Genomic DNA, 72089 nt, shown 5'->3' with positions numbered 1-72089 from the left:
TACTCGAAATATGTATTGAAAACGTATTGAAATAGAAATGATTGGGGGAAAACTTATCGTATTAATTTTTTTTACTTTTATTTTGTAATAAAATTTGAGAATGTAGATGGAACAGTAGGTGGTACTGAATTTGCACTGTAGCAAAAGCTACAGGCAGAAAAAATGTTTCAAATTTTCTATGAGGCCAAACGGTGGATTAACATAGACTAAAGAAAAGGACATCATGATAGAATTTGCTACGCTGCCTTAAGCCTTACGCTGGCTCAATCCAACACTGAAATGGAATAGGCGATATTCCACTGAGATGAAATAGACATTTACATTCAAAGATATCTATTTAAAGAAACACATGATTATGATCCATTCTGTTATTCCTCAAAGAAATCAATAGCTGAATCAAAAATATTTCAAATAAGATTTTTGTTAAGACCAATATTTTGCGATATAATAAATTCGAAATAACTTATACTAACAGAGATCATTGCTTTTTAATATATAACTTTAAAAACAGGTTTCGTATTATCGTATTTAAAACATCTTTACAAAAAAAAAAACACCAATAAATTTACTTTATCCAAGAATACCACTGTTTCATAGAATTTTAAAAAGTGAAATCCAATAAATATATATTTATATATTGGGTGAGTCAATTTTAATAAAAAAATTGGAAGATTTCAAACGAATTTAATTATGAAAATTTTGCCTGGTGGTGGAAACAAACTCTAAATTTATTTATTTTCTTAAAATTGATATATGTTCCAAAATACTATTAAAAGGTAGCCAAGGATTCTTTTTTCAGTTATTTTTGCCAGGCAAAATACACTGTATACACGAGAATAGTAAGCAGGATGATTCGATAATACATTGACAAACTTTGGACATGGATTCCTTTCATCAAAATTAGTAAAAAAAAGTTCATATTTTCACTTCGAATGAAGTGTATCTCAAAAGTGAAAAGTTTTAAATATTCATATGAACTTTTTGCTCATATTTTTGATGCAAGGAACTCGTACCTGTAGTTTGTCAGTGTATTACAGAATCAACCTTCAGTAAAATAAGAGTTTTGTTATTTGCTCAAATCGTTTTCGGTGAGTTCTGTTTTGTGTAGAATTAGGTTTTGTAAAAATCGAATTTACAAAAATTTACTGTCGAATTTAAAAATTTATTTTTAAACTTTATATATAGCCGAAGCTATAAAAATTATTATTAATTTGAGATTTTAAGAAAAAAGAAATATATGATGGATATCAATTAGTAAAGTGTAAGGCTGCAGCTGGCACAAACATAGTATACTACTTCGTCCTTATTCACGCAACTAATTATAAATGGCAAACTGCCGATGTTAGGCATTATAGGTATATTAACGTACCATTTTTTCTAAATAAATGTTTAATGAAGCCATAGAATGCCGTCAAATAATTTTGACTTGATTGATTGAATGCCGTGATTATTAGAATTCGCAATTAATTCTTCTTTTATGACGTTTTCTACGCAATATGAGCAAAAACAGCTAAACGTGCAATTTAGTGACGTCATTTCATAATGACTTACTCGTCAAGACATAGCGATATAAAATAAATGGAATTAATGTCAATTTTTTATTGATCTGTTACATTTCTTGCCAGTTTTAAGATTCTTTCTTTTATTGTGTTTCTAGATAGAGGAGTATCTTTAATCCGCTGAATTGTCTATATTTCATATTTATCTATGTTTCCTATGTATGCTGAAAAATAGCATTTGCAACCGAGTAAGTTATCGCGCTCTTATGGCAATTTTTGCCACCATATTTAATCATAGACGACGCGTCGACTGTTTATTTCTCTTTTTCATTGCTCCTGCAATTAATTCCTTTTGCTATGGTTCGCTTTTTTGACTAACGGATTTGTGATTTGTTTCAAAATTCCAATTTTAGTCCATGTTGTAACTACAATAATACATGAACGCAAGTTCGTTCATAATATAATACTTCATAGTGAACTTTGTGATTGGTAAAGTGCCCAAAATACTGTGCCACGTGCCATTAATGGCATCCGTGCTTTTGGTTCGCCATTCCTGATGTAAGATATTTTTAATGTTTTGTATACTCCGTTTTTCCATAATTAAAAATTTTAATAAATATCCTTCAAATAATTTAAAATAAAAACTGCTCAGAACTGTCGATTTTACCTGGATACGAATCAAAAAATCCCTCTATTTACTCTCCCTCTAAATCAGGCATTGGACGAGTTATTTTAATGCGAAGTCACCATTGTTATAACTTTATTGTGTGTCATAAACTTTATTGTGTGTCCTTTTATCTAAGTCCGCATTGCTCATAGAGCAGAAAGCGAGACGGGTATACGTCTCTTCTACCTGTCTCAGTTTCTCTCATAGTAATGAGATAGAGAGGAAAAAAATGTTATTTCTTTGTCTTAGTCGTATTTTAGGTTGTCACTGTCTTACTCGTATGTTAAGTTAGGAGTCCGACGGACTCCTGTATGTCACGTTTGCCCATACCGGCTCTAAATCTCTCGATCAAATCTGGAAAAGCGGCAACCAGTGAGAAGAATCTCAAGGTGTATTACTAATTTGACATAAAGATTAATTGCACTTAATTGTTTCAATCCAAATTGGTTTGGTGAATATGTTTACCATCCTGTATTCTAATATTAAATTCCATTGAAGAGAGTTCATTTATATTGTTGTTATCTGTTTCCAAACTTTAATGTTGAATATCAGTATCAGTATATTTATTTATATTATATTTGTTTTAATGTCTGGTACAAAATGTTGGTTTTATAAATATATGTATGTATTTAGAATGTAGGATGTAGATCTCGATACTATATAGAAGTATAGATCAATGATCTCTTCTTCATTTTTTTATTAAATCATATTTCTAAACCATAAACACAACAACACATATTATAATAATAATATACAATACGTGAAAGAGTGTCGTACCTTGGATGTCTTAAAAAATTTTTTTTATTACAACAATGAAAGTAGAATTTCTCTTTATGGCAACGTTATTCTTAGACGCTATTAATAATAAACATATAAACAAGTATCGATAAGAACTATATATTATAGTAACTACATCTAAAACACTTGAGGTAATTCTGCACCTCCTACCAACTGACCTCTTTGGAGAGAAATGCGCAGCAGGAACGGCTCTCAGGCTAAATATTGTCTCACCCTGGACTGAAACGCATTATGGTCATGCACAGATCTTACGAAGATATTCACTTCCAAGATCCGTCAACTACGTTCTACCCTCTCCCAACTTTGGGAACAAGTTCTCGGTAAAGATCCCCCTCCAGGCAGGATTGGGATGAGAACTTGGTAAAGCCAAAGGGCGTGAGATTTTTTATCGAAGTTGGAAGAGAGGGTAAGCTATGGGTTTTTCGCTTAAAATCTAGATTTATGGCTATCATTCCGACTGCCGGAAAACTGTAGCGTGAATCAAGCCGAAGTCATGGATATTTACGAGGTATGTGAAGTAACATAACGATCACTCTCATATGCAGTAACATAACTATCTTCATCGACAGCAAAGCAGCGCTAAAATCCTCCAGCTCAGTATACCTAACCTCAAAGTAGCACAGCACTGCCGAATCCTTGAGATTAAGAGAGATTTAGTTGATTGGAGAGATAAATTCCGTTGATTTCAAAGCACTTCTGCTGTTCCTAAACAGCTCCAAATGGTTTATGGAGTAGTGGCCGGAAATGGGGCAGCTCTCTCTCGGTATCACAACGGACCCTATGGTCTCAGTGTGCCGCACCACAGGACAGCCACACCAATCTAACCTAGCCTATCCATATATTATAGTAATATGAGGTACAAGGCATATAGTGTAGTCCTGTATTCCCAACCTTTTTTTTCTTGTAGACCATTTACCAATGATTCCTGTTTTTTAAACTCCCTGGCACGCACGTAGCTTAGGCTACCATAAGTGCTACTAGACCAATATGGAATCTGTGGTTCAAAATTTTTCAATCTCCAACTACCTTTTCTCAGCCCATACAGTCCGTGGTCCGTACTTTAAATCCTTTGGCATGATTAACGCTTGCGGAAACGTTCTACTTATTGTAGACCACCTAATTTTATTTTCGTTTATTTTCGTGCAGATCCTTTTCACTTCGGAATCGACCATTAGGGGTCGACTTAGACCACTATGCCAATGCATGATGTACACAGATAACCTTCGCCGATTGCACTTGCAGTCACTTTGCTCAGCATAATATCTTTACAACTTACTCTATGATACAAAATCATAGAACAGGGTTGTCCTAAATTTTAGCTTACCTGAGCCACTTTATGGAGAAAGCTGGCATTGTGAGTTTCGCCCGTCTTCTCAGAGTGACCAGTAAGATCTTAAACTGCTTTTTTTAATGATAGAGAGTGAGTGGGACTTCTTGTTTTTCACTTGTAATATGCTAATCTATGCACGTTAACCTATAAAATAATTCATAAAATTTAGTATTCTACCTATCTATATATAATCATTGATCAATGATATACAGTACGTGCTTTTGATCCAAGGTACATGTCTGTGCGTCTTTTCAAACTCTACCACCTCCATTCTGCATTATGTTTAAAACTATAATAAGGCTTGTAGAAATTTCCAATAATAAACAGTAATTTAGGTAGAATGTGATTAAAACACAAAACACAATTGTCACACACATTTTAATTTTTTCACTTTTATTTCTATTCTACTTAGAAAAAAAGGCACATAGCATTCATTCTATCATCGGTTGCTTGCATTCTGCTCCGTAAATTTTGCCTTTGTCAAGTCTCATAGAAGTACTATCTTTCAAGAAACTGATGAAAGATGATCTAAGGCATTATATTATACCTTTACCTTACATATATATCATAGATTACTTATGGTTTACAACGCAACACTTTACCCTACATATACATCATACATTACTTATGGTTTAGATTTTTTTTTTAGCAATAAATATATTAAATGTCATATTGAATTAAAATGTTAAAATTAATTATTATTTATTACAAATAAATCCATTAGAAGAAATTGTTTTATAACTTTTATTAAAATTTCATTTTGTTTGCTTTTGAAATAAAGCACATATATTTATTATATTGAGGGTATTCTAACCACCATGTCCGCAATTATTACCTACATGTTGTCATATTATGTAATGGGTTACGATAGAAGCGTAATTATGATTGTTTCTTAATAAAATTTTGTTTAACAGATAGTTGGTAAACTAATGACAAATACAATTTGTAAATATGTTATATAAAATACATTGAGTAAAACATCATACTATGGATTTACTAAACTATTTTATTTGATAAACTTATAAATAAAATTTGTTTCGCCCCGATAAGAAACTCCGCAAGACATTCCTCGAATGCATAGTCAATAAATATTTTCTTTACGTTCGATGGAATTAAGGTCAGTTAAATCACCTGTAACGAGAAGATAAAAAGATAAATTTTGCCTTAACCTATATTAAACTTCTTCTCATTCGGCTCCAGAAAAATTCTTTTTTTTTCTGTTTATGCATTTTAACTGCACGTAACATACTTAAAAACAAAAACCAAATTATTTACATAAAAAGTCAAAAATTCGACTTTTAACAAAAAAAAAATATAAAGTATTACTACATTATGGTTAATTTTTGTAAAAATTTACTTTGTGTGATGAAACAATGTGAGAATAAATCGATGTTATTAGTGGTCAATTTAAATAGTAAATTACTTAAATATTCTTTAATTAAGTTGATCTTTACACGTTTTATATTAACATTAGTTTTCAATTTTATGTTCAGATAATAATTAAGAATATAAAATAAATATAGGCTTACTATAAAGGTAATAACTTATTATAATCACTTTCTTAAATTACATAAAAAAGATTTCTTGAAAATTATTTTACTGTGAATCACTACATTCTAATAACAATAGAACTTCGATAAGTTAAAGTTCAAGGGAAACGTTAATATAAATTAATTAAAGTTGGGGTTATAGAATTTTTTAAAGAGTTGAAGTTAAGTAATAATAATAAAATAGGTTAATTGGCTAAAATTTTTTATTGCTTCATATCAACGTTCGATATTGAGGCAAAACATCAGGTAAAATGAATTTTTTGGTAATATCAAAATTTTGAAAATATGTAGGATTTAAATATACAAATAAAAAGAGAGGAAAGTAACACGCGTTAGCGTCATATCTTGCGAGCGTAATTGTTTTGCAAGAAATAGATAAAGAAAATTCTTTAATTGCTTGTATCTTTTGTGTGTTTAATTTTATTTTAGATTTTGAAGTCTATTCTTGCACTCTTTTACATTTTTACATATCAGAAAACTACCCAATTAAATATCTAATGCGAAACGCGTCCGACTTCTCAAAAATCAAAAGATATTTCTACCCTTATGCCATTTACAGCTCTTATGAGAATCGTTTTCCAATGCTAAATTCTGTATAGAATTGATTTAGTAAACATGACAGAGCTGGCAAAATTATGCCTGTCTCAAAGAACGAAAAAAAAAATTTCGATTTTACCCACGTCGAAAACTCGAAAATTTCACTCATTCTTGCAAAATATAATATGGAGCACCTTGACCTCTTATCATCTTACGATCGAAAACGCAAATAAGATCGTAAGATAATGAGAGATGTGCGCCTCCTTTTCTTGTTTTTGCCACGAAGAGGAAACTTTTTACTGAAAAAGTTTCAAAATATTTGTACTATCTAAATCAGGTAAAAATTGGCATAAGAATCACGTAGCTAAAATATTAAACATTCATTATGAATTATCCGAAAATAAATTATTTGCTATGTATTTATTTCGAAGTGAAAATAGCATATTGCGAGCGTAACAAATAAATCGACGATCGGATGTAGGCCGATAATCTCCTTGATTTCTCACCATTTGAACCCCCTTTTAGAGTGAAACAGAAGTATTTATTGTATACAAGGGGATACAAGTAACAAGAGGGAATATTGTATTGTGGTATTTATTTAAAAAGTTAGAATTGTCCAGTGAATCGGACGGTTAATAACTATAGTCCACGGGACATCACCGTACTTGTTAAATGATTAATACGTTCCTAATTGAAACTTTGTGAGTGGCTTTCTTTTCGTGAGTCTACCAAACTTTCTATCTACGACTTTATTCGTGAGTGCTGCGTTTTCAAATTAGCATGATAACGTCATATTTAAGCTATCAATCTGAAAAAACGCAACAGAGAATTTTGCGGATACTATGACCACTTGATAACATTAATAATTATTAAACAATAAAATAATTTGTCCGATAAAAATATTTCACCGATTAGTTTGTCTACCACCTCGAAAATGCCGTACGTTAGTATTTTTTTTATAAAGTGGTCATCTTTTGAAAATTTTTTATAAAGTGGTCATCTTTTGAAAACGCAGAAGTTTGATAGACTTGCCAAAAAGAAGCTTCTAACGAAGTTTCAAGTATGTATTGAAGATTTAAGAGAAGGTTGCCCCGTGGACTACTAGTAGTAATGGTATAAAATCTGTGAATGGTCAACTAAGATCAAGAGTTTTTAAATGTTAGTTATTATGTTTTTCATTATTTCATATTATTTTTATCTCTTTGTCACTTGCAACTCTCATTTTTTTTCATTATCCGATGTTAGGTTCTATCAGAGATTTCAGTGAGCAGGACCAAAAAACTTTTTCCCGAAAAATGGAAATTGAAAATGGATATAATTTTCTGCACACTCCTGATTTATTACCATTTTATGGTCTATAAATAAATAAAATAACAGATAATAGTTAAATAAAATTAAAATTATTAGCTAAATAAAACAGAAATAATTGTATCACATCTACAGTGTCCTTCAAGTGTTAAAAATTTAATAATAATGGAAAAATTTATCAACAATTTACATTATAAATAGTGTTTTAATTATTAATAATTATTTTCTTATTCATTTCAGAATGATAGCAAATATGGACAATAGAAGAATATTATTAACAATATTCACAACAATTATTCTAACATCAACAATAAATTGTGAATTATATACAGCCATTGTAGATTTAGAAGAATTATTAGATAGTGAATCAATATTAATAACAACACTAGATGATTATATCAATAATGTTGAAAGTAAATTAAAACATTTACGATTATACCAACAAAAATATTACAATGAACATTTAATTGCTAAACAAAATATCCAAGAATATTTATCAAATCCAATCAATGCATATTTATTAGTGAAACGTTTAACGACGGATTGGAAACATGTGGAATATTTAATTGAGGATTTATCAAATGTTAAAGATGATTATCCACTTATTTTGAATAACTCAAAGAGTGATAATAATGAAGAAGAAGAGAAGAATGGTGGACTAAAATTACCAAATGATGAAGATTTAAATGGTGCTGCTGTTGCATTGATACGTTTACAAGATACGTATCGTTTAGATACAAATGCAATTGCAAATGGAATATTAAATGGTATACAATTTCCGACTGAATTGTCGGTTGATGATTGTTTTGAATTAGGTTTGTATATGAATTGTTTTGTATGTTAAGCACTCCCGTTTCCTCATACGTATATGAATATTGCTCTACTCTTCGAATGTTACTGCATCTACTATCGCAAAGAATTGGTTAATATTACTATCGGAAAGTATGGGATCTTAGGCACAATCCAGGAAATTTTAAAGATAACAAGCTGGCCCTAAATGCCTTTATAGAGTACTACTTACTAGGGCACTACTAATAACAATAATAGAGAAATCGTACATTTCAATCATCAGCACTGTCTGTAGGTATTTGCGGGCTGTGCGGTCTCACAGGACGTTATATCGTTAAGAGCACAAACTTAAAGTTAAAAAAACAAAACCTGCCTATGTTCAACAGTTTCTCAAAAAAATCTTTACGCTACTTGTCCGGACTAGAAGTTCTGATACCCCCAAATAACTATATATAACAGAAGCTGAGTGAACTAGTCGTCTTACTTTTGACACACAAAGTGATAATAGTCACTTAGTCCCGGAAGAAATGAAGATATTAGGAAACACAGGATCGGAGCAACAGCACGTACCTATAAAGCGCCTGCAGCGAAGCAATAAGTCGGTCATCCCCGAAATACTCCACCTAAATTAATAGATAGAGATCTCTTAATTTGAGGCTTAATATTTGATGAAATCCCAGATTGGAGATTTCCCTCTAAAAAGATAAGACAAAATTTTCATCTGCACGAGTAATGATCGGAAGTTAATCGGATCAGTCATTTATCCACCGTGGCTGCTACCTCTTTGACAAACCAGAATTTGCAATTTACCCAAGTCAGTTCTGATGGGCACCAATGGTGCGAGGAAAAACACAAGGTCTACCTCATTATTTCTAGGCAGCTAACGACGATGACCCACCACCTTTCTTCTCGTCATGAATCGCATGGTGAAATCCTACATGTGCGGCCACAGCCAAAGCCTAAACCTGAGGCTTAAGTGGAGGCTATTAAATACGCATAAGCTATGACATGCACAACTCATGATTTAGCAACAAGTTTTCCAAAAAATAATTATTATTGCATACATATCATTAAATAGTTGTGTATACACAGTTGGAAGTCAAGCTAATCTTGATTATTGATCGCCAATACCTATGCCTCAGCCTTAGGAATGCTTTTAATCGAAAATGAATCTTCTCTAAAAATTTGTAACAAAAAACTAAAGTATGAAATTCGAAAATTTAACGTGAAGGCAGAGGGTCTCTTACTATCGCATAGGGTGTGGATTGTCCTCGAGCCAGCACTGAAATCATTAGGTAGATAGGTTTTCGATATAATTGCATGCAAAATTAATATTAGTACCCTCTATCAAATTCAAGTCTTTTGTCTTTAAACCTTCAGAAAGCTATGATATCCAACGCGGCAATTACTTAACATTTAATAATTTTGATTACAGGCCGACAATTGTATAATAATGGTGACTTCTATCATACAATATTATGGATGTATGAAACAAAAAAGCGTTTTCATTTATACGAACAAGAACAACAGAAACAACAACAATTAGAACAACAATCAAATCAAATAAATCGTAAAAATATTACAACAAACGATATAAATGATATTTGTACTAAAGATCTGGCATGTACGTCAAAACAAACAAATACAAAATCACCATTAATTATGACAACGAAATATGTAGATATATTAGAATATTTAGCATTTAGTATATATATGGAAGGTAATTTACAAATTGCAATTGATTTAACAAAAGAGTTATTACAATTAGCACCAGATCATTCACGTGCTAAGGGCAATTTAGTCTTTTATGAGAATAAAATTAAAGAATTGGAAAAAGAACATGATAATAAAATTAAATCTGATCATCAACAACGGAAACGAGGTGAAGATGAGAATTCTATTGAAGATAATCATAAACGTACCACACTTGATATTTATTTGAATGAAGAGGTCAGTTGTTATTTTAGCCTTTTTAAAGACACGATGATAAATTTTACTTTTATACTGTGCTATCCTGAAATATAATGAGAGAAAAATACCGTATAAAATATACGTTATTTAAGTAAGCAAAACATTTGCATTTCGTGTATTCCAGTTACCGAAACACCTTTTTTTATAGTCTTCAGTTTCTTCGATGTATTCCATTTTACAGGCTCGTTGATTAAAAACAAGTACCAAGTAGTAAAAATTTTAGTTTCGGGAAAAATAAGAAGTCAGGCGAGGCCAAATCGGGTAAAATAGTGCTTCAACACTTCAATTCTTCTCGAGGAATGGCTCAAATATATAGGACACAAGCATTATAAGACAAACAAATATACCGCCTGAAAGCTGTCCCAAAAATTATTTTAAGAATATCAATAGGAAAGAAAGAAATATACTTATGAGTACTGCAAAAGAGATATAGCCAAAGTCTAATTGGAGGCTTTCTTAAGTTAGTACTTTCTCCCTTTAAACCGCTCTTATGAACAATATAGTAGCACTTAATAGTAGCGATTACGGGTTCCTCTCAGATAGAAGATGAAACCTAATCTATACCTTTAAGGAGTTTAAAAATATATTTTAGAGTATCGGAAACGAATAAGAAATTTAAAAAAAGTAGCGTTTTTAAATTTATAATTTTTATTTAATTGCAGCCAATAACAATACGTGAAAAACGAAGACCCGATTACGATGCGTTACCAGAACGTGAATTATATGAAATGTTATGTCGCAATGAAATAAAACCACCACAAAAAGTATTATCAAAATTAAGATGTCGTTACCGTAAAAAACGCCATCCATTCACATGGATTGCACCATTTAAAGAGGAAGAAATGTCATTAGAGCCATTGATTGTTGTATATCATGATGTGTTATATGACGATGAGATAAACACAATTAAACAATTGGCTCAACCACGTTTTCGACGTGCCACGGTACAAAATCATAAAACTGGTGAATTAGAAACAGCACAATATCGTATTAGTAAATCAGCATGGCTTAAAAATGATGAGCATGAACATGTCCAAACTGTTGTACAACGTGTGGAAGATATCACTGAACTGACACAAACGACTGCTGAAGAATTACAAGTTGTTAACTATGGAATTGGTGGACACTATGAACCACATTTTGATTTTGCAAGGGTAAGTATTTTGTTTGTTTAGTGAATCAGGCACAATTTTTTGAGCTAGTTAGTACCAATCTTCTAAAAAAAGTGTCAATTTTATGAAAATTGTCATTTATGACAGTTCAATTAATTCGACTATATCGGTTATACCCTACTTACTAACTCTCAAAGAAAACACCGTGTCACAAATCGGGCGAAACTAAAGAAAACTGGCATGAATAAAAAAAATTGAACTTTAAATTGCTCCCACATCGTATAATCCAAACTTACGAACAAATAACAGTCAAGGTATGTGGTTGATTCAATGAATCGGGCCACTAAAACTTCAATATGTCCCTAATTATCGGAATGTCATTGCAACGGTCTTCAGGAAGCATAGCTTTTTATTTTTTTAGTCTTCGTAAATGAACTTGGGATCGTTTGTAAACCCGTGTGTGACCTTTTATGCAAATTTGTATTCCTCTTCCTGGTTTTTCGTCTTTGTAAATGAACCCATGTGCGTCTTTGTTGCGCCTTTTTGATACAAATTTGCCTTTTTGTTCTGCTTTTATTTTGTAAACAATATTGTATACATAGGTGCATCGAGTTTTCACGCACACCTTGCACCCCCCGGTTAAAGACGGCCCTGACCGAAGATTGTGTATAGAGTACATTTAGAGTACATAAATTGAATTTGGTATCTTTTTTGTAAATGCTTATTTTTTTTATATAAAAAGTAAATTTAGAATTTTTTTTAAACAGTCTATAATTCTTTAACCTTCAATCTTTTCCACAGCTATGTACTTATAGTTTTTATTTGGAAATAAATATTATTATTATTAGCTCTACAAAGCTAAAATTTACAAATTCGGTTTGCTTACTATATTTTTAAATTTTAAATTTTATAGAAAGATGAAGGAAATGCATTTAAAAGTTTGGGTACCGGAAACAGAATTGCTACTATATTATTTTATGTAAGTTTTATTTCATTAAACATTTTTTTTTGTAATCATAGAAATTAAATGTATACGAATACTGTTTAGATGAGTGACGTATTGCAAGGGGGAGCGACAGTGTTCCCGTCAATAAAAACAGCATTATGGCCACAGAAAGGATCGGCAGCATTTTGGTATAATTTACATCCATCTGGTGAAGGTGATTATTTAACAAGACATGCAGCGTGCCCCGTTCTATCCGGATCCAAATGGGGTTAGTGCAAATATTTATTTTTTTTATTATTTTTTTTATTTTTGTTTGAAATTTAAAAAATTTTTGTTTTCAGTGGCAAATAAATGGATACACGAACGTGGGCAAGAATTTTTACGACCGTGCCGTTTAGAACCAGATCCTATTGAACCTGATATGCGATTAGTTAATAAATAATATTGAAATTTCAAGATATATTTTATTTTATTAATAATTGTAAATAAAACTACCAAATATTATTTAGTTATAAGAACGTAATTAATAATAGCGACTTTGATTAATTAGTTATATGTAAGTTAAGAATTTTATTATAAATGAAATTTTTACTTAATGAAAATATAATTTTCTATAAGATGCGATATTTTTTTATTATTAATCCCTTCAATTTATTGCTAAATCCGCCATTCCGCTTACACCAATTTACATTAGTCTCAATTGAATTTAGCTTAATGTTGTCCTAATAACATCGAAGTTAGGAGATTAAAAAATTAAATCTTTAAAGCCAATTAAATATTAAATAAAAGTTGCTCTAACTTTTTTATTTTGATAAAATCAATACTTACGATATGCAAGTGAACTTAGATTATGTTATTGTAATTCAGATCAAAATGTAGATTAAGAATAGTTAAATAATCAATAAGCATTATCACCCTTAAGTTATCCATAAATCTCATTTCAAATGGCAAAGAAAAAAAAAAAATTTAAATTTAAAAAACATTTCTCTTAAAAATATTATTTTGTTCGAAACATTTATGCCTGAAAATTTTTGGCATACTTGGAATATTTAGTATTCGAAAATATGATCATGAAAACATCCGCATGTGGCAGCTGTTGGGACAGAGTTTATGAAGGATGTCGTCTGCTAAATACAAAGGGTGGGGGTCGAATTGTAATAGATTTACGAATGCAAAAAATACGGTTATTTCGGTTTTTTGTACTTCTGTTTCTTTAAGAATTTGCCTAGTTGATGATATTTATTGTATATATTGTGTATTCTGTATATTGAGTATTATATTTATACTTACTACTGTATATTGAGTATTGTGTTTTCAATGAAAATAAAGCTATAAATAATTTGAAAATATCTAAAATCAAAAAAATTTAACCTCATGTGACGGGTGGTTTCACATATAACTTCAAAGTTTACACTGGAAAAGATGTAGGTATAGTCGAAAATCTAGTCGATACTGTTGTTTTCGATTCCCAAAGAATCTCTGCTTGATGCTGGAAGGTGTGTATACACTGTTAACTGGGACGCTAGAGTAAATCTTTCTGCAACTTACTATGAAATACGAATCTTGTAAAAACTGTACGTTCCAGTCGAAAGATTGGCATAAACAACTGATTCTCGAATGCTAGGTATGTATTTATGAACAATACATTCAGAGACTATATCAGTAAGTTTTACCGATATATTCTCTGATGCATTGGTAATGTATAATGCAATAATAATACTGCTAAAAAAATGAGCTTGACAGACTTTAGAAGTAATGTTATGGAAGAACTCCTTTATCCTACTACGATTAAAGAGCCACCAGGTGCAACCCTTGTCAGAGAACATAGATTTTTAAGTTGAGGGAACCTATCAGAAAACAAAAAGAGAAGAAGAGGGTGCAGTGGATGTTATAAAAAAATTACGACGTGAACGAGATCGTAAATATGCACAAAGTCATGCAAAGAAAGTTCTGACTGAATGATTAGCATGCAACAAATTCTTTTGCTTATCTTGTTTCAATGAGAAGGATCTGTAGGTAACATACTATTATGTAACTATTTGGTAATCGATTGATTGTTATACCATGTATATATGAAATATACATAGTATATTAAGTTTAGTCCCAAGTTTGTAACGCTTAAAAATATGAATGCTACGAAAAAAATTTTGGTATTGGTGTTCATAGAATCACCTATAATTAGTCCGTTTTCGGTTGCCCGTCCGTCCGTCCGTCCGTCTGTGAACACGATAACTCGAAAACCTAAAAAGATAGCAAGCTGAAATTTTTACAGCGCACTCAAGACGTAAAAAGTGAGGTCGAGTTCGTACATGAGCAACATAAGTTAATTGGGTTAATTGGGCATCTTGTAAACTGTTGGAGATAGAACAAAATATAAAAAATGTTCCTTATCAAAAAATAAACAACTTTGTTTGAAACATTTTTTTGTAAACATCACTGTTTACTCACGAGGGCACACATTAGATACATATTTTATGGTATGTATTATATGGGAATATCAATTATGTATGTGTGACATGTTTATATATATGTGTAAGGTGATCGAGTAATCAACACTGTCTATACAGGGTATTTCAACAATTAACTCAGTTAATTGTTTGTTTTCACTTGTTTTGGTTATATATTTGTTTTTTCTCCATTATTATTATTTATTTGTTTTTAATAAATAGAAACATACACACACTTTGAATAATTTTATCATTTTCATTTTCAAAAAATATCATCAATCTTTAGATAAATGATATATATACACACTACACATGTTATCCAAAAACCAAGTATACCAAGTTGTAGCCTGGTACCATGGTGACATATTTCCCATAAGGAATACACTGAAAAGTAAGTTCAATAAAAAGAATCACGGAAGCTAACATGATATTATGTATAACTACACTAACCATTTGGTTATCAATGATTATTTTTTTTAGAAATTAATTTTGCTCTCTCTATTATTATTATTATCTTTAAATATACACACACTTTGAATTATTTTATCATTTTCATTTTCAAAAAACATCCTCAGTTCAATCTTAAGATGGATTATATACACACTAAACATGTAATCCGAAAACCAAGTATACCAAGTTGTAGCCTGATATCACGATGACATATAATCGAAGAAATGAACCCAGATAAAGGCTAAAAGGTTGTAATTCTAAAGTACAATATGACCTTTTGTGGGACCCAGCCAGACGCGGATACAGCCCTCAAAAAAGGTGATGGGCACGGCACATCCACCCGAAAATCGGCCAAATGCTAATCGAAGTATGAACTCGCTCATGATCGAAATAGTGCATTGCAACAAAGGATCGTTAATATCATTGATATCCAAATGGTTAGAAAAGTGTAGAAAAGTGTAAGTTTTTATATTAGGGTTCAAATCTCAACTGGTACCAGTTGATTCCCCATCATTAATAAATCGCCGGTATATCTGAACCACTTTCTGCACCGTCTGGATAGTCCTTCACACCAACATTTGGTTCAGGTACGGAATCTAATAGGAGTATGTAATTAATTTCCAAAAATACTCTTCTACCGATTTCGCTAGGATTTTTTTCGATTTTTGGAGTCTGCATGCTATGAAACCAATTTTTAAACAAACCCCCCCCCCCTAAAAATTATCAGATGAGAATTTAGTATGAAATTAGAAACAATAGACTGAAGCGATTCACTGTTTTTTAAAATTTTATTACTTAAATCATAAGTCCATTTAGGTGTAGGGCATGCCTCTCATGCCCATATGGGTAGATCCGCCACTGGACCCGGCTTAAAATATTCGTATGTGTGTGTAGAACAAACTCATATTGATTAGAAAGTGTGCTTCAGCCATGCGCACGTGCAAGCGCATCTAGAAGTTGCATCAATTTAATTCCGCTAAAAAAATCATGAATACTGTTTTCGAGATATAAGTGTTGAAAAAAAGCGCTTAAAAGGTCAGGTAAGGTGAAAAATGACAAGACACAAAAAGTACTTGTCAAATATAAATTTAAATTGTTTTTAAATCAAATATTTGGTCACAATCAAATGATAATCATCAATTTGATTAAAATTGTGTTATATTTACCTACTAAAAGTTAAAAAAAGATAATTATGAATAAAATTTCAGACTTTAGTATTCGAAATTTGATTTATCTAGAATGTATCCCCTATTAAAAAAGCTGAGAAGTTATACTATTAACGTTGTAAACTACCAGCGTTATAGTAAGTAGAGTATAACGATAGAGCCCTCTTATATAGGATTAGAAGCTATATTGTTTCTTATACTATATAATTTATTGATAGTTTAACCAACTTATAACCAATAATTATTAATTATAGTGAGTATTGAAATGTAGAAAGAAACCCTTTACATAGTAATCATGGTAATCATAGATAAAGTACGCAAATATAGATTTTCGAGGCAACCAACTAATCAAATTTAAAGCATGGTGGCCTGCATTTTTACTCTATATCTAGATACCCAAAGCTGCTTCGATATAGGTTATATGAGTATTTGGAGAAAATTTGCAAAGTTATAGTACCCAAGTTGCAAAAATCAAAAGTATAAGGTTTTTAATATGCAAATCATAATTCTGCCAATTTCAGAGAAAGTGGCAAAACAACCCCATCCTATTTATCAGATCATATCTTTGGGCTTATTCTCTTGATCTTTGATCTTCTTTTAGTTCTAATATTGTTTTTTGTACAATTGAAGTTATAGTACTTCTTAATAATGTAATTATCATTGTATCTTTCTCGATGATTCTTATTTTCTATATCATCTAGATACGGCCAGATGTTAAATCCTTTCAATCAATTCTTAGGCCTTATTCTTCTATTACATTAATCTATCAATATTTCTTCAAGAGGCACAAAATTGTTAGCCAGTATCTCCTTTTACTCAAACAGTACATAAATTTCTGCAGTAGATAGGCTATAGGTAGAAATTTTCAAGAAAAAAATTGTTCTCTTAACTTGCAGTTTTAGTCTATTCAAATTATAATATTTTTCTCGGATTTTTCTTTTTTTGATACCAATTTCTCAACAATTTAAGTTCCCATGCAGTTTAAATTCCCTTGCAATTCATTTTTCCCTGCAATTTACTTCCTTCTTCTTATAAATTTTACCGATATGATCATTGAATTGGTTTATCATACCGAACCTACTCTAACAGCACTTTATTCTTTGTTTTGCTCACTATTTCTTTTACAATATCCTCAAAAGTACGATTGAGTAAATCTTTACCCACAACAAACAACACCCTTAAAATTTTTCAAGAATCATACGGCTCTACTTCTACTGTATTATCTTGCACAGTTTTTTTTAACTTACACAGCATACTTACTCCTTCCATTTAATATGTAGCATTTTCCATAATGATGTCGAGTCGATTTCTCTTTAGATCTTATGTAGTGGTAGGTACTAGTTGATAATAAATATTACCTTCAATAGCTATAATGAACCAAATACTATTTCTTACGAAAAATAATCTATTCGCCTGTTTTCCCCTGTGAAAAAATGTGGTGCGCTGTAGGGGAGCGTCTAGATGAATGAACATCAATATACACCTTTTTATTACTGTGATGTATTGTCAAATTCTATTTTGAGAAAAATGGTGTTTTTTGTTGCCAGAGGCAATACATATTATATTAAACCAAGAATACGGAACGTGAAGCTAAATAAAATCATTTCCAAATGTAAAGATAAATATTTTTTTAATTTAAGGTTTCTCTCATAGCTGATAGCTATCCTAAAATTAATATTCTATGAAAAATAAAAGAAACAATTTAATTGGTTGTGTGAATTAGCATCCTCGAATACCAATTTTTTGAAAATTCTAAATACTTAGTTTTGATTGTTAATATAGCCATTTTTAAACAGCCGTTGTCGGACGGGCTACGTTATAATAGACTGTTAGGTTATTTTGATCACATTTTGTTTACATCTTGAATCTCTCCTGTATACGTTTGAATAGATTTTAGCTATTTTTGGTATTTGATTAAACTATGTCAACTTTTCCTGGTACATTGACTAATTCTGATCTTCCCCTCTCCAAATTTTACTCAAAAATGATCCAAATCACAATTTTTGCAGAAAATTAATCTTTGTCGAAAAGTAAGTCACTTTTATCAGGAAAATAATTGTTAAGAGCAAAGGATCCCGTAAGATTAGATAAGAAAATGGCTTTCTCTGAATCTTTTTCTAATCCACCCTAAAATGTTTCTTTGGGTCATTTTTATCAAAATGTCGCGCTACCCAAACAAATTTTTAACTAGTAGTTTTCGAGGTATGGGCGATCAAGGTTACGGATATATTGTAGTTTAAGTATATAAATAGGAAAAGGCTTTCTGTGAAACTTTTTCCAAACCCTCAAAATATTTTTCAGATCGTTCTGATAAAAAACTCTCACGGCCACAAAGCTATGAAAGCTTTTGATCAGAACGAACAGAACAGAAAAACATTTTGGGCGGTTTGAAAAAGTTTCACAAAAAGCCATCCTAGTCATGTACTAAAACTATAATATATTCGTAGCTTTGATCACTCGTAGCTCGAAAACTACTTTTTAAAAATTTTTGTGGCCGTGAGACCTTTTGATAAAAATTAGGGTGGATTAAAAAGAGTTTCAGAGATAGCCATTTTCCTATCTAATCTTGCGGGGGCCTTTGGAGTGAAAAACATGTTGCCTGAGGAAATAATTTTTCAAACAAGTTGCACTTTTTGAGACGAAAAATAAGAATCAGAAAAACATTTGTCTTTTTATTTAAAAAAGCAAGGTTGGCAACACAACCAACGACCATGGCTGGATTAATGCATGGGCACAACTAGGCACAAGTCCAGGTCCCCCGAGTGTCTGGGCTCCCAACAGTCAAATGAAAAAAAATTGTAAAAAAATCTATCAGCAAATGGAATGACTGATGGAATCAGCGAGCATGCGATCTTCAATCGTAGATCTCCAAAACTACATAATTCAGAGTGCTTATAGTAAATACAAAGTAAAATTTACTGAAAAATCAGATAGTCAAAATAATTTTAAAAAAATTTAAATAATTTTTCATATTACACGTGATGTTTTTATTTATTTTTTAATAAGAATGGGTACCCTTACATGAGGGCCCCCTATGATTTTCAACCCAGGGTCCCTCAAATATTTAATCCGGCCCTGCCAACGATCACGCAAAAAAATCAAACTACTGTGTTTTCATTAGCATTCCAAAATGAGTATATACGTGTTTTTCCTTTATTTTGATTTTTTATTTAATTTACGAAATATCAAGGTGGATACTTTTTAAAAAATCATCCTGTATATCAAAATGGATGTGTGTGTATACTTTTTTACTCTGTACTTCTGTAACCAAACCTTCGATTTTCCCCCTCGTCAACGTAACGGGCTAGTAATTTTTAATTTAACGCCTCGCAATACTTACATTTCTTGATTTGATTATAACTATCTATGTAATTTTTTTCGAGAATTAATATTTGAAGGAGCCAACTTCATACTGCTTTTAATATTCTTATTACAATATAAAAGCTAACTAAACCACTAAACAACAATAAACACTTAGTTAGGTAAGAAAAAGAAAATATAGATAGGAAAACACTCAGTAGGCGGTGGTTGTTTATATGTTTTCTTATTAATTAACATCTAATTCATTGATTGATCGCTTGGTTGATTGATTAATAATAATTGATGATATAATTGATAATAATATAGATAAATTAGAAACATTTTTTTTATGTAGAGAAAAAAATTAAGGGTAAGTTAAAAATATGATGTCGATATTTCTTGGTAGATATACAGATGTGATAATTTTTCATTTACAACACTAAAGAAAATTAATCAAGCGAATGAAATGATGTCTACGAAAACTGTTTTTCTGCAGTCATGTAAAATTAGTGTCATTAAGGAAAGACAAAAAAAAACTGACAGTCGAAATAAAAATTAGAACATCATAATCATTACATCAATACTAGATCCAACCTTGGTTTTGTTCAGTAGAAATAGGCAATGTTCAGCGCTTTTGCTTTAATTCGGCCGCAGCCATGCGAACAAAATAAATTCAGTCCAGGAGTATATGTAGCAAAATAGAAGAGTTTTATTTCTGTGCGACCGCCAATTTATAGACAATAAAATATAGACAATAACTAAATATAATAGACTGAAAAATATTGTTATATTTAACTTAAGGACGTTCTCAAAAAAATGAGAGTTAAATTTTTCGATGTATACTATAGTTTTTGATATATTGATGCCCAAAGATTTAGAGAACATCACTTATAGAAGAAATAACACACAAATGCCATTCATTTCGTCACTTTAAATGTATTTTATGGAAAACAAGTGCCGCTTACTATAATTTTCTTTATAAGAAAATATTAATCCTGCTTTTAACCAATTAAAAATATTCCAAATTAATCTTAACAAAATAAGTTGTTACATAATAAAGCATATACCTTAAAAAACATTTCAATAAAGGATTTATATGTTAAAAACGCAAACTTTAACAGCTCAAATCTATAACTTTAATACAGATATAACAAAATTTATCTGCTTATAAAGGACATTAATGAAAATGCATATACACGATTTAAAGATGATCCTAAAAAAACAAATGTAAACGTTAAATAAATACTTGATACAATTTTATTTACTTACTTTTCTAAATCTGTATTATATATATAATCTATTTTTGATTGCTCACCTAAATAAAGATATTAACTAATTAATTATAATATTTTATTAATATTTAAGTTTTATAAATTAATAAACGTTAATAATTTACATTAAGGAAAAATATTTTTATGCTCTTTCTTCCCTTATTATTCTCGCAATTATTGTTTTACAAGGATTTGCATATAATTTATGTGGATCTTTGTACCTATTTCTGATTAAGCTCCTTAACGTTTGAAAAAAAACATACTGTTATTTGTTCAATGATCAAATTCTGTAATTCAAAAGGTAAGAAAATAATTTATATTTGTGAAAATTAAACACAAACAATATGAACTACTAAAAAATTATGCAAAATTTTGATAGCGAGCCCACTCCCCAAATTATTTTATTTATTAATAAATGAAATATTATATTATATTGATAAAAATATTATCTATAAGTTAAATATACAGAGAGCCAGTTCTGCCAAATTGATGGATATCTTCTATGAACAGTAGAGTTTCGATAATCGGGACGCCGTTGAGTGTTCCAATTACTAGTATTGTTTGGTTAAAATCATTATAAATAAAATAAACCATTGCGAAAACAAAACAACATTGGAATGTATGTATCTAAGCGAGATTCTACATACAGCATTAATCACTTGTTATCGTAAACCTATAGTGCTTTTAGAATTATAACAATGAATCATATTAGATGTATATACAAACCAACAATACCTTTTTTTGGTGATTGGTAGAGAGCGGTGTGTAAAACGCGAGCGAGTGAAAAATATTCCGAATACTAGACATTTCCGATTATCAAGAGCCTACTTTATATATGTATAAATGAAACCAGAGGTAGTTTACAGAATGAACCATTTAAATTTATTATCGCTAATAGCTCGTTTTCTTTTGTTATTAACCAAAAGTTTGATGGCGGACATCATTTTCTGACAACAGATTTATAATATAATATTTTAATAGTCAATTTATATCCTAAAAGGTAAGGGATGGAATAATTACTTTAAATTAGAAAGTTGGTTCTCGTAAAAAAACTAATATTTTTTATTTAAAACACTTTCTCAAAAATCGTTAGCTTTCGGGAAAATACCACATTATTGCGTTTATGAAAAATGCTTTAGCCAAAAGCCAAAACTTTTCAAGGGCAACAGAGGTCATTTGACCTTGATCTTCAAATGATCTTGCAAATTTACCTAGACTTAAAGATATTAACACATGCGAATGACCTTTATTGTCCTTAATAAATTTTCTATAAATATCTTTCTAATATTTTTAAATTGCATTTCCTCCGAAAGCTAACAATTTTCGAAAAAATATTATAAACAAAAAATGTTAGTTTTTTATGAAGATCAACTTTCTTATTTAAAGTGTTATTCTATCTCTTACCTTTTAGGATCTAAATTGACTATTAAAGCAACCCGAAGAACATGATGTCCTCCATTAATCACTGCAACTTTTGTTAGCGAGCGTTAAAGTTTTTTTGTTCATTTACTACAAAACGAGATATTAGCCATAATAGATAAAATGGCCCACCATGTATACTAACCGTACACGAAATTCCATGAATTTCGCTACAAACTTTTTTGTGTGAAGAGTATAATTTAAAAAACCAACATTACAGCATTACGCCACAAAGCTACAGTTCATAAGCCTTTACACCTTCCACTCCTATTTATCAGCAAATTTCCTCTCCAGACCTTAAAAGTCTCCTTTCCTCCTCATCTCTACCTTCATCTTTCACTTACTTGTATATTCTCCATCTTTTCTTAGTCCAAGTTCTGTTTTTGCATATTGTTCCGCAGATTTTATAGAGAGCTTCCTTTTCTCAGGTATTTTGATGTAGGTTTCGATTACAGCCAATGTTTATGAACCAAATGTTACCTCAGGCTTAATTTTAGACTTAAACAGTATGGACAGTAAGATTAGCGGATCTTCGTCAGGGAAGCATAAAAGGCACAGTTTCTAATAACTATTTTTGTTTATACTTAAAGGAGACTTCATTGTTTTCTAGTAGTCCTTTGCATACTTCCACATATCAGATTTTGTCACCATCTTGCTTTCCTAATAATTTTAACAAGAAGTCTAGCTTACGAGGAAAAATCTTTGAAAGGTTGGCTCTTGGCATATAATATCATTCTCACCTCCTATTTTCCACACTGTATCTATTTTTACTTATTCTAAATACACATGACAAAATAATATATAAAGATGGGTGAATCCGTCATATTTCATTCATTCTATCTAGAAATTTCATTAGATAAAACACTTGTTAGAATAGAATCAGTAGTACAATTATTATATCTTTTATAGTATACCATTTACATAATGAATATATACTTAATATCAGTGATAGTTATATTAACAATTATCCATGTACATTGTTCGAAACTATTACCATCGTCACGAAAACAACAATTATTATTGGAGGACAACAATGATAGTGATAATTCTATAACAAGTCATAACAACAATGATAAAGAAAAAAATGTTGAATGGGTCAAAATAACACAATCACCGGCAAAACAAATTAATGTTAATTTGGGTACATATTTGGAATTAGAATGTGAAGCAATTGGTTCACCTTTACCACAAATACAATGGTTAAAAGATAATATACCAATTACAACAATATCAAATATTAACAATGATTTAGATCAATATATTAATAATAATGTTATTAATGTTAATAATTTAAATAATAACGGTTTAGCTAGAATTAAATCACGTTTAGTTATACCAAATACATTATCGATACATTCTGGAGTGATTACTTGCTATGCACAAAGTGGTGGTTTAACACATGTTAATAAATTTGCACAAACAAATCTATATGTTAATGGTAAACCTAAACATAGTGGTTCCAGTATATCAACACCCGGTGCAGGTGGCCAACAAACACAAGGTATGTTCGAGTAATAATGTTGTATATAGCAACTCTACTTACATCCAATTTCTCAAAAAATTCAAATTAAAAACATATTAAAATAGTTTATGTGATGTTTTATAAAATTCTAAGTTAATTATCATGCAATATACAACATTTTTCATCATTTTAATTAAAATACATAGTTTTTAGGCAATTATTTAGTCCATAAAATGAAGGGGGAAAATGGTATTGTCCCGCAAATCTCTCTCGTGTACACAGCCCGTTTAGACCCAGTAACTTATTTTCTCCAATAAGCGATTCTTTTATATGCAGGGTGCTTTTGTAAGTTGACATATGCTTGAAATTCGAAAAATACATTTTATCGATAAAAATACTTCAAGCAAAAAATGTTGGCCCATTGGTCCAGCTTTTCAGGCTCAATGAAAAAGCTCACTCTATTTTATACCTGGAAATAGATAGCTGAAAACTTCAAATTAGAAAGTTTTTATTGATTAAAAGGAAAACATTTTTTGTTCGAAACATTTTTCCGGAAACCGTACAGTTTAGGCAAAAACGGACTGAAGTGTTTTACCCAAAAATTGTTATTTCGTATGCCTTTAAAAATTTTTTCAATAAAAGTGGTTTGTTTTTTTATAAAGACCATTTTTGTTCAAATTGAATGAAGAAACTCGCAAAAAACCTGTGATATGTAGTTTCTTATAGGGTCTTATCTTATAGGGTCGTTTCTTATAGGGTATCTTTACTATCAAATTTTGTCTAAACTATTCGGCCAAACTATTCGGCTTACAAAAAAAAGACCGTTTTTCAGTTAGATTCGAAATTCCGTAACACTTCTTTGTAATTATTTTCTCATATGGAAATTGGAAGCCATCCTTTTTCTTCCCTCTTCCTTTAAAATACTTTTTGAATCTTTCCGATATCCCTCTTGCTCTTCGAGAAATCATATGATATTTATTATAGTTAAAATACTTACATACTGTATTACTTATACTAATATAAATATATAGGTATAATTGATTAATTTCTCTTAGATATTGCCTATTTATTCTATTTACTGGAAAAATTGTTAAAAAAATTTCAAAATGGCTTTTGAAGAGAAATGAATGGTATTTTCTGATGGGGCAAATTTTTTTGTGAGAAAAAATTTCATTTTCGCTTAAATTCGTATTCAGCACATCAGAAAGCTTTCAAAAAGTATACTCTTGTATCGGTTAGAATAGTGTAATATAAACTAATAATAAAATGCTTGACTTGTTTGTGAAATTAGAAGTAGAAATGAGGCAAGCATTTGATTTATAAGAAATTAAAAACATGCAATTTGCATAAATTGACCGTAAATATACTAAATTCATAATTCGGTTAATATAGTGATGAAAATGATTTAAACTTGTTACTCGGGGGTTTTTGGGATTGCTAAACACGAATATCACTACAGAATAGGTCTCCGAAGTACTTGCGCAGGATGAATGGTATTTCTGTCGACTCTTGGAGTTTTTGGGAAATGCGTTATATAAACAGTCCAAACTCGTTACTAGAGTGTTTTTTGGGTCGCTGAACACGAATATCGCGACAGAAAGTACCTGATAATATTCGAGGTACCTGGTGCCAAAGGTATTTCGGGTACCTTGAGTACCTCGGACACCAGTGCTCTGAGAAAAATAAGAATAATTTTTCACTTTTTTTTGATCATTTTATTTTTAATTTGAGTAGATTCAGAATCCCTCTCTAAAAGTTAACCGTGTGAACTTCTGTCTACAGCATATACAAAATAAAGGTATTTTCCCAATTGTAAAGATAACTTATGAATTATAAAAGCGTGAAACCGCTGGAAAGAGTAAAATATTTAGATCAATAATACTAGTAAAATATTTAGATCAATAATTTTAAAACGTATTATTTCCCAGCGCTTCTATAATAATATTAATATCCGACGTAAAAAACCTTTTTTGTTTCACGTCGTAACGTTGTGTAATCTATTATTACCAGAAAGCTTTGTTGCAATAAAAATTTGGTAAAAACTATTTACTTTCTATAACTTTGAATTTTATTTTCCTTCCATATTTGCAGCTTAATTATCGTTGCGTGAGGATTATGTATATTAACAAATAGATCTGCGTTGAAACACTAAGCATCATCTTTCTTTTTAAGTGTGTTCAAGCAAAGTTAACAATTAACTTTTGTCGATTTTAGATCTAGCTAATAACAACAAACTGATTCGCATTGTGTTATTTAACACTTTTATTATGGAAACCATTGGAAATAACATTATACTTCCCTGTAAGACGTTTAATAGTGATGGATCATCAGCAACGGAAATTTACTGGTTTGATAACAATGAACAACTAATTTTACCTGCCACAAGTGAACATCATTCTAGAATTAAGGTAAATTATCTATAAGAAAACCATATATCGAGTAATTGTCGTTTAACTGTGCGTAGTAAATATATGTATTTAATTCACTCTATCCCATTAAGGTCAATATATAGTAGGCAAAGCGGCAAACCCTCGAAAAAATGCGTAGAAATGAAAATGACCAATCACTGAAAATGTAAACGCGACTAAACAGGTTTGTAATTTTTGTAAACTTTGGACCAAAAGGAGCCAATTAATAAAAAAGAAATTGTACGAATGGGAATTTATAAACAAATTAATTTGACTTTTTACTCTTGCGATTCTTTCGAAAAAAGTTACAAACATTTTAAAGTTAAAAAATGGCTAAAAATGGCTAATTTCAAATTTTATCTCGACGGTAGATTATTCAAATTCTGAATTATTAAAATAATCAAATTTTGCAGTTCTGTGAATGTATGTATACCTTTGTACCTACCTATTGCATGTGTACTTATTTTGAAAATTTGTTTCTTCAAATGTCTAGCGATCCTACAGTAGATGGTGAAAACGATATTCATCAAAATTTAAATATATAATATTCATTTTGTCCGATTGGAATAATATTTTATACCTAAGTTGCTTTGGATATTTTAAAGGTCAGGATCGTTAATGAATAAAGTTGGGAGGTATATAAAGGGAACTAAGAAGTAGGAGGCGGCAAAACACAATTGTGGGAATTTTGTGATTAATACAAGTAAAATTGAAATTTTAATGATACGTTAAGTTGCTCACAATTTAGATGCTGTTACTCTATTCATATCATCACGCACCTCGACTATTCTAGGTACTCTTGATGATATTTCAATACCAAATACACAGTCTGCTGTAATTAGTGTCTCGTATCAATTATGTAAATATGATGTTAATAAAGTAAATATGGAAGGTTGCACAGAACATTTCAAGCTTCTGGGGTTAAAATTCACTCATCTAAGTGATACTCCCCTGATTTTTGAACAGGTTGTAAATTGTACAATTTTTTTTTTTTAGATACTAGAAAATGGTGATTTGTCAATAAATGGTTTACGATGGTCTGATATGGGAAGTTATGTTTGTGTGGCTAGAAATACATATAGTGAAGACTCGATATCAACATTTATATACCCTATGCTTGTAAGTACTTGTAAATAACTTATATCTAATCCATAATTGGAAACAATAGGGTATTTTACTCTATAAGAGAAAAAAAAATCCCAAAATATATTATTGAGATAGATTAGGCATTGGAAAATATCAGTTTTAGTTCATAACATAGTAAAAAACAATTAAATTCGAGACCCTTGAAAATGGTGAAATGAGGGTTGATTTTAAGAGTTGAAAGCGTTTTTTTATAAGCGTTAAAGCGATTTAGGGAGAAAAATGATCTGTAAGTGAAAAACGTAGCAGAAAACTTCTAGATAATAAAAAATTGAATAACTTTCGTACGGGACTTTTTTCAACATAACCTTAAATTTAATGAGAAAATTGTGAAAAGCTTTTTTTTTTTGTTTTTTTTTTTTCGCCAAAAAAAAAATTCAATTTTTATGAAACATGGTGAAAGTGTTTCTCTTTTATTACAGAATAAGCATGAATTTTTATGAAACCGAAAAATAATTTTTATTAGAGATTTTTCTAATTTTCCGTTAAAATTGGTCATTTTTCAACGAAAAACCCTTTTGATGTTTTTTTCTAGTTTTCACACTCTGTCTGTACTCATTTGAACCGCTTAAAATCCTGAAAAGCCAGTGGTTTTTGGGGCGAAAAATCGATCTAGCTAGGTTTCATTTTTAGAAAACGTCGTTTTATTGGTGTTTTCAGGAAAAACTGAAACATAAACTGAAAAATATTACTCTTCCTGACATCTCGTATAGTAATACTATTATTTTTTTAATTGGGAGCAACTAACTGCTTTACCGACACTTCAACACTAAATCCTGGTTTCAGTAGACGGCGTTGTTCAGCAACACACGATTTACCAAAAAAATACCGTGCAAGCTCGGTCATCTAGGTACTACCCTATTATTAACGCATTATCTGCTGTTATTAAGACCAAATTAAGACATCTAGAAAAAAAGCCTATGACCCAAATGCTCATTAATAAAAGCCTTTTACTTTTATTATAAAGTATCTGAAATTTTTTTACTAGTATTTCATAGAAACTTTTTAAATTTAAATTCCGAATTAGTAAAATTATTTAACCCAATAGTTGTACCATTTCTGATTTTAAGAACAGTAAATCTTGAAGATTTCTTATATGCTTGATAATAGCACTACATAATATATTTATAATGTGAATAAATGGGAGAGGACTGATATGAGGGTCTAAGCAAAATGTGGTCCCATTTTTGTATAATTTAATATTGATTAATATATACCGGGATCATATCATGTATCATATTATATAAATGGGAATAAAAGTATTCACCAATTGTTTATATGAATTTTTGATGTTTTGATGAAGTAGGTATTTTCACTAAAATTTAATGGAAAGGTGCAATGAATATATTTCTTAACAGAAATGTTAATATTTTATTTAAAGTTTAAAGCAAGTTTCTCATAATTTTTAAATGTTCATATTGTTTTAGAATGAAAATTAAGGAGTGTTGAATGCTGAAATGGACATCACATGTGCAATTAAAAGCAATAACATTGAATCAAAGGGGCACAGTCTAAGTGCATGGTGTTTTGTGTTATTAGATATTATTTATTAATTATTTATTTTACGGTAATAAGTTACATTTAGACTGGTCTATTGGATTCATGTTTATTGCATTCGAATGTACATACTTATATGGAACAAGTCTTCACGTACTGCAATTTAAAATTATAAAAGAATAATTATTAGCTTTGGAATTTTACAATTATTTAATGCATTAAGTGGATGAACGATTGTTGTGTCATATCTCAAATACTTAAATTTATATGAAAGTATTAAATTAAAATTGATATTTCGCAAATTGAATTGTCTATAATATTTATGTATATAAAATAAAGAAAATTTGAAAAGCATTTTAGAATTGTTTTATATAATTATCCTTCAATTTAGAAATCAAAGTATAAAATACCACAAGGCTCAATTCTTAGGCCAATTTTATTTATTATAAGTAAATGATTTGTTGGGCAAGTTCTTTTCCATTCATCAGGAATCAAAATTAGATAGGTTTTTTTAATGAACATGTGAAGTTTCCTCATCTATTATTTGATTAAAATCAATATTGACGCAATAATATTCATGTTGTGTACGAATTACTTAAGAAATTTACATTTTTAAATGTGCGTTTAGATTATACTATATAGAACATTGTCTAATATTTATAAATTTCAATTTGATTCAATTTTTATTATATTGGTATAAATTGTATTAGCACTTTTGCAGTCTAGATTTTTAGAGGTCTATGGGCGAACGCTGTAGTGCATTTGGTGTGCACCAGTGCAAAGAGTTCAAGAATAAGAACATGTATACAGTTTTAAGTTTAGCGTACTGTTTATTTTCGAATAATTTACTAACCTCAAAAGCTTGGTTAATTCAAAGTTTCAAAAGAAATTATACTTAAGTACAAACATAAATTAAACAAACAGAATGGCTTCTGGGCTGGAATCGTATGTAAATCGTATCCTTTAAAAATAAATTATTAAATAAGAAAATTGTATAATATATGCAAAATTTTCCGATACTTTTCTCAGATACGGTATCAATAATAACATCGGATGGAAGAAATTTTGTTGTACGTATTTTACAGTTCAAAAACTTATAGATATTAATAAATTAATTTAAATGTAATATTTTAGGGAACTTTGAAAGGCTTTGATCAAACTATAAATTTAATATTAGATGAATCACATGAACGAGTATATTCAAGTACTGTGGGTATTGAACAAGTAGTTCTAGGCTTACATATTATTCGAGGGGATAACGTGTAAGTTGATATAATTGCTTGAATTACTGTTAAAATTGTAAATATATTTTCATAAATTTTATTTTAGAGCAATTGTAGGACAAATTGATGATGAAATTGATGCAAGATTAAATTTTAGTACGATAAAAGCAGAACCATTAAATCCAGTTGTACACTAGTTTATCATTATAATATTATTTAAATGTATTTATAAAAAGTCATTATTAATAAAATCGCTTAAATACAAATTTCAACTGTATTCTTTGCTTAAATATTTACATTTAACCTATATTATCTCGTATTTGGCGATAAGATTTAAGGATAGTTATTTAGGTGCAAAGTTAATCTACAAAATAAGTAGGAAACAATGGGAGGAGCTCCAAGACTAGATTTTACACAGAAAAATAATTTTAAGAATATTGTTAAAAATTTAATGGTGATAACTTTAATAACCGGCACAATTTTTGAAGCCCCCAAAAAATTATTGTTTCGGAATATAATAAAATTCGGTATTAAGGGTCGGTTGTTGATATAAAAATATAAAAATCGGATTCATTTTATGATTAAATGCATATTTTGTAAGATATCGTCCAAAATCCTAGCGATCTCTTGACTCGATATAAGGAAAATTTTTTGAAAATATTCGTCTAATGATGAAATTTTAAATTTCTAATGGCGCAAAAATCACAAAAATTTTGTTTCTATTTGAATAAAACTATTTATTTTCATTAGTACCCACAAAAATTCAATCCAATTTCTATTTAACATACATATGAGCGTAATGAGGAGATATGCACGGATCCTTCAAAGGTTCTCACTTCCAAGATCCGTCGACTACATTCTACCCTCTACTCACTTCGGGAACAAGTTTTAAGAAAAGATAGCCTTCAGGCAGGAAAAGGAATAGAACTTGGTTAAGTCAAGAGGCGTGGTATTTTTACCGACGGATCTAAGTTAGAGAGAAAGGTAGGTTGTGGAGTTTTCTCTGAAAATCTAGATTTAAGGCTTTCATTTTGGCTTCCAAAAGCGTTATTCAAGCAGAATTTATGTCTATTTACGAGGTATACGAATGTATAAGAGTGAATTTTCATGTGCATCCTTCAACTCGATCTATCTAACTTCAAAGGTATCAGAGGACTGCTGTACGTCCTTAAATGAGCTAGTGAAACAAGTGAATTTAAACCCGATATGTGTACCGGGGCACAGGTACATAGAGAAATGAGGAGCCAAAAAGTTTTGATTTACCCAGCTTTCTAGACCGAATTTCTATTTATACCCTCTTCCTTTGGGCCAAAAACTAGATTATTTCCAACGATAATGTAGTTGTCGAGATCGATATCGCCTTAATTTAACAATTGGCTGAGTAATGTCTAAGATATCGCCAAATTCTTTATTAAGCGTATATCTGGGAGGAATTTTCGGCTATATCGCATCTACATCAAACTTGATTTTGATATGAACATTTGTCTTTCAAAATTTGTTTACACATACATAATGGTACCTATAAAAGATTGATCCAAGTGTTCCCCAAAGAAACTCATTTCGACCTCGAACTCCCCGTGTATTACAACTATTTTAAAATTCAACCATTGACTTTAAATAGAAGGAAATATAATATACTCAAAAACCATTCCGTTAAAAAATAAGATTAAAAATGAGTCTTTCATAATATAGTTCGGATAACTTTTTAGCATATTTTGTATTAATCTTAAACCTTAAATTATACGCACTTTTACCCATGAAGATATTATATTTTCGTCATTACCTATTTGAGACTATATTTCGAAGACAAAGCATTTTAGGTTCTATAGATTTTTAGACTCGTTTTCTTCGGAATTTAATTAAATAATTTTGTTCTGATTTTAATTTTTTTTAAATCGATTGTCGAAAACACATTATTAATTCAAAAACACAAACTTGAAAAATTACCAATAGATGCCGTGATGTTCGGCTGTGTTTTCACATTCTTATTTAACAAAACTTAATTTCTTTTTGGCCACTCTTTGAAATCAAGCTAGAAAATATTGGTTTTGCCATGACAAATTTTTTTTTAAATTTTCATTCCTAATCGTCAAGAAAATTAAGTAATATCTTCAAAAATATTCTTTAGCTAGGATTATTGAACTATAGAATCCTATTTTTTACGGTTTTTGAAATAAGAAAAGTTACGTTTAAATTTTACGTTAAATTCCCGCTTTGTATTGAAAAAAAAATTATATTTTTTTTATAGAAATAGCTTATAGAAATATAACTACAAATGATATAATAAAAATTTATCAAATGTGTAATAAAAATATAAATTTCGTATAATTTTTGAATTTACAAAACAAATAAAACGAATAATTTATTTGAAATGATAACAATATTATTTATTGATTACCTATTTAACTAAATTAACAACTTCCGGTTGAAGAAAATGAATTTTTTGGCGGTGGTTGGTACAATAATAAAGAGCGCCTCTACATTAACGCCAAAGTACTAACATTACTGTTGTATATTTTATTTAAATATACACATTCTTATGTATTAGTTTATGTATGTGTGTATATATTTATAAGTGTATACATATACTCATTCATAGAACCAATCAAGAAAGAGTGTTGATCTGTATCAAGTCGATTCAATTCAATAGTAAGTTCTTCTTAATTTTTATATGTTTTATTAAAATATTTTATTTTACATGTAATAAATTTTCTATTGTATTGAAAATTTTTTAGATAATCTGTTATTTTTTATATGATTTTTTAATATATTTTAGAAAATGCATGCAATTGTAGTTACAGAGATATAAAATAATTTTTAAGTATTTCTATTGTACGTATGGCGTACATAGCAATAAAATGGTTCATATTATTGTAATTATTTTACAAACAATAATTTATTCTTATTGATGTGTTGCATGTAATTGTATGTAATATTTTTTAAAAATTATTCTCACATGTTTTATAAATATTTCTTCTGTTACTTTTACATAATCTTGATCAGTTTTTTGTTAATTAATTTTTTTTGGGTGTATCTGAAATAAAATGCTTTTATTTTGTCGACATTTTGAATTGGCGGGCGCGGGTAATAATGTTTATATAAAAAAGGACTTTTTAATGCTAACTTATTTTAACGGAATTTGTTGGATTTTCTGTTAGATTTTTATTGTTTAGATTGTTTTTGATTTTTTTATACCAAGTAAAATAATCGCAAAATCTTTATAAACTGCATTAAATTAATATTGAATTTAATTAATTTTTTCTAGATTCATAAATTTGTATTTTATACAATCAAATCATGTCTGACGATAATGCAACCGCTGTTGATGAGAAGAAAAAAGGCCGTGGCAGGCCAGCTAAGGGCGGCAGTGGAGATTCAAATAAAGTAGGCTTTCTTTGTTTTTAAATTGAAGAGATAAAATAGTTAAGAGGGGAAAATATTTGCCTAAAATTATTTAGTTAAAATATAGCATCCCGACGATAAAACAGAGGACAAACGTTTGGCCTAAACTCGATAATGCTTGGAATTTTCGATCTTTTACTATGTATAGGGGTTCTTATCTATAAAAATTAAGTTTTTCAAGTTTATTTTTAACGTGAAATGAAATATTCAGTTCAAAATGTTTAGACTTACATTAAATTTAATGAAAATTTTTATATACACAAAATTTAGACAAAACAACAAAACTGTGATCCTTACAGAATGTTTAAAGCTTTTTTTTCGAAAATCAGATTATTATGTGTGGAAACATGCATTACACATTTACTCTCGTAAATATAAAAAAAAAGTACAATTCCTCCGGGGATCATTTTGTTAAGAAGAATTCAAAAAATATTTTCTCAATATCGTAATCAAAATGAATTTATCTATTATCACAGGCAGAAAAAGTAGAGTCTCCCAAAAAACGTGGAAGACCACAAGCTGAAAAGAAAGAACCAGCAAAAAAACCTGCACCAGCTGCTAACAGTGGTGGTAGTGAAGAAGAAGACGATGATGAACCAACTCCAGCAAAACGCGGCCGTGGCAGACCTAAAGGAACAACAAAAAGTAAAAAAAGTAAATCAAAACCAAAAGGTGGTAGCGGCGGGCGCGGACGTGGCCGCCCAAAGAAAGAAGAGAAAGAAGATTCAGCCGAAGATGACGAAGATGAAGATGGCGATGATCAAGATGGTGATGAAGAAGAAGATGACGATGAATAAAGTATATTAGCACAATATTTATTAAAAAAAAATAACATGACGACGCAATCTCATCGATATTTGTAAAAAAAGGAACTTTTATAATATCACTTGAAGATTATCAAAACATTCGTTAATTTAAATTAATGAATGCATTGATTCCCTGAAAATAAATAAGGTGTATTGTGTATGACAATTAGTTGTAAGTTTTCAATTTTAAATAATTCTTTTTAAAATTTCTGGTCAATGTAATTCTCAATTAAGGGCTACACTAATTCCTTAAAAAAGCATTTAAAAAAACTCCTTATGTCCTTAATTTTGAATTAGTACTGAATCGTTCATAATATAGCCCGTTTGTATTCGAATATTTTAGCTTATTTTTTGCCATATTAGTTTTTAATTTTAAAAAAAATGAATTCCTAATTTCAATCGCAATTTTAATAATATTTTAGCTTTTAGTCTTTAGAAAAGTCAACCTTTTCCTACTAATTTTTTCAGTGATTGGGCAAGATAAGCATTACGAGGTCTCTCTTTTTTTTTAATCTCAAATCGTTTTTTATTTCATGTAACGGGTTTTTTTTAAGAGGTAAACCTCTAAAATGGAATAAAATATAAATCGTATTTGCACGTCGCGGCGAGTTTGCAGAGAATATTGATTTTTAATTTTAAACCGTCTTTGGTTTTTGGCGTAGTTAAGTTACAAAATCTTGAGAGGCAATTCATGAAGGCATGGTTGCTAAAGAAACTTATACTTGATATTTGTTATAAAACTGGGCTCAAATAAGCTATAAATTTTGAACAAATCTCTAAGAAAACACCCATTACTACAGAATTTAAAGTAAATGTTGTGCTTTTAACAACACAGTATTTAATTAACCTTAAATTGTGTGCACAAGTAAAACAAATATTTTGTAGGTCAAAAACTACAAGTATCCAAACCCATTTTTTGTCAGTATTATATATATATTCTGACTTTCATTAAAGCTCTTTAACTCACGAGTCTAGGGAGCTCATTATGGGAGACCTCTGAGGATATTATGGACGATAGTCCTCTCGTCTTGCCACCACTACTGAATTATTCGTATGGTTTTTTTAATAATTAGTGATTTTGTATCGTATTTGAAAAACCAGTTACTTCCAAAAGTTGCCATCAAATTTAAATCAATATTTATATCGATTATAGTTTCTAGTTGTATAATAATTTAATATTTTAATCTTATGCTACACGTACTATATAAAAAAACTTGTATGAAAGAATTTGGAAACAAATCTATCAAAATTAGTCATTTGAATTTTCAAAATTAAAACAAAAAATTATTTATTGTTAGAAATATGGTGATAATATTTATTAAACATACTTACCACAAAGGTCTAATTTTTTTTCGTATATGATCTCGTAAGTATAATCGATCTTTTCGTGCATTTTTCTTTTTTTGGAAAAATTGAAATGAAACTAAACTATAAAATACCATAAGTTGGTCATGAAAAGATCTTATATAGTAGATTTTAAAGTCATTTTAAGTGGTTGTGAGTGTATTTTTATTTTTAAATTATACAATTCTAGATTTAATTTTGTAGATATGAAAGCACAAAAATCAATGTTTTACCATTCTATATTATAGCGTTATTTCTTTCTAAACGAACTTTAACAATATTCCTCTCAGCAAAGCGCAGATTTTAAATTGTCTTCACTTAATAATTACAGAACTGTTTTTCCGTATTTAAGATTAGCTTACGAAATTGATTTTTCTGAATAATTTTACCAAAAGGGAAAACAAACCGTTAATTTGAACTCTGAACTTTGATATGAAATTATTTCGTCAGTGGTCCACACTTAACACACGAATCAAATTTGTAAAGATGTTCAAATTAGTACAAATCATTATTAATAGTGAAATTTTTAAACATTTCAACTATTTGATACAATTTTAAAAATAAAGTTGTCAATATTTTCAAAAATTTTGTTGTATAAAACAAAACAAGATTCGAAGTTGGAACCAATATGTAGTTAAAAATAACGCTAGAACAATATATACTCTGTACCAACATCGATGTAATAATTCATTTTAAATAATGTGTTATCATGAACCTATTATGATTTAAAACAGAAGAATCTTTAAAATAAAAATAAAAGTATATTAATATAGTGTTTTATTTATTTTTATTTTTTAATTCCATCTCATTCTACTTACATTATTACATCTTATTTTATCTTACGTTTTATTAGCTGACTGCATAAGGTAATGTTTTCTGGGTAGGTATGATTATATACATATTTGGCACGCACGTCTAATAGCCTAAACCGCTTGTCAGATTATTATAAGCGAAGTTGTTAATTAAATAACTTACAACTTATATTCCATCTTTACATGTCACCCACACTTGAGATTACATCCTATTTCCATTTCACACATTCATATCAACTTTTAATAGGTACATTTGAACCCATAATTGTTATGAAATTGATAAATTTAACGAAAAATACTTTATCGGTCCCATAAAATACCCATGTTCATTGATCACTAATGCTGGTTGTTGTTTTGATCCAAGGTGCATGACTATGAGTTTCTTAAAAATTTTACCTCATCAATATTGAACTAAGAAACAAATTTTTTTTTACTTTTTGCTAAACAAATTTTATTATAAAAAAATTCAATCAATCAATCCCGAGTAATATTTTACTTGTTAGCAAAAGTACGCAGACACCCATTTTCTAGGCTACTTGCCCCATGGTAAGTAAAATTTGCCTTCATATAGTTGGTGTCTCATAGATAGCAATATCTTTTAAGAAAATGAAGAGTGTACACAGAAAGAGTGATATTGACACTATTAGTATACCCCAATATTAGTAAAGTCCACTTTTTGGGAAATTAACGTTCAGTTCAAGAAAGAAGTCTTGAATCCTAAAAAAGGAAGTTTGTGTACATTAGAAATCTGGCAAAATAATTTAACCCTTATCTTAATTAATGATCTAAATGAATTATGTGATAGTCCGTGCCCGAACATAGCAACGACAAATAAGTTAAATTTGTTACCAGTCATAATCAGATAACATTATTTTGTACCTTTTATACTAGAAATTATTAAAAAAAACTGTGGATAACATCTAATCTGTTCATATTTCTCAATGTCAGTTTGGTTATCCTTCTTTCAGGTCACAGAAACGGAATTTCTGATCGACATATTTTACGCAGAGATAGCTGGCTGAAGGTTTCAGAGTAATATATACTACTTTTTATACCGGAGAAACATTTCATTTCTATGGGATTCTGATTAAATTTTGAAAAAGTATACAAAATTATGCATAATATATATTAATATTTCTTAATGGCAATTCATCCTACTACTCCACGACAAAATGAAACTTCCGATGGACATGTAGATACACTGTAGCTGATCGTCCAGAGAGTAACATAGACTAACTTTATTCCAAAAAAATGTCAACCCTATGAAATGCTTATTAAACTTTGAAAAAATACATCATGAATAATAAAGATTAAGGATGTATGAGCATGACAACAATGTTTGATTTAAAGGCTCACAATTTTTGTATAGGCAGATTTTTACTCAAAGAATATGTGGTTAAAATTTCAGCTTAGGTATCCGTGCAAATTTTTAAGAACAATGTCATTAAAAATCGATATAAAATACATTGGCTCTTATGGAGGAATCTCAAAAAACGACATATTTTGGAAGTTTTTGATAGTTTTCATTTGGAATGAATGAAAACAAATTTAAAAAAAACTTTTTAATAGAAAGTAAACATATTAGCAATGAATTAGAAAAGAAAAAACTAAGTGTCTCCGTCCATATAAGGGATGTAAGAGCAAGGTAGATTAAGGGTTGAAATTATTTTTATCTTATTTTCAACTTTGATGATGAATTTTGTTATAACTTCATGAATGTAGACGAAAAATAAGAGTAAAATTTTTCGATATGTGCCTTGGGTTTCGAAATATCGAAAGCTGAATAATTAAACAAAATTTCCAATTTTCGATATTTCGAAAATAACGCCAGATATTGAAAAATTTTATTCTTATTTTTCGTCTTATATTGTCAAGTTATAATATAATTTATCATCAAAATTGAAAATATATATTTTTTAAATTTGTGCTCCCACTACCGTGCTCATACATCCTTAAATCGATCTAAATTGTTAAATGTTCTGTGTTCATCATTTATTCTATTGGAGATAACTTTTTTATTTCTCTCTCTAAGTATATGAACGAAGCCGATGGTAAACGCTAGTAATGAAATTAAAATCTATTAATATTGTGTTTCTATTTATTTTTAAATTCTTCTCATCTATAATTTTGTCTTACATTCTTTTTTTTAACAAAATAATTTATTTACAGTTGTTATTTTATGATATACAATAAAATAATATATAATTTTATTAATTAATACTAATTAATTAACAATATATAATTTTAATCAAGTATATCACACATTTTATGGTTGTCATTTTTATACAACATTCAGTACATTTGTTTCTTTTTTTTGTATTCGAATAATGTGAATAGCAATTAAATTTGAAAACCATAACTATTTGGAATTAACGAAGAAAATGCTTTTCAAAACTATTTGCTCTTATTTATTTGCGAGTGTTGTCTTACTTTAAAAGCTGTTTATCAAAATATAAAATGGCAAGAGTAGCATCACACTTTAAGTGACATTAGTGATTAAATTTTGTTACAAACTAAGCGTTTAAATATTTTTAGAGTGTGTTGATTTTGAAATTTACAAATCAAGCAACTAGGAAAATTATTCTTATTTTGAATTTTCTTATTTGTTCCTTATGTAAATATAATAAACACATACTTAATATGTTTACACCAAACTTATCTTTTTAAGATTATTAACGGCGGTAATAAAATGTAATTTTTAACTTTTTAGAAAATAATTTATAATTTTGGAATCGTATGAAACACCTTTGTTATATCACCGTGTTTAGTACAATGACGAAATTTAAATATTCTTATAACGAATGCTTTGAATGAAGTATATTCTTACAAAAAATGACAACACATATTTTTAAAATATAAAACATGTACATCTTTGGTTTTTTTTTTTTAATATTTTTTATTTTTTGTTGTAATCATTTAAATATATAATCTTTCATTATTATTATATTATACAAAATAACGTATTTTATTTTAAAAATATTATTTTAAAAATTTATAGTTGAGAATGCAACTAATATAATCAATACTTAAAAATATAATTCACTTAATAATTTATAATATAATTAGAGTCATAGTTCAGTTTTTATTTGTTTGACTTGTAAAACAAGTATATGATGAGTGGCATAGCTTTATATTACTTAAATATGGCAGCCATTATATTTGCAATTTTTAATTTATATACTTATTATTTTAATTTGTTAATTGTTATTATTGTACAAATTTTTTTAGTGACCACCTTCACCAGCGCTTGATAACCGGCGCTAGTGCATATAATAATTCGATAGTTAGTCCAAAATTATCACTACTCGATTAGATCTGGTAAAAGTAGCCCTTGAATAAAACGATAAAAAAGTGTATACGGGTATTATTACGATAAATTGTCTAATACATACCTTTTGTTAGAATAAGTTAAATTTGTATTATTTATGCGATTTACCACCAACGCTGAATTAATTTTTTTACAAAATCTCTTAGGCTTTTTAATAATAATCCAAGAAAATACACATTCAATAAATTAAATACAGACTGAAAAAATCGGATACAGTGCCGAAAATTTTTTTGATTGTTTTGAAACAGATGAACTTTTCGATAGTAAATATTGGAAATAAATTATTTCTGAGATTCGTTGTTTTAACTCGACGAAATTAGATGAATAATAAGAGTAAATTTTTTCGATATTTGTCTAATAAAAGGTTACTTTTACGGAAGAATTCATACACATTTATAGATGTAATGATAACTCTAACGTGATAAAAATACAATGATTATCTTATTTGCATAATATAATGGGATACTTTTACAGAAAATTTATACTTGTAACCAAACTTATACCAAACGCTGTACCCAAATGTTCATTCTGTAACAATTTATTTCAAGCTTGGATTATATTTATGTTCAACTTTCGTGGATCATAAAATCGGAAGGATAATTATACGAATCTTTTTAATATTTACGAGAGAAATGTCGTCAATTTGATTTTGATGTTCGAAATCAACCCAAAATGGAGTAATTTTTAAAATAGAATTACATTTAATTACATAAGTAAAATCAAACTCAGGACGTTCTTTAATTTTTTATAGCATGTTATTGTAAAAAAATTAAAAAAAATCTAACCTTATAAAATTCAAGTACAATATCATGTCATAAATTTCCTGACACACTTATATTTATTAAACAAAGTATTCAATTTTTTCGCCAAGATAGAAAATTAATGGATTTTAACGGAGATGGCTTTCACACTACATATTTTGTGATGATTGTACTTATTTTTGCCGTTCTTAAGCACAAATCTAATAATCTAGAAATTCTATCGTAAAATTGAAACTATGATTGAAAATCCGTATCAAAAAAATTGACCATTGATTTTCGAAGTATATTTTGTAGAAACAGGCAGGCAAATACAATTTAAGAATTTTATTTTACAAATTTATCTTTAGTGATTCGAAACTTTTATGGAAAATATTTCTTGGGTAGATTCAATGAATAATTCCCATGATCTCTGATGAAACTCATGGTTGGTTATTCATAAAATAAACCCATAAAATGTTGCCTTCATAGAATCACTTATTCTAAAGTATCTAAAGATAGAAAAAGGCATTCATATCTCTTGTCACAATAAATAATTAATGGACATTATATCTATATATAATTCATTAATAAATATTCTCCATACTCGAAATATTAAACAACTAAATTGTGATAATTAACGAATAGAAAAGTTCATTTAATTTTCACACTGTACAGTCATACATAAAATCCTAAGTATTAATAAAGACAGTATACAATATATAAATTAATAAATTAATTGAAATAAAAATTAAAGGATAAAACTCATTTACACCTGAATATCAGGTAATATATGTTGTTTTTTAAATATTTTTTATACAAATTCACACATTATTATTAATTAGTATTTATAAATTCTTATTTTAATACTGAGTACTGTACAGTGTTTTACAAACATTCTTCAACATAATGACTAAAAAAATTATAAAAGTATTTTTTATGTTGATAGCATTCCAAAGTAATTTTTTTTCAACTAATTTCATCGCAACGTTAGTAAATGAAAATACGATTCAGTAAGACAGAAAATATATCTTTATCCTCCCAAATAATATTCTATTCTTTATAAATACCCATCTTATAAATCTTCATCCCAAGAGTATAATACCGCGAAAGTTTTGTAGTTAAACTCAAAGTATTTTTCACGTATCTCAAAAAAAAACGTGAACTTTATCTACATACCGTTAATATATATATGCTTAAACTTATAAAGCGTTTTTATCGAAACTTTGTTTTTTTAATTGATGAAAGTGATTACAAAAAAATTGCACAGAGGCCTTGTAACATTAGTAATGACACAGAAATTAACGTCCATGTTATAAATCACTACAATAGGTTCGTTATAAATCACTACAATAGATTCGCATTCCATTATCGATCTCTCTACAAGACTGGGCTATAATTTCGCTATTTATGATTGATGAAATATAATTGCAATAATTGAAAAAGAAGTATGAATACAACTTATGCCAAGTTTTAATAGAATAATAGTTTTTCTTTAAAAAAAAAACATAAAGTTAGAACGAAATTCAGCCGCCTTAAATTATCTCTTCAATTGAACTTTGTATAATATGAAATATAAATAAAAATATTTTCTGATTTGAGTACTATCAACATAACAAAACAATTTTGATTAGTTTATGATAAAAAATAGTTTAAAGCTTTCAATATGGAAGGTATTTTAATTCGCCTTTGTATTTCACGCTAAATTATACCAACGTTTAATAAATTGTTATATAAAAATTAATTTATTGAATTAAGTATAATTTTTTTTATCCAATATTTAATTTTAATGTATTTTCATCAAATTGCATTCTAAGTTGTTTACAGCAATAATTGTTGCTCAATACTAACTATACTATATAACTCCAAAAAATTAAAATTTTGAATCTTTTTTTTTACGTTCTTACTCTTTGCTTTCATTCTTTGTCGTTAAACTTTCGATCAAGATGTACTCTGAAAATTTACTTTTCAATTACCCTATTAGTCGTCATAAAATCAATAAATGCTTACATTTCACGTTTTTTCAAAATGGCAAACGTAGCACAGCCTCTATAGAATGTTAAACAGAAAAACATCTATTTATAATGATTATATTTTTGTTGGTGTAAATGACGTGCTCTTGAGTAAATCGATTCATGATTTGTTTACGAGTGTTTTGAAAAAGATTTACGTTAACAGTAATAATAATTTAATTCTTTATATTTGAATTGAATTAACAAGATAATTTTCGTTTACAAAATGGAGATATTTTGTATAAGAATTATTATATCGTTAGTTCCGACATAAATTTTAAGTTAACATCTAATTTCCTTTTTTTATGCATAGACAAAATATTATGTTTAGTTTTTAAGTTATAAAAAATATTATTTTCTTTATATGTACAATAAACCAAAAGTTAATTCAAAAAAGAAACATTTCTCATACAAATAATCGTACTGATACAGGGTGGTGTAAATATCTGACGAATTTCGAATGAATTATATTTAATTCCATTTGCATCTGTGACAACACCAACAGTATAAGTTTACAATTGAATCATTAAAAAAAAAAAATGGATGTTGTTACTGAAATTCGGCAAATGTTTTACTTTGCACACATAAACCCCATAAATATAACTCTTTAGCCCCTTACCCTGTATAAGTGATGGTAGATTAATCGCACTACCAAGGCGGATATGTATAAATTTTAATTTTATAATTTAGAAAACCATATTTGGTACAGCTGTTAGTAAAACGTATTCTAGAGCTACTTGGATACTTTGCGTCCGTAAATAAGGTATAATTAGATGGCAAGAAAAATTTAAGTACATAACAAGTTCTATGTTTAAAGACAAAAAGCTTTTTGTCAATTTAATTGAATTGTCGAAATTTTTGTTTAGCTCAAACATCTTTTTGTGAATATATGTCTCGATCAAAAATTTATGACAATTTTAAAAGAATAAATTTGATCATACCAAAATATAATTAAAAAATTATGATTATTTATATGAGAAGACATCTTTTTATTAAAATGGTAATATTATCAATGCCAATTATAAAAATAATCACAAAAACAATTAATAAATGCACAAAATAAATGAGTTTTTGGTTTATTATTTAGGATTGGGTACAACAAATTTATTATAACCTTATACTACTATCATTGAATAATTGAAAACAATTTTTTATTAAAAGATGTTGCTATTCAAAAATACTTGTTCAATGTATAAAACGCAGAATCGTTATATAAAATAAATGAGAGAATTCAAAATCGTAAAGATGGAATTTGGCCATAATTGGCCGCGAATATCGGGGATACTTGAACAATTAATCTTTTAGAAAATAATGAAGAAATTCAATGCCAAAAACATATATTTTTTGGAAATGTTGGGTTAGGTTGTATTGGCTGTCCACGAAGGACACACTTAGGCTATAGAGCCCATTGTGATAACCTATATGTGTTTTACCACCTTTCCGCTGATAATTTCATTTATCAGCTTCTCAATTTCAGAGGCTGAGTGCACCTCCTTCATACATATACCATGCACTACACCAGCCCATCGCAACTATTAATTAAATTAATTTTGTTGCGACGGCGGGAATCGAACCCGCTACCCGCGGACGGCATTGGTTACGCTTTAACCATCTGAGCTAATAGGGCGATTTTGGAAATGAGTCATTAGAAAAAACTGTTCCGCTCTCGTACCTAAAGGTCTTTGCTTGTATAAATCCAGTTTGATTAAATTTGATAATAATAAAAAAAAGTATTTTTTTTTCAATATCTATATCTTGAAACTTCAATTTGGTTGTCTTTATGTACATACACTATGTTTGAAAAATAAAACAGTGTCACATGATTGAAAAGTATCATGTTGAAGGTATGAGGTTAACCACAAACTCTTAAACACAATTACCAAGATTTTTACACAGTCAACTCTTCCTTCACGGTAACACCAAAGACCATTTTAACTCGAAATTCGTAAAATTAATTGCAATGATTTACGAATGGTTCGAATAGTTAAAAAGAATTAATGTTGCCATTGCTAAAATGAACAGATCATTTTGTATCATTTTCAAAATTATTTTCTGTTCTTAAATGTGGAGTCAAGGCGCAAAGTAAGTTTGATGAAAATCATGAAAATACTTTCACAGGAAATGGCTATTTTAGATATTACTTTTGAATTCAAAAAAAGGTTCCAATACCCCTTTGAACAGTATCATATAACGGTTTACTATGGTCAGCTTTCTAACTAAGGTAATAAAATTAAAATACATGTATTTTCAAAAAATAATAAATTGTTTTCGTATTAATTTTACAACAGCATAAGTTTATCACCCGTATTAATTTTCAAAAATAACAAAATGTAACACTTTTATTAAATAAAAACATAATAAGAGAAAAATGATATGAATTATTACATTGTATAATCAGTATTTAAACTTAATTTTAATTATCCAATTCATGGAATTCTTTTTCACTGTTTATGCTACAATTTAACAATTGTTTCCAAACGTCGATAATTTTGAAAGAATGATTTTATTTCGATTCGATTTAAATCCATTTACATATTTGATAATATTTACAATGGATAGGCCACGATGATCCGAATCAGTCATAGAAATTGATAAACTGATTTTTATCATCGAAGACATTATCTAAAGTCAGAAAATCCTTTGTAGAAAATTTATTAGCCTAAAAATTACGTGTGTTTTGCGTGGCGCGTTATTTATAAAATTGACTAACATACTCACATATGCACATCATTAATTTTATAAAGAAACTGTTAAGGAATGTTATAATTTGATATTTTTATTTCATATAAAATTTTATTTAGTAACTGCTCAGATTACGTTAAAACTACTTTCACTTATGAAAAATCATCAAGATTTTATTGATATATTTTTTATATTAATAGCATTCCAAAATTTCTTTTTTACATAGTAATAACACCAATACTTAGGATGGTAATTATAAATTTTATCGAGTTGTTAAAGGATATGGAGTAGCGGAAATAAAAAAAAATCGGATTGAGGCGGCACAGAAGTACAGAATCCACTTACTTTGCATATTACATCACTAGAACGATTCTGAAAGAAGTATCAAAAAAAATATAGATAAGACACGTAAGTATAAATAATTTAAATATTGAACTTCAATTATGATTCAAATGATTAGACAACGCTCGTTTAACAAATTACGTCATTGACCAAGCGTACCGCAAGTCTTATTTCTTTACGGTTAAAATGATGAGTTTTTTATATCAATTTTATCTTGATTTTAGTTAACAAGTCACTAAGTGCTTTTAGCACTTATTGATATAGCAATTTTAACTTAGTGATATAAAAATTATGGACCTCGTTTAAAATTGCTAATTATTAAATTTGATAAATTTAATCGTACTTTTCTCTCATTATCACAATGAAAAGCTATAAATATAAAAAATAAAGCATAAAAACAAAAAAAAATTTATTCATAATTCAACAAAATTACATAAACTTTGTAATTAAAAATTCTCGCTTAAAAATAATATCACTGTAATTGCGAGTAACTCAAAACTTAAAATAAATGCCAGGCTTTTTTTTTAAAGAATTTTACAATTCGGATGATTCTCGATAGAGACCATAATCCAAACAATTACTCATTTTTAAATGAATAGTTAAAATACACACACTACTGGCCGATTATAATACTTGTTTAATTTACAATAATTTTGTCAATTAATTATTAACACGTCAAATTAAATAGAATTTGTTTGATTTGCAGTTCTAGAACTAATTAAAATAGAAATCATTACACACACTAGTTTCCTAGTTTTGTTCAAGTGAACAAGTAAGTCAATGTTTAACGAGAGGCGACGTGTTGGAAAACCATTAGAAAGCCAAACAAGGTTGGTTTACTTTTCAAATAAATTGTTTGAAAATAATAATTATTATTACAGCAAGGTTTCACATGGTTATGCGAAAAATATAGTGATATTCTATTAGCATCAAATTGTGATCAAAATTATTTACTAAGGTAAAACGAACCTAAAAAAACAAAATTTAGGGGTTTAAAATGGACGCTGAATGTATTCCGAGGGCTAATATAAATCTTATATTTTAAGATTAAAAAAATTTACAAGATAGCAAATTTATTGACATTTTTTTGTCAAAAAACGTCGACAAGTGTTCTGCGAATTACACGTAAAGATCTACACGACTACGTATAGTTTTTTAATGTACCGGTGATCAATTCGGAGAATTACCAGAAATAAGCAAGTACAAAACTTTACTTCCAGAGCGACAAGGTTTTTTTTTTATTAGTCGAGCCACAAAATAACAAGTCGTTATATTAAAACTATTTTTTTAATATCTTACGGATAAAACAGCGTTTTTTTTCTTGATGTTTAGTAGTAATTATGTTCAAGTAATGAAAAGTATTTATTATATGTGAGGTAGTGACAAAGTGTGAACTAATTGAATCATTTTAAAATGGAAAAAAAATCTGATATTTTGTTTCAAAGAAAAATATCAAATCCAATTAGATTGTTGTACAATAAATTACTGTTAAGCGTATAATTTCTGTTTTTTGAATTAACTGTTTTAAAACTGCAAATTAAACTATTAATTAAAAGCATCATCAATTTAGCGATTGACAAATCAATTAATAATTTTAAAAATGACGTGATAGATTTCAAATTTAAAAACATTTACATTTAATTGTTGTATAAATAATAACAAAATTTAAAATAAAAAATAATACAAAATTTACAATTTAAATACAAAGTACATAATGTTTGTTTTTTTACACTATAATCAAACTAAAATGCTCACACAATATTTGCTGCTGTTCTGTTGATCACACAATACGTATGTTTTACATTACATAGCATCATTTCATGTCATAATATCACAACATCTTTTTTACCAAACAATATATTATTTTGATAATAATTTCTTTAAAAACGTCACACACTCTTCAATACATTTATTATAATTATCCATAAAATATTTAATACTCTAATCACAAAATTAATTTATAATATTGCTGGATCATTTCGATGATGATGGTGATGGTGATGATGATGATGATTTGCCATTAACGGTGATAATGTACCAGGAACTTTATGTCCATGTTCAATTTCATAATGTGTATCTAATGATAAACCTGATTACAACGATACATTTAAAAATAAGAAAATAAAAACAAAAATTTTTAATTAAAAATGATGAAAAGGGCAGCACTTACTGAATTATTTACAGGAGGATTATACATAACTATTATCAAAGATAATAAATGACAAACATAGAATTTTTCGAAATAAATTTCGAATTTCCCCCAATTTCCTAGACCAATTTTTGTATTATATAAATACGTATTTCGACTACCAAGTAGTCATAATCAGTATGAACTAGCTATAAATAACACAAGTATGTTGGTGTGTTTACAATTTATACTTTCCAATGTGTAGTGACATAACTATCTTCACCGAGAGTTAAGCAGCGCTTAAATTTTTCAGTTCAGTCTACCTAACCTCAAAGATAGCATAGGACAGCCGAACGTCCTTAAATGAGCTAGCGGAGCAAATAAATGTAAATCTGGTATGGGTACCGGGGACATTTCAGCAAATTATGACGCGACGAGCTTGCTAGAAATGGCAAAATACTGTCGGACACAAGCATCAAGGCATCCGGGAGCTCCGTTTGCGAACTACAAACTGCTCATTAAAAAATGTATCTTAAAATGGTCAATCTTAGATGGAGGGAGGAGTGTATTTGTGATTCTACAAGACAGATGTGGTCTGAGTACAATTGTAGGTTCCGAGGATCTTATATCGCTTCAAAGGGTCTTTATTAGCAAAATTGTTGCGGCTTTTATAGAACACTGACTAGGCGGCAAGTACGCTGAACGCCTGGGCCTGGCAGTGTACCACGACTATTGCAGTTAATGCCCAGCTCTTTCCATGAGGAGATGGGCTCACTTTAGCTAGCCTTTCTTCGGCTAATTATCCAACTTGAAATCCGTTGAAGTCAAGGCACTCCAGCTGTTCCTAAAACCAAATGGTTCATGGAGTAGTGGCCGAGGATGGCCCAACCCGTTTTCGATATCACGACGGACCCTATGGTCTAAGTAAGTCCCACCCCAGGACCTAACCTAACTTTCTTATATATAGAGCATTCCTGTGCAAAATTTTATGCTTCTAATTCACAAAACGGTTTAGGTTGTGTGTTTGCTGTCAGTCTGTCGTTATTTTTTATAAGTAGATAAATGCCGAACTCCATTGCCAGAAAATAACTAAATACGACACGGGATAAAAAATTATGTTTTCACACCAACAACAAAAATACTGTGAAAGTCGGCCCGAAAGGATTTTATTTTCGAAAAAATTCGTGAAATAATAAGGGAAACAATTTTTTTAGGGCCGGTAATATTCAACAAAATATAAAAAATAAGAAAAAAAAATAGATTCAACAAAACTTACTAGATGTTGTTATATCAATACCACTACCAATCACATTACCCTCTGGTATAAATGCAGCAACAATTAACGCACATATTACTAAAAATGCACCAAATACAAATGGTGGTCCAGGTACGAACTAAAACAAAATCATTTCATTATTTATTTATGGGTAACTTCTCCAATTATTAATTTTTTTTATTTAATTTACAGAAAAAAATTATAAAATTTTACAATCGAAATATAATATTTTCGAAAAAAGCTTAGCTGTAGATTAAATCTAGTTTAATGAAAAGTTTTAAACTTTTCTTTCGAAAGTTGTTTCAAGAGTTCACTAGTCTTGATTAACGTTATAATATATCCCCGCGACATTCCATTGGTTTCATTTGGTTGTAGTTTTATCCATTCCAAGTGAAAGTATTTTTTTTAATTGTCTCCTCCATTATGAAAAAATCTGCAAATATCGTTCCCTGCGAACTTGTTTTTTAGAAGGCCAATAAGTAAGCTATTGATTTTTCTAGATGTAAGGCTCGCAGAGTTTTTTTTTAATTACAAGTCTTCGCATAATCTTGACTACGAATATTTAATCAAGAACTTTGAAGCTACTGAAAAACTACCTTAGACTGTTCCCTAACATCAGGAAGCAGCGCCATAATGTATAATAATCATCAGGCTTTGAAAAATAAATACTTAAAAATACATACTTGTACATATGTATGCTGTTCAATTTGTTGCAATGTTGTTATATTTATATCCTTTGTATGTTGCTCATTTAAATCCACATGAAATAAATAAAATATTAAACCAAACATTGCTGGTCCCAAGCCATTGCATAAGCCACGCATACCAGTCACCATGCCCTGTACAACACCTTGTCGATCAGCATCCGAATGCATTGACACGAATGCTGATATTGCTGGATATGATATACTTGATATACTTGCTAATATACCAGCGGCCCACATCATCCTATTAAACAAAAAATACGCTCATTTGATCCATTTTAGTAAATGAGCCTAAAGGTCTCTCTAACGTCGATAATTGCGGTCTTCTACATTGCCACAAAACTATCCTGGGTAAATTTAGCGCAATAATAGATCGGAAAATAATTATACAAATGTAATAAAGATTTAAAAATTTAGTGTATGCAATCATACATAATACAAAAACGGAGAGCAAGACGAAAATAATTTTAACTGCTTATGATAAAATTTTTTTTAAAATTAATATTTACCATGTTTGTGATCCAAATCCATACCACATTAATTGTAACATTTCAAATAATAGACCAATCATGATTGTATGTTTTGAACCTAATGTACGCATTAATGCACCTAAAATAATTTGAGCACCAACGGATAATACACCAACGACTGCTATAAACACAGCAACCATTACAACACTAAAACCCATGACCTAAAAAGTTTAATAAGTTGTGGTAAGTACTTTTTATTAAAAAAAAACAAGTGAAAACAAACAATTGACTGAGTTAATTGTTGAAATACCATGCATAGTCAGTGTTGATTTCTTTATCACATTACACATACAAACATGTGACACATACATAACTGATAATCAAGTATAGTACATATTATAAAATTTCCGTCTAAATGGCGCCCTCACGGGTAAACAGTGATGTTTACGAAAAAATGTTTCAAACAAAAGTTGTTTAATTTTTGATAAGGAACATTTTTTACATTTAAACTTTTGTTCTATTTCTAACGGTTTACAAGATGGGTCCTACGGACCCAAGACCTAATTGACCTATGATGCTCATTTACGTCCTGAGTACGCTGTAAAAATTTCAGCTCGATATCTTTTTTCGTTTTTGAGTTATCGTGTCCACAGACGGACGGACGGACAACCGGAAATGGACTAATTAGGTGATTTTATGAACACCTATGACAAAATTTTTTTCCTAGCATCATTATTTTTAAGCGTTACAAACTTGGGACTAAACTTAATATACTATGTATATTTCATATATACATGGTATAATAAAGATGCTTCAATAGAAATCGAAAATCGTAACTAAAACCAGTGTCCAACAGGGATTTTTAAGTAAAAAAAATTACGAATTCTTAGATCAAAATTGTACTATTAACATTTCTAACCGTTGCAAACTTAGGATTTAACTTCAAAATACCGTTTTTTAGCTTTTTTACTTACCAATTTTAAATAAACGAATATACATGAGTATTGTCCAGCTTCTGGTAGATATGATAAAAATACGGTAATGCATAACATCAATATTGTTGGATCTTTACCAACTTTACGTAATGCAGCAAACGGATCAGCTTGTTCCCAACTAATTGAAGCACTAGCTCCACTCCATGACGATGACGATGAAGAAGATGCACTGGCATGTGAACGTACTTTTTCCGGTAACGATTCTGGTACAGCCACAAGTATGAAGAATACATCTAATATAGCAACAGATGTTGCTAATGCAACCACCAAATTCTCACTCCATGCATCCATTAAGTATGCTCCTAATGCTGGTGATATTACCATACTAGCAGCAAATGTTGCAGATACCTAAATATTTTTTTATAATGTAACTATTCTTAATAATATTTGTAATTTTTTTCTTAATATAAAATTTCAGTAAAATAATTAATTTTCCATTATTAGATCTACACCCTCAACATTTATAAAAAAAGTTGTCATTATCAAATTAGAAGTTTATTTCAGGAAAAATTTTAAATTTTTTCTCTAGTATGAAGACAACGATGATATTGATCATTAAAGATGCGACCTTGTTATTATAATCTCACACTTCTCTTTGGGAAATGTTTTTCCACCAATCTTTGGATTCTGGTAGTCCTTGAGGAGAATATAAAAAACCTCTACCGACACAAAGCCATTAAATTGAGATTTTAAATATATGGGGGTTCGAAGTTAAAAATAATCAATAATAAACGCCTTAAAGAGTTTATGTCATACATACATATTCTCCTTAAAAACAAAGTTGATAAGACTTTTATTCTAAAATTAAATACAGAATAAGATGCGCGAAAAAAATTTGCATTTTTCTATTTTTTAACTACCAATACAGTCTTAATTGCGGCGTGGGCTAACTCGTGAAATCAAAGTGAATCGAAGGATGAAACTTGTTATTAATATATACTCCAATATGTGGGGAATTGATAACTAATGGGGAGGGATGAGTATGACGGAGTTATATTGGTTGCGTTTTTTGCAATTTAGAAAGGAAACTTCAAAAACAACTGTAAGCTTAGACAGGTATGACAAGAAAGGTGGTTGGAAAAATCAAAATTCAAAAATTACATGATCATAATTAAAACATTGGGTGAATTTTGAACATCGGATGGTCATAAACCAGTTGAGAATAGTTCAAAGGCTTCTATTATTTTTGGCGCAATCTACCTCTGAGACAAGTAATAATGCTTGATATAACTCAATTTCTTGTATAATTCTAGTTATACAATTCAAAATAAATGATTTCATTTACGATTTTAAGTCACTAAAGCTGTAAACTTTGGTTATTTAAAATTTTATATTTGATACAATTATAATTATTAATTAGCTTTTATACTATACATTTGAAAAAATCGTAAATAAAAAATTATTAACTATATATATATATATATAAATAAAAAATTATTAAATTAATTGGTTAAAATATACTTACTAAACCGTATGCTAAAGATCGTTCATGTTGTTCAGTTACATCAGCTACATATGCAAATACAACACTAAATGTAACTGCAAATACGCCAGATATTGAGATCATTGCAAAAAACCACCTGTTTAAATAATAATTAATTATAATTAATCACCTTAACAAATTACTTAAACAATAGGGAACTTGCATTAAATTTTAAATTTTCTATTATATTTATCAATTAAAAAAACCTATAAAAAGTGCAATAATAAAAAATATTTTTCATAAAACTTTTAGTTGAAACTTAATTGGGAAAGTATTTAATTAAAACGTAAAACAATATCTTTAATGATACTGCCTAAAGACGTCATCCATACCTACTGTTATCTTTGTAATTTTTGAAAATTTGGTCCCTTTGATCCTCTTAATATTATCGGATATTTAAGAAAAAATGTTTCAAACAAAAGTTGTTTATTTTTTCATAAGAAACATTTTTTAAATTTAAATTTTTGTTCTATCTCTTGCGATTTACAATATGAGTCCTACAGGCTTAAGACCCAATTGACCTATGAATATTTCAGTATTTCAAACTTAGGTTTAAAATTAATATACCCTGATATATTTCATAAATACAGGGTATAAAAACAATTAAGTGCAAGGACCCTATTTTAAAAGTTGTTCAAACCATACCATGTATTAATTGTCATTAACGGTATTGGAGCACATGTAAAAAATACGGTAATTAATAAAAAAAACTTTCTTCCCCATACATCAGATAATGCTCCAATCAATGGTGCTGATAAAAACGATAATAAACCCTGTAAAAATTCATTTAATTATAATAGTTATTAGTTGTAGAGTTACAAAAGAAAACAGTTTATAGCAGTATCCCTTTGCATCGTAGTTTCCAGAAACACTTTGCACAGTGTTTTTGATTTGATTTCCAGTAATTAGAAATGATTTATCTAAATTTTCAAGGTTTTCCAGGTTGGTTGAATGGTTAAAATAATTAACACCTGGTGATAGGAGGTTAAACTACTTTATTGCAAACTAACAATAGACAGTTTATTCGATACACCTATAAACGGTTTTCACTGTATATTATTTAATTTTTAAATACCTTTATGCCCATAATGAGACCATTCATTAAAAATGTATGATCCGGAAATGTTTCATTTAATGTCTAAAAAATATAATAAATTATCACATAAATTAAATATAACTGTTATTCATGGTCTAGTAAAATAAGATAAAACTTTGATCGGATTTTTTAAATCAAAATTTGATTTCCTTGTCAAAAGAAAATTATTAATGATAAAAAATATTTACTTACGGTTATTACAGGCATTGTTAATAAACCCCAAGCAAAAAATTCAAGGAATATCACAACCAAAGCGTGATATACACTTGGCTCTCCAATACCGGACGGCTAAAACAAAAACAAAAACAAAAACTTATTACTTATTTTGATTTCCTTGATTGAATAACTTAAATATTAAATATAATCAAAAATTCTAGATAGAAATATTCAAAAGAACAAATTCTAAATTGAAATATTCAAAAATTAAGAAGAATGAGCTTCATATGTAAAATCTTTGTTAAAATGAGAAAATATGAAAATTTGGATTCCAATTAATTTCGATTCAATCCAATAGAACTAATTCCATAAAATGATTGATTTTAAACTTCTGGGGTATTTTATAAAAATGGTAAATTTCGATTTTTTACCCTTATCAGATCACAAAGGAATTTTGACGATATTTAACCCCCTTCGTACATAAGATTCTATCTCGTTTTTAGAATAATATAATGTTGTTAGTTAAGGGTCAGTGGCGCTAAAACTCACAGTTTATTACTTATAAAATTTGAAATAAAATTAATAAAAATTTTGTAAAATAATAGACAAATCGAAGTGTACATTATAAATGAAAAAAACCATTCGACATCCAAAATGGAAGAAAATTTCTATTATTAAATTTCCACTTACAAATTATTATTTAGAATGGGTTTAAGAACTCCCCCTCCTAAAAATAAGCGAATGTAGATTTTTAATCCCCCCTCCCAGATTCGTTACGTAATTAATGAATTGCCCCCTAAGTAATTTAATATTAAAGAAATCGGTATCTTCTTTCAATCTTAATACTCAGATTAGAAAAGGGAAAGGAATGGGGTTCATTGGCATATATTCCTTAGCCCAAAACATTTCTTTTTCAGTTATCATAATGAAGTTGTTTTCGTGGACGTTACAACAACGCATATTCACGTATGGTTGTTTTGTTTGAAATGGCGGTATTTGGAATCACTGACGACAGCACAGCGTAAATTCCTTTGGAGACACAATATCAATTAAAAAATTTTGTTTTGGCCCGAAACACAATCTTACGTTGGGTTAATAATCTTAACCTTAATAAAAGAAAACGCCCTCTACTTCTCTTTATCGAGCCTTCTGTTTAAAGATTATGCCTCGAGTGGGAACAGTCAATTCAACTAATATTGAATCTCCGGCGGATTTAAATTGCATTGACTTGTCATTCGAAATAAGACAATTATAAGCGAAAATGCGTTGTTTTAACGTGCACTACGATAACAAATTCATTAACTGAAAAAAAATGTTTTGAGGTAAGAAATGTATCGCATCAAACCGCACATCCTCCTCTTTCTAATGGCAGAAAACTTTCTGATTAAAAAAAAAAAAACATTTGATTTTTAAGCCCCACCCTGCCTTAAAAAAATTATTATATTTCATTATTACTAATTTGGCCAATGACGTTATGCTGATATTAATTAAATGATTCAATATTTTGCGCGTCATCCAACCAAATAATTTAAATTAAAGTAAAAATTATCAAAGAATTAACAAATGCAAAAATATACATGAGATAGTTAAAGTAGTTTAAAGTGTTCCGTGTACAAATCATTCGTAAAACAATTCCAATTAGTTATTTACGATACAAGTGGGATTAGAGCATTATTTACATACGCATGCGAAATTTGCACAACAAGAGCGTAGCACGAGTTAGGAAATCGCAGAAGTACGTTAACAACGTGTTGCCACACGTATATCGTACAAAACTTTATCTATGCCTCTAAAATGTGAAAATAAACAGTTATAATAATTTAAAATTTGTCAAAAGTTATTCAGAAAACTAGAACATCTCACGGGCTTAAATGAAATAATTTAAGTACAGAGAAAAGACGTGGTTCATGTGAAAACTACGTGTTTTTTGATATTTAATAAAGTGTTGGAAAGCTTAATAATAATAATTAATAAAACATACGAGAGGTACTGCAAAAGTATCCCTAGCATCTAGACCGCCCTCCTGGAGAACAACCTGTCACCCGAAGGCGAGGCGTCTTCGGGTAAGAGATGCTATTTTAATCAGATGAAGTTATAGAACTCCACCGAGATCAGACGCTACGCAGAAAGTCCACAGCTTCTCCACCGGAATCTCTCCCACGATTGATAGATCCAAGATTTCGAATTCAAACATTCAAAACCTGACTCCCTGCAGGTTTCTGCTGGTGAAAATAACATGTGTGGAGGTTTCATTGTCCTCCGTACAAGCTCTACAAATGTCATTATCAGAGATCCCCACGTTAAGAATGTGACAGTTCAATCGACAGTGTCCTGTCAAGATTCTCACTACCCTTCTCAACTGTGTTCTAGTATGTTTCAGACGAGCACAGTTGAATGAGCTTGTCGTAGCCATTTTATAATTCGGTAAATTAAAGAACATTGAGATGATCCATCTTTTGCCATCGAGCCCGCTGTTTCATTCGTTTTAACGTCAGAGAATTACTCATAGAGTGTGTGGTATTGCTGAATTTAGAGAGCAAAATACACAGCAAAATTTTTATATTTCAATTTTTGCTCAAATAAGTGAATCTTTTGGCAAAAAATGACACGAATCCCGCATTTTAGTGTGGTATTGTTGGTAATGAATTCGTGATAGTCGACCAAATCAACCCCTTAGATTCAATTCCAGAGGTTAAATATTCATTTCATAAAATTATTATGTTCTTGTTATGGTGGTTAAAACTCTCCCAATTTTCAAATGACTACATAGGTTGGTAGTGATCAAAGGTATAAGGAACACGTAAAATAAGAATTTTTGAGTCGGTGCTGTTCGGTTGGTTTTCTAACGCTTACAGTATTGCCCGGCTTATTTATTGGACCAGAGAAAACGCGTAGAAAAAACATTATTGCTGTTCGACAGGTTTTCCACATTTTCCGGTTTATTTATATCTATTACCTAAATATATATAAATATGTCCGCATGTTTTTAGTATTAAAAATCATAATAATTATTTAATAATATAATAATAATAAATAATGAATGATTAGTTAATAATCAAGATATTTATTTTTATTAATTAAAATTAAACTTTTTATTAAATTTAATACATAGGGGGTAAAAACAATCGTCCATCAACGATATAGCAGCATGTATGTATCAGAACTTTGTTAAAAAATCTGTTAGTACAAGAGACGGTATAAGGCCGAACTTCACCCATCTAATAACCAGGCGAGGCATATTTTTTATGAAATTTTTTTTAATTTTTAACACTCCATCATAGTTTTTCTATCGAGTGCTCATAGATTAAATTAACGGTTTTTTCAGACAAGGCTATATAATTATTTTCAAAATTAAATTATCCTTCTTCTGATACCAATTCGATTGGTTAACAGATCGGTGTAGATCTGTTCATACCATATAAACAATTAATATAGATAAATACAGTGATCTGTTAACCAATCGAAATTGTTATCAGAAGAAAGATAATTTAATTACAAAAAGGTAAAGGGTTGCCGGCAAAAAAAATCAATAAAATTTCATAAAAAATACGTTTTTTCATATTTTTTCATTCAAAAATTTAAAGTAAAAATTACTGTTTTAAAAAAAATATTTTAGTGACGTTGTACGTATTGTATTATAATCTAATATACAAAATATTCTATCTACATTTCAAGTACATGGTAAAGTCCATGGAAATTACTATTTAACTAAAACGTTTACACGTGGCTAATAAGAGTATACCCTGCGTCACAAAATCTACACAGATTTTGCCATTCTAAGTGATGCTATATCACTTAGAATGATAAAACCTGGGCACATTTTGTGACGCAGAGTATACGTACAACTAGAATGTCAAATGGAAATATTTCATAATAGTAGCGGTAAAAGTTGATTTAAAAACAATCAAAAAATCATCTGTTTATGAAGTTTCGGTTATAGCTCCTACTTCTATTCCTTAACCGCAATTCTATGAGCAAAATAGATAGTCAAATCTTTAATCATATCGAGTATTTCAATTTCCTTAACATTTCAAAACTAAGCAATTCATTTCACTATAAAATAACTGAGGGGAAGTTTAAGGTAGGAAAATTTCATTACTAGTATAAGTAAACGAAAACTATAAAGATATAGAATTGAAATTTTGAAAAAAAAAAATTTTATTTTGATAAAAATGGAAAGATTAAGTTTTATAACAATACTGCTTTTATTTTTTCATTACAATTTAAAAATTATAGGCAGTTTTAAAAGAACTTTCCAAAAGAGAAACGAAAACGCCCGACAAAAAAATATTCGTAAAAGATCGTGTAACGTCATAATGTTAATTAATAATTGTATACAGTGTATACTATTCAATTAACATTATTACGTCACAATGATGTTTTACGAACATTTTTTTTGTCGGGCGTTTTCGTTTCTCTTTTGAAAAGTTTTTTGAAAGCTTATGATATTTCCATTTTTGTTAAAAAAAATCATCCCAATTATACATTTTTTGAAACCAAAAACCAATTGAATTTTCCCACATTTCTATTATTTTACAATCTTCACAACGCTGTTACAATGTTGCTGTAAGAACGGAAGTTATGTGCAAATTTTCAAGGCTTTGGTAAAATTAAAACTACTACGCCTATGGTGCTGTGTGCGATATTTGATGGATTCATTAATTATATAAGCAGTATTGTTATATTACTTTATTTAGGACAAATTATTTAAGCTCATATATAAAATTATATGCCTATGTTGTGGATTGTAAATCGTCTAAAATTGACCATCTAATTTCAAAAAAATTATATGGAAATTTTTTAATTATAACGAGCAGTGGCGCTCCCATAAGAAAGCGCTAAAACACAATAATTTGCTAATTTAATAAGTATTTGAACCTTTTTGGTTGATTCAACAATACGCCACAATGAAATCTTGCATCACCCCTAAAGCACAGGTTTAAATGATCCTAAATCCTTTTCTAAACGTTTTACAGAAGCAAAATCGCTGGAAAATCTGAAGATGAAAGAAATCATCTTAGTAAGAGCTTAATAAAAACACAATAACTTTTTAAACTTTTACATTTGAACAATCGACGTGGATAATGACTGTTCAAATCTTCCACACTTCGAAGTCATTTTTTGGAAATAAGTTCCTTAACGCATCATACACAATGGGGTAGTTTCAGCGTAAATGCTAGGGGTCGAGCTTGCCTTTAATTTATTTCGGTCACCGGTGTGAAGATTGTCAATTTAAGAAAATCTCCCACCTTTACAAACATAATTAGGTCAGAGGTCATTGGCATTACTTCTGCTCCCCGAGGCTGTTACAGTTTCTGTCGGGGGAAAAGTTTCAAATGAACCCTACCTCCATGATAATATCATTGAGTAAAATGAAATTGACCCGCCTAGACTCGGGTTGGCTAATCTTCAGAAAGAAGCTGTGAGAGTACGGTTTTTTCGCGATAGAACCGTGTTTTTCTCTAAGTTTCGAACGGATTTGACCTTAGCTAATCTCATTTTTATCGTTTTTTAGCATTACAACCTCCCTATTTTTCGATTTTTGAATAAAAATTTTTCCGTTTTTATATGGCAAAAAAACCGGTTTTCGCATCATTTTTCCGATCTTTTTTTAAATTATTTCCAACACTACGATTTTTTCCAAAGCATTTTTTCCTAAAAACTGCAATTATTCTTTTTATCCCGATGAAAAACCGGACGAGTTAATTTTTTTAATATGAAACTCTTCAGCCTGAACTACCTGTAAATGATACTTACCTGTTTTCATCTCATTTCAAAAAGTCTTAGAATTAATAGTCAGAAGGTCAATATAGTGTGCAATATTTCAGAAACGAATCAATTTAGGAAAAAATTATTTTGACAACTTAACAAAGCTGGCAAAGTAACAGAGATTACGTATACCGAATTGTGGTGAGGATAACCTGGCCACTTTGCAATTCGGCAAAATGCGTTTTCTGAAACTTCGTTGACTTTTTAAGGAGATCAATGTTATGACCTATGCTATTTCATAAAATTCAGCAATATGTTCAATGAAATTAAATCTTTTTTCGAATAAATTAAGTTTAGTAAAAATAAGGTACCATCGACATAATAAATATTTTTTTAAAGTAAGTATTTACAAGGTTTTTTTATAATTTTATGCATTTGACTGATTTTAATTAATTAATTATCATATACAACAAAAATAATTTAAATTCTGGTATTATCTACTTAAATTTAATATTGTCAGTGAAAAGTTATAAAAAGTGCAAAATAAAAACATTTATTAGAACAAGTGAAAATAAACAATTGATTGAGTTAATTGTTGAAATATCCTGTATAGAAAGTATTGAACTTCTATGCTTGCATTATTTTTTATAAATTTGAAAATTAAAAAACCAACACAATTATGGCGCGGCCTTTCGGCTATCAAATGTTTTGGTTAAGGAAAATTTCGAAAATTTTCGATAGTATTTTCCAGAACTTTTTTCGTTTTTCGAGAATCTTTCACAAGACCACTAGTTGAAATTACCTGCAAATTTTCAACTACCTACCTTTTATAATTCTGTAGAAAATGGACACCAATGAAATTTTTGTCTTAATTTGCGCCCTCACGGCTATGCAGTAATGTTTACGAAAAAAATTTTTTTTATAAGAAACAATTTTTACACCTAAGCTTTTGTTCTATCTAATACAGTTTACGGTTTAACAATTGACCTATGTTGCTCATTTACGAACTCAAAGTCGTTTGATATATGTTTGATATATCTCTTTTCGTTATGAGTTATTTTGTTCACGGGCGGGCAGACGGACAAACGGAAATGGACAAATTAAGTGATTTAATAAACACCTATACCAAAATTTGGTTCGCATCGGCAATATTTTGTTACAAACTGGACTAAAATTTTAGAATACTAATTTTAGTCCAAAGTTTGTAACGCTTAAAAATATTGACGTAAGAATCTGGTGCAAAGAAAATGATAATAACGCTCGCCGAAGCTTAAAAAAGGATGATTAAAAGAATTCGTTACAAGCAATATTTTATTTTATACAAGTTAATTTTTATAAGCTGTAGATATGAAATATATATCAAGGTCTATTAAATTTATTTCCAAGTTTGTAACGCTTAGAAATATTAACGGCACTAGCAAAATTTTGATATAGGTGTTCATAAAATCTCCTAATTATTTCATTTTCGTTTGCCCCTCCGTCAACACGATAACTCAAAAACGAAAACGTACTCAGGTCATAGATCCATTTTACAATCCATTAGAAATAAGAGAAAAGTTGTTCCTTTCAAAAATTAAAAATTTTTTTTGCTTGAAACATTTTTTATAAACAGCTCTGCATACCCGCGAGGGTACAAATTAGGACAAAACTTTCGTGTCCATTTTCTCCAAATCTAAAAAAATAGAGGTGAAATTTTGAAGGTAGCTTCAACTAGTGAGTCTTGTGAAAGATTTTTAAAAAACTTTTAAAAAAATTATAGAAAATACTTTCAAAATTTAAGGATGTATGAGCATGACAACAATGTTTGATTTAAAGGCTCAAAATTTGTTTGTAGGTAGTCTTTTATTCAAACAATATGTGGTTAAAATTTCAGCTTAGGTATCCGTGCAAATTTTTAAGAAAAAAGTCATTAAAAATCGATATAAAATACATTGGCTCTTATGGAGGAATCTCAAAAAACGACATATTTTGGAAGTTTTTGATAATTTTCATTTGGAATGAATGAAAACAAATTAAAAAAAAACTTTTTAATAGAAAGTAAACATATTAGCAATGAATTAGAAAAGAAAAAAACTAAGTGTCACCGTCCATATAAGGGATGTAATAAGAGCAGGGTAGATTAAGGGTTGAAATTATTTTTATCTTATTTTCAACTTTGATGATGAATTTTGTTATAACTTCACGAATGTAGACGAAAAATAAGAATAAAATTTTTCGATATGTGTCTTGGTTTTCGAAATATTGAAAGCTAAATAATTAAACAAAATTTTCAATTTTCGATATTTTGAAAATTAAGCCAGATATCGAAAAATTTTATTCTTACTTTTCGTCTTATATCGTCAAGTAATAATATAAATTTATCATCAAAATTGAAAATATCTATTTTTAAATTTGTGCCCCCACTACCATGCTCATACATCCTTAAACAAATGCCGCTATAAATGTTTTTTTAATTTATTGGACCAGAAAAAGAAGACAAAAAAATACGGTTTTGCTTAAAAAAGAGTTGTTCAAGTTGTTTTGTCGGGATTATCTTTATTTGGATGCAAGAAATGACATATGAAAACTTCATTGTAAAATCATGTGCGCAAAAAAAAAAATTTTTTTTATATAAATATATCTCGTAATGAAAACTATTAATTTTATTAGATTAGCTATTTTAAAATTTTATTTAAGATTCAATTTTAAAATTTTGGCAGTTTTAGCAATAAAATTTTGTCGTGTTTTAATTTTATATAAAAAAGGTTCTATACAAAATATCCGTAGAAGCAATCAATGGTTCTTCAGATATTTAGCTGAAAAATATCAAAAATATTATTTTTTGTGTAGTAGAGTAAGACTTACTCTAACTTTTCTCAGTTAAATATTTCGAAAACTATTGCTTCTACGGAAATTTTTGTCTAGAACCTTTTTTATATAAAATTAAAACACGACAAAATTTTATTGCTAAAACTGCCATAAACTTAATAGTTTAAGAGGTATTTGGAAAAACCTATTTTCGTGACCTTTTACCTTGAATAATTTTTTGCACATGGTTTTCTAGTGGACTTTTCATAGATAATTTCTTGTCTCCGAATAAAGATAATCAAGGTGATAAAACTTAACTTGGATTTTTAAAGCAGAAAAACCTTCATTTTCCTTACCTATTTCTATTTTATTAAAAATAATGTTTTTCAACAATTAACTGAGTCAACTGTTTAATTTCACTTGTTTAAACTAGTCTTTAAATCATAATACAAAATTTGAAAAAGAACGTGACTCACGAATACCACCTAAATAATACCATCCGTAATTTATTTAAATTTTTAAATTAATATTTAATAGTACCTAGTTATGTAAAACAAAGTTGAAGCACGCTCAAACCGGTATCAATTTATTACAAAAAAACAAACAAATTGAGATCGAATTCCGGAAATCAAGATCTTTATCCTTATAAAAAATATTTTCCTCATAAAAATTTTATTAATTTTGTTTCCTTATTCTTGATTTTTTTTTTAATGCCTCTACAAAGCAATGGCCGTTTTGAGGAAACGAAAAATATTCTTACAGAACCCTCTCTTTTCGAATTCCACTCGCATTTATTCAGAACCAAATATCTAACTAAATGATGCAACAAATCCTTGGTGTCGTAGAAATAAATAGTAAAATTTAAAAAAGTTCGTTACTCACGTACATCCTCTAAATAATACCATCCGTAATTTATTTAAATTTTTAAATTAATATTTAATAAGAAGTAGATAATACGTAAAACAAAATTGAAGCACACTCAAACCAGTAGCAAGATAAGTTTACAAAAAGAAAATTGAGTTTGAATTCCGGAAACACTTTTATATTACTGAAAATTTTTACTCGTAAGAATTTTTTCCCTACTGCGTATATTTTTCAAACTAATCGAAAACAAAAATTTTTTCTAATCCTTATTTTTATACCCTGTATATATGAAATATATATCGCTTATAGGCAGTCCATTTCCGGTTGTCAGTCTGTCCGTCCGTTTGTCCGTCCGCATCACGATAGCTCAAAAACGAAAAAAAGATACGAAGCTGAAATTTTGATAGCGTGTTCAGGACGTAAAAAGTGAGTTTGAGTTCGTAAATGGACAACATAGGTCAATAGGATTTTGGATCCGTAGAACTCGTCTAACCATTTAGAATCTATAGTGGTATAAAGGAATACATCAAATAGCCATTCTTAGGGAGTCTTCAATAACAGCACCGATTTGATGATTTTTTTCAAAATGATTCTGTTTGTATATTATTTAAAATGAGAAACATTTCAGAGGGGGGGAGAATAATCTGGCGAAGGAATAGGCAATGTCATAACTGATATATCGACGCCAAGCCTAAATCGCTAATGATAGAAGTTTCAAGTTCCGAGAAGATATTGATTTTATGCTGTAGATGTTAAAAAAAAGGATTTTTCGAAACTCATCCCCTAAAAGTGTGAAATAGGGGATGAAAGTTTGTATGGAAATATATACAGTCATTTTTGTACATTTTTGAGTTCAATACTTAACCGATCAGCAAGTAACCTGGGCTATATTTTTTTAATTAGGGTTCCGCACCAAAAAGGAAAATCCATTAAAAAGTGAAATCAACTTTTTTGAATTCGTGATAAGAAGTTGGAAATTTGCAGTTAGCTTCAAAAAGTAGTCTTGTGAAAGATTCTCAAAAAAAGAAAAAAATTTCTAGAACAAATTTTCGAAAAGCAAAACAAATTATTGATGTGAATTGTGTTGGTTTTATAAAACTTTTCTATTTTATTAAAACTAATACAAGCATTGACATTCAACACTTTTATACAGGGTATTTCAACAATTAACTCAACCAATTATTTGTTTTCACTTGTTTTACAGCTTTTTACTCTATTTTTTTAATTGTGTGATTACGAAGCTTCCGATAATTTTATATTCTTAGAAGTCTTTTTATATTGAATGTGTAGCTTTATAAAAAAAAAAAAAAAAAAAACACGATTATAGCTTCTACATTCAAAATCGATCATAACGACAAGAAGCCAACAATTTTGGTCATTATATAATCAATGATAACATATTATATATTTAAGTTTGAAATAATTAATTAGCATATGTACACATGTGGGTAGTTATTGCTGACTAATGTCAATGACAATTAGTCGCTAAAACCAATATATGAGTTAAGTAAGACCAAAATAAAGTTAATAAAGCATATAATACAGTTATAGGGGTCAAAATAGTATTATGATGTTTTTTTAACTGAAAAAGTATGTTCGTGTAACGAAAGTGTGTTGGTTGCTATAGCCGGTATGTAGGATTGCGACTTCAATGAAAATGAGTCGCTATAGCCGATAAGTCGTTATAACCGTTATATTTAATTATGAGGTTATGTCGTGCTTACATATGTGTTGATATAGGGATTAGTTATAATCGATGTCGTTATAATTGATTTTGACAGTACTTATCTTCTTTTATTTTGCAAGAATTAGTTTTCGAATTTTATTTTATTTAAACCATTTTGGGGATATAATTTCGTGAGAAAATATAACAACATATATATATATTTGAAAAGTGCTATCGTAGCTTTGTCCTCTAGAGGGCGCCTTATTCAATTTAATGTGGCGCTACATAGCCTACAACCAGCGGACAATCAAGACGCTTCTAACGATACCTCATTTGTCAAATTATGATAAGCAGTTTAGAAACTAGATCCGAACAGATGAACATACATACATATCAGAACACATATTACCCTCGCCATTATATAGCCGGGGTAATCATCAAATAAACTGAATTTTTGTGTTTTTTGGACTTTACACTTTTTCAGAAAAGAGAAAAAAATTTTAATTCATTGGTATCTTTATAAATTCTAAATTAATATTGATATCGAACAAATCTCCAAAACACAAATATATATATCGATATATTTAGATACAAATCAAATTTTATAAGGTTATTACTTAAAGCCTAAAATCCCATAAAAAATACGTTAATTTTGCAAAATAATATCCGATATATCATATTTCCTGATAATTCCCAATTTTGCCGGTATTTGGCCATTCAAATTTATCAAAACGCAATTGGAAATGACAGAAATTGAACAGATAAGTAAGTACACTACATTAGGTTAAATTATATTGCCTATTCACTAAGAACATACTAGGCCATAGGCCTATCCATATAACATGCACTAAACCAGTCCATCACAACTCTTGTACCTAATCGAAACTGCGTACGAAATTGTTAACGATTTGCCAACTGAGGTACTTGGATTAGCTACAATGAATTAATACAAAAAAAAAATTTTTTTAATTTTAGAATTTAAAACTAAAATATCAAATTGTTTATAGGTATTTTTGATTCATTAATTAAGGAATTATTCATTTTATTGAAAATACAACAAATATTTCATTTCTACTTATGGATAAAGAACAATTTTTAAATATTTATATATAAAATAAATCACCGCTTTATAGCCTACACCTATCTTACTCTCACTTATTCGCCTTTTATAATCCTCGAAATTACTTATCCACCTTTTATAACCCTCGAAAAGGGATAGGAATTGTTTTTCACAGGTAAAAGTATGTTTTCAATTTATTTTCAATTTTCATTTTTTTAAATCTAAAATAGTCATAATGCATTGAGTATATCAGAAAACCCTGGTTGGACAGATGAATTGTATTTCGTTCATCCTTTTTACAGAAACCTGCAATTTATGCTTTTAAATACGATATTCATGTCCCTTAAAAAAAGCCGATATTTGCATTGTTGTTGTTGTTTTTTTGTTTTTTTTTTTTTTTTTCATTTCATTTTAAAAATATGAGGGTGGAATGTTTTTTTTAAATCCCTGTATACAATAATTTAATGAACTATTCTACAATGTATTTTGTAAAAAAAATGGTAGAATAGAAGCTATTGTAATCAATAGAAGAAAAAACTATAATATAAATTTCTGTTCAGTGTAGACAATTTCATTTTCACTATTTTTTTGAAATTATAAAAGATAAAAGGTTGTTAAATTTTATTTTCGAGTTGTTGATCTAGGCCAAGCGTAAATTGAAACACATCTTGGTGAAGTAACGTCAATGAATAACGCAGGTTTTTGAATTGGCCCAAAAAAATTTACAAAATGATAATTATAGCTCTAATAATGCAATCATTTGCAAGGTTTTTGAAGCTGATATGTGCAGAAAGAATCTTGATCCTTATTTGAGTTAAGGATTTTTCTTGAGAATTAACATAAAACCTAGATACTTTATCCTCGATTATGTTAACTTGCACTTAAAATTATTTAAACTCAATTTTCAACGTCAAATAGCAGTGTCACTTAAAACCGATGCCAGCCAATAGTTGTAAAAATGATACTAACCCATAAAAAACTTTTGTAACCACGGCAACCGGTTCCAATTGTTAAAAATACTATTTAAAAAAAAAATTTTTTTTCATCAAAACTACTTCATAAATTTTTAAAATTCATAAAAAAGTGTATCAAATTTCGGATCCACATCGATTATCAGTGACTAATACTACGTCACTACAATTAAAAAAATAATATATTTTAATAATTTTATTCAGAAATATAGGTATTTGCAAATTAATCTGAATCTATTAAAGGTATGTATTGAGAATACCTACAATTGGAATTTAGGGCTTAACAATATACATGACGGTATTTGACATAAAAAAATAAAATAATATAAACTCAATCGTTATCAGTGAAATAACAATACATCATCCTAAATGTAATACTCTAACATATTTAACAAGGCTAAGCAATTATTTAAAATTAATTTTTAAAATTTTGTATATTCATTTGGTTATATCCGGTGAAATATTTCTATATAGGTATACCTAAACAAATTTATGAAGTAGCTTCAAAAAACTAATCACTTTGCATAGTCACATCTATTAAAATTATTCATGATAAATAATTTAAATTGCATAATTTAAATAGATAACAAAAAGTAATTGTTTTAATTATTATTATAGGTAATTATAGATAAAGGGTAAATAAAGTGGTTAATAGACAATTTACTAATACTAGCATAATCATATCATACATGTGTAGAACTAATTATATATCGAAAAGTATCATAAAATAAGTGAAAATTAGTTAAAAAATGTAAAAATTATGAAATTACCGTCATAACACCATCCTTTATAATTCCTTTACGACTCCTTATTATCATGCCCACAACCTTTCGAGATGGTTTTGTTGTTGGCATGATTTTCATATATTTTTTCAGTAATATTGTACTTAATTATTTGAACAGATGTTGAAATATTATGTAGACACAATCACTTGATAAAATCATTGATGTTTTGATATAATTTTATTATTATTTATATTTGATATTATTAAATACATTATGTTCAAAATTATTTAACACTTGATTACTAGTACTTTACACTTTACTACAACAGAACAGTAAAACAGACGTTAATATGAACCAACCGAACGAACACCATTTAACCTTGTATTGAAGCTAACATTGGTACCACCACCAATGAATATGACAATAGATTACCAACTGATAATATACGTCAAAAAATCTATCACATATAAATATTTGTAATAACTCAAAGCTCTATTAGATGACACCACTTTATTTATATACTAATTATAAAGAACACAACATATTGACCAAAGAGTATAGATATTGACAAAATTAATAATAAATATTAACCTTATATTTCTTTGTATGTTTGTTTAAAGGTTTTAATTTAAAATCAATTTGAGAGATTTTATTAAATCTTTTTTAAACGTTCCTTATCACTTCTAAAGTGCTTTCTTCAATTTTTGTATCCTGTATAATAAATACATGAAATATATCAGAATTTAGTCACAAGTTTGTATCGCTTAGAAATATTGATACTAACAAAAAAAAATTTTTGAATGCTGGGTGGACCATTTTAATGTATTATGAATAATAACTCGTTTTGTAGTTAACTAATAAAAAACTAACTTAAACAAAAGTTGCAGAGTTTGATGGGGGACAACGAAAGCCTGGGTTTTTCGATCAACTTTGAGTCCATCATACGGCTATGCGGTCGCAAATTTTGGTTTTCTTAATGGGAATCCTAGTTTTTTATAACAAATACTTATTTTGCGGTAGTGAAGTAGATTGAAAAAGAGTTTTTCGAATTTTTTAATTTGGCTCTTACCAAAAGCCCAGAATTAGCAATTTAATTTCTACGAAACTAAAATTGGGCTATGGCAAAAGATTACAAAGTCAAGATAATCAGAAAAAAAAAAAATGTACAAAACATTAAGAACCTGTACAGTAGATTCAACACTGTCTACACAACCATCTCAGTCAGTTGTCCATTTTCACTTTTAAAATTAATTATACCATGTATATATGAAATATATCATAGTATAATAAGTTTAGTTCCAAGTTTTTAACGCTTAAAAATATTGATGTTACGAACAAAATTTTGGTACAGGTGTTTATATAATCACCTAATGAATCCATTTTCGGTTGTCCGGCTGTCTGCCGACACGATACTCAAAAACAGAAAGAGATATCAAGCTGAAATTTTTAAAGCGTGCTTAGGACAGTTAGGACCCATCTTGTAAACCGTTAGAGATAGAACAAAAGTTTAAATGTTCCTTATAAAAAAATAAACAACTTTTGTTTGAAACATTTTTTCGTAAACATCACTGTTTACCCGTGAGAGCGCAAATTGTATAATTTGTATTATATGGGTATATCAGTTATATATGTGTTACATGTATGTATGTGTAATGTGACAGAGTAATCAACACTGTTTATCAACAATTAACTGAGTCAACTGTTTGTTTTGACTTGTTTTTAAATTATATAATTAATCAAATTGAATAAGCAATATATTTATTGCAACTATGTGAACTTCATATATCTATCGGATACAAAAGTTTAAAAACGGTCGAAAAACTCTAAAAAATTATTATTATTTGTGTTGCAAAATGACAAAATATTAAAGATGCAGTGACGACACGATGGTAAATATTTAAGCACATAACTTTTTTATACCATGCATATATGAAATATACATAGTATATTAAGTTTAGTCCCAAGTTTGTAACGCTTAAAAATAATGATGCTAGGAAAAAAATTTTGTCATAGCTGTTCATAAAATCACCTAATTAGTCCATTTCCGGCTGTGCGTCCGTCCGTCCGTCCGTCTGTGGACACGATAACTCAAAAACGAAAAAAGATATCGAGCTGAAATTTTTACAGCGTACTCAGGACGTAAAAAGTGAGGTCAAGTTCGTAAATGAGCATCATAGGTCAATTGGGTCTTGGGTCCGTAGGACCCATCTTGTAAACCGTTAGAGATAGAACAAAAGTTTAAATGTAAAAAATGTTCCTTATAAAAAAATAAAAAACTTTTGTTTGAAACATTTTTTTGTAAACATCACTGTTTACTCACGAGGGCGTTAATTAGGTGCAAATTTTATAGTATGTATTAATATAGGTATATATCTTTTGTTATTTACGTGACGTCATAAAAACAAACATGACAGTGTTGATTGCGCATGAACACTGTCTATACATTTTTGTATGTGTTATGTGATAAAGAAATCAACACTGACTATGCATGGTATTTCAACAATTAACTCAGTCAATTGTTTCTTTTCATTTGTTTTTGTTGCGATTTCAAAGCAAAACCATTCCCCCATCATGAGAACTGATGTTTTTTTTTAATAACGCAAACATAGATAAAAGATTTACGTATATATGGTATAGTTCGTACAAAACCAAGTGGCACCGAGCAAGAGAGAGTGTATGATGTATATGTATGTGCACTTATATCTATACTCTCTCTTGTTCGGTGCCACTTGGTTTTGTACGAACTATAGCAACATTTAATAATTTTTTTCGAGTAAATGAATTCGTATTTCCTCCGAATCGAATAGAAAAAAATGCTAAGGACAAATCTACACCTAATTTGTATTTTTTATGAGATTATATACCTACTTTAAAAATTTTGTTTATAAACTTATAAAAATCAAATAAATACTGATAGCAACTAATTTTCAATATACAGAATGTCCCATCCAAAATGTAACGTTTAGTAAAAAAAATTTTCAACTTTTTTGATCGCACTCTGTAGGTCTGTATATAAAATATTTCTTGTTTTAAATAAATAATTTAAGCTTTGGTTATTTTTATTAAAGCAAGATAAATATTGCAATTGCGTAATGACAATAATTATTAATTTTTATTGTAAATATTTATTAATTAATTATATTATTAAACAAAAATCAAGTAGGTATTTATGCATTTGTTTATGATTTAATTAAAAAACAAATGAAAACAAAAATTGACTGAGTTAATTTTTGAAATACCAAGTATAGCCAATGTTGATTACACAATCGTTTGTTTTTTTTAACACTATGTAAGTACAGAAAGATAGCCACTCTTTGCGTTTAATTTACATCTTGGCATAGATATCTTCCACGAATATGACAGAGTACATGCGTTAAGCAATGTGTGTAAGAAAGAGGTGTTATAAGTGTTATATGTTTCTTGCAAATGTTGTACGAATTGCTTAATGTATACATAATACTTATCGGAAATGTACTGTAATGTCAAGATGTGAATTAAACAACCAGTATATATCTATAACAAACAAACACATACATAATATATGTAATGTATTTAATTTGCGCCCTCACGGGGGAACAGGAATGTTTAAGAAAAATTATTTCAAACAAAAGTTGTTTATTTTTTATAAGGAACATTTTTTCTTTTAAACTTATAGACAGTGTTGATGACTCTTATCACATTACACATACATACATGTCACGCAAATATAACTGATATACCCATATAATACATACTATACAATTTGCGCATAATATGCGCTCTCACTAGTAAACAGATTATGTCTACGAAAAAATGTTTCTAACAAAAGTTGTTTATTTTTTTACAAGGAACATTTTTTTGTTCTATCTCTAACGGTTTACATGATGGGTTCTACGGACCCAAGACCCAAATGACCCATTTTGCTTATTAACGAACTCAACCTCACTTTTTAAGCCCTAGGCACGCTATAAAAATTTCAGCTTGATATCTCTTTTCGGTTTTCAGTTATCGTGATCACAGGTGGAAATGGGCTTGTTAGGTGATTTTTTGAAGGCCTATACCAAAATTTTGTTCGTTGCTTCAATATTTTTTACTTGCTTTACAAACTTGGGACTAAACTAGTATACCTTGATATATTTTATATATACATACAGGTAGTGCAGTAAAAAAAGCAGCAGTTGCTATAGTTATTACAAAGTAAATATGTACTAATTACAGCAATGAAGACAATACCAACATATGTCTTGGTTCTTAGTCTTACA

The 72089-nt window shown here is 28.9% G+C and overlaps 5 protein-coding genes across 8 annotated transcripts; 4 read left to right on the top strand and 1 right to left on the bottom strand.

Moving 5' to 3' along the window:
* Window positions 1–7929: 7929 nt before the first annotated feature.
* LOC123290820 (prolyl 4-hydroxylase subunit alpha-2) lies at window positions 7930–13070 on the top strand. Of its 2 annotated transcripts, XM_044871151.1 has the most exons (7): window positions 7930–8504; window positions 9914–10019; window positions 10146–10335; window positions 11127–11603; window positions 12475–12540; window positions 12610–12775; window positions 12849–13070. In XM_044871151.1, the coding sequence occupies exons 1-7, from the start codon at window positions 7931–7933 to the stop codon at window positions 12947–12949; spliced, it is 1680 nt and encodes a 559-aa protein (XP_044727086.1). In that variant the 5' UTR covers window position 7930; the 3' UTR covers window positions 12950–13070. The 2 variants fall into 2 exon arrangements, with proteins under 2 accessions (XP_044727086.1, XP_044727085.1); XM_044871150.1 differs by having other exon boundaries at window positions 9914–10428; window positions 11112–11603.
* A 10338-nt stretch (window positions 13071–23408) lies between these two features.
* LOC123305237 (neural/ectodermal development factor IMP-L2) lies at window positions 23409–29291 on the top strand. The gene is made up of 4 exons (XM_044886899.1): window positions 23409–24061; window positions 26237–26430; window positions 27427–27549; window positions 29001–29291. Exons 1-4 carry the CDS (start codon window positions 23485–23487, stop codon window positions 29010–29012), a joined length of 906 nt encoding a protein of 301 aa, XP_044742834.1. The 5' UTR covers window positions 23409–23484; the 3' UTR covers window positions 29013–29291.
* A 595-nt stretch (window positions 29292–29886) lies between these two features.
* Window positions 29887–30533, top strand: LOC123305900 (U6 snRNA-associated Sm-like protein LSm8). The gene is made up of 4 exons (XM_044887738.1): window positions 29887–30026; window positions 30100–30140; window positions 30205–30332; window positions 30400–30533. The coding sequence occupies exons 1-4, from the start codon at window positions 29996–29998 to the stop codon at window positions 30488–30490; spliced, it is 291 nt and encodes a 96-aa protein (XP_044743673.1). The 5' UTR covers window positions 29887–29995; the 3' UTR covers window positions 30491–30533.
* Window positions 30534–32874: 2341 nt separating this feature from the next.
* On the top strand, window positions 32875–34514 carry LOC123304209 (high mobility group protein I-like). 2 transcript variants are annotated; one of them, XM_044886340.1, is made up of 3 exons: window positions 32875–32942; window positions 33559–33677; window positions 34172–34514. In XM_044886340.1, exons 2-3 carry the CDS (start codon window positions 33591–33593, stop codon window positions 34490–34492), a joined length of 408 nt encoding a protein of 135 aa, XP_044742275.1. In that variant the 5' UTR covers window positions 32875–32942; window positions 33559–33590; the 3' UTR covers window positions 34493–34514. The 2 variants fall into 2 exon arrangements, with proteins under 2 accessions (XP_044742275.1, XP_044742276.1); XM_044886341.1 differs by lacking the exon at window positions 32875–32942 and adding an exon at window positions 33473–33491.
* A 12858-nt stretch (window positions 34515–47372) lies between these two features.
* On the bottom strand, window positions 47373–68166 carry LOC123295627 (hippocampus abundant transcript 1 protein). 2 transcript variants are annotated; one of them, XM_044877052.1, is made up of 10 exons: window positions 67894–68166; window positions 54103–54198; window positions 53890–53952; window positions 53460–53587; window positions 52797–52911; window positions 51311–51679; window positions 50376–50557; window positions 49846–50110; window positions 49163–49280; window positions 47373–47835 (listed from the first exon to the last, which is right to left on the bottom strand). In XM_044877052.1, exons 1-10 carry the CDS (start codon window positions 67984–67986, stop codon window positions 47717–47719), a joined length of 1548 nt encoding a protein of 515 aa, XP_044732987.1. In that variant the 5' UTR covers window positions 67987–68166; the 3' UTR covers window positions 47373–47716. The 2 variants fall into 2 exon arrangements, with proteins under 2 accessions (XP_044732987.1, XP_044732979.1); XM_044877044.1 differs by having other exon boundaries at window positions 47376–47847.
* Window positions 68167–72089: the final 3923 nt, after the last annotated feature.

The sequence above is a fragment of the Chrysoperla carnea genome, chromosome 1 (genome assembly GCF_905475395.1).
Source record: "Chrysoperla carnea chromosome 1, inChrCarn1.1, whole genome shotgun sequence".
Lineage (NCBI taxonomy): Eukaryota > Metazoa > Arthropoda > Insecta > Neuroptera > Chrysopidae > Chrysoperla > Chrysoperla carnea.
The sequence above is the reverse complement of the archived record's forward strand: the minus strand, read 5'-3'. Positions and strand labels throughout refer to the sequence as shown.

Bases quoted from the DNA above. Each gene is read 5' to 3' on its own strand.
- LOC123290820 (XM_044871150.1), top strand. From the start codon at position 7,931: ATGATAGCAAATATGGACAATAGAAGAATATTATTAACAATATTCACA. The intron at 10,429-11,111 runs GTCAGTTGTTAT...ATTTAATTGCAG, and splicing joins ATATTTATTTGAATGAAGAG to CCAATAACAATACGTGAAAA. The intron at 12,776-12,848 runs GTTAGTGCAAAT...TTTTGTTTTCAG, and splicing joins TCTATCCGGATCCAAATGGG to TGGCAAATAAATGGATACAC.
- LOC123305237 (XM_044886899.1), top strand. From the start codon at position 23,485: ATGAATATATACTTAATATCAGTGATAGTTATATTAACAATTATCCAT. The intron at 24,062-26,236 runs GTATGTTCGAGT...TGTCGATTTTAG, and splicing joins AGGTGGCCAACAAACACAAG to ATCTAGCTAATAACAACAAA. The intron at 26,431-27,426 runs GTAAATTATCTA...TTTTTTTTTTAG, and splicing joins AACATCATTCTAGAATTAAG to ATACTAGAAAATGGTGATTT.
- LOC123305900 (XM_044887738.1), top strand. From the start codon at position 29,996: ATGGCTTCTGGGCTGGAATCGTATGTAAATC. The intron at 30,027-30,099 runs GTATCCTTTAAA...TACTTTTCTCAG, and splicing joins GCTGGAATCGTATGTAAATC to ATACGGTATCAATAATAACA. The intron at 30,141-30,204 runs GTACGTATTTTA...GTAATATTTTAG, and splicing joins CGGATGGAAGAAATTTTGTT to GGAACTTTGAAAGGCTTTGA.
- LOC123304209 (XM_044886340.1), top strand. From the start codon at position 33,591: ATGTCTGACGATAATGCAACCGCTGTTGATGAGAAGAAAAAAGGCCGT. The intron at 33,678-34,171 runs GTAGGCTTTCTT...CTATTATCACAG, and splicing joins GCAGTGGAGATTCAAATAAA to GCAGAAAAAGTAGAGTCTCC.
- LOC123295627 (XM_044877044.1), bottom strand. From the start codon at position 67,986: ATGAAAATCATGCCAACAACAAAACCATCTCGAAAGGTTGTGGGCATG. The intron at 51,680-52,796 runs GTAAGTATATTT...AAAAATATTTAG, and splicing joins GATCTTTAGCATACGGTTTA to GTATCTGCAACATTTGCTGC. The intron at 49,281-49,845 runs GTATGTATTTTT...ATTTTGTTTTAG, and splicing joins AACAGCATACATATGTACAA to TTCGTACCTGGACCACCATT.